The sequence below is a fragment of the Brassica napus genome, chromosome C7, assembly GCF_020379485.1.
Source record: "Brassica napus cultivar Da-Ae chromosome C7, Da-Ae, whole genome shotgun sequence".
Taxonomy (NCBI): domain Eukaryota; kingdom Viridiplantae; phylum Streptophyta; class Magnoliopsida; order Brassicales; family Brassicaceae; genus Brassica; species Brassica napus.
Genome location: NC_063450.1, coordinates 25,719,547 through 25,791,635, shown reverse-complemented (window position 1 = coordinate 25,791,635; position 72,089 = coordinate 25,719,547). Strand labels below are relative to the sequence as shown.

Below are 72,089 nucleotides of genomic sequence, written 5' to 3'. Positions count from 1 at the left end.
TCAATCTGTCTGTAATTGATAGGTACCACATCCTTTGGTACGGTACCCTATTACGTCCCCGTCCTTGCGGCTTGAATCGTGGCTTCTTGCAGAATCGACATTCTTTTAACTTTTCATCATCTCCCCAGTAGATCATGCAGTTGTCGATGCAAACATCTATCATCTCTGAAGGCAACCCAAGACTATAAACCAATTTCTGAATCTCATAATAAGCTGAATCTCATAATAAGAATCAGCAGACATATTGTCTTCCGACAAATACTCTTTAAGCAAGTCTGCCCATTCATTCATGCAACTTTCAGGTAGATTGTGATCAGTTTTAATATTCATCATTCTAGCAGCCAACGACAATTTAGAGAGACCTTCTCTACAACCACTGTAAAGTGGCTGATTCGCTGCTTTTAACATTTCATAAAACTTTTTTGCATCTATATTAGGTTCTTCATCTTCATCATGAGCTACGAATGCATCAGCTACCATATCATGAACCCTATCATAATCTATCATCTGCTCTTCCTGATGGTAACTATGTTCATTATGCAAATGATGATCAACCGGTTCTTCCTGAAAATTGGTATTACTACTACTAGCTTCATTCTGATCATAATTATAACTTTCTCTATGTTGAAACTAGATATAGTAATTTGGCGTAGCCTCTATTTATTAAATTCTTCCAAACATGTTCACGATTTGCCAATTTCGAATTGTTGCATTTCCGACAAGGACATAACATCTTACCACTTTCTTGGGTGAGCGGTGTGGAATCTGCTTGATGCATAAATGTCTCCAGCCCCGCAAGGTATTCTTTCGTCACTCTCCTGTTAGCATCTCTATGCATATACATCCACCTCCGCAACTCAAAAATATTCCCGGAGCCCGACATTTTTTTTCTTTCACGTTTTTTTTTCTTGTTGGTGTGTTTAAAATGATATTCAAATGTCCATATTTATAGGAAATTTTCGAAACTGGTAGTTGGAATTTTCCTAAGAACTTACGACGAAATTTAGTTAGGTGGCCGAAAAAAACGTGTTACAGCTACAAAGTTGGTGGATTCAAAATTTCCTCGCTAAGTACACGTAAAATATTTCCTCGTAAAGTACACGCTACATTTACGTCGAGTTTACGAGGAAAACGTATTTCCTCGTAAAAACCACGTGATATTACATCGACTTTACGACGAAACTATTTCGTCGTTATTTTACGAGGAAATAACGCTGATTTTATATTTCCTCATAAGTTCCTCGTAAAGTCGACGTAAAATTACGATGATTACTTTTCCTCGCTAAACTTGTGTTTTCTTGTAGTGCATCTGAATGGATCAAACGTAGTCATTTTAACTATATTTAATTTTCTATAAAAATATTATATATATATATATATATATATATATATTCAGAAAATAACAATTGTTGTTTTATCGAGCTCCAGAATATCCAGAATACTGACACATGTTGCAACACTTCTAATCTTAGGTCTCCATTTTATTCAGCTCCAGAATATGTAACAAAAATAATGTTTAGAACGTTAGAATTTTATGAACAAAATAATTTAAATACAAAAAAAAAACTGACCCGCCCATAGCGCGGGATACAACACTAGTTTATATATATAATATTCATTCCGTGCAAGTCGCATATCTTGATTTAGTTATTATTATTGTACAACATGTCACCTAAAGAACACTAGGCATGCATATAGTATGACCATTAGCGAACAATATCACAACCTACACACTTAATCCATTTTATAAAAAAAAATTAAAACCTTTCTTTCTACAATATTATGACATATAACAGAGGCCAAAATTTGAGAGAGAGAGAGAGGCGACACTAAATGCGACTAGGGTTTCGTCGTTAGGTCTATGCCGCCGGTGTGACTCACGTCCACCGACGATAATCTTCTTCTGCCATGGCTTCGGTGGTGCTTGCTCGGTTTTCATCTTCGACGAGTCCAGTCCCAGTTCCAGATCCAGATTCGCCTTTCACCTTCCTCTCAGATCTCTTTGTTGTGGTTCCACCTCCGTAACCATCAGATTCATTTATTTCTCTATGTTTCAATTGTTTCTGGTTTACTCATTTGGCGGCGGTGGTCTTCTTCGCAGCTTTCAGACTTCATAAAGCGGGGCTTTGTCACCTCTGAGTTTGTAGCTGTAACGTCCCCAAACGTTCATGTTAAGATCTTACCGACTAGTCGGTGAATGAAACTTGGTTTGAAGCTTTAAAACTTGGAGGTTTTGGGAGGCTTATCTATGGAAAGTGTGAAGCCCGTGACTCCCATAGCTCCTCTATCAGTTTGTGCATAGGCCAGTCCCTTGCTGACGTAGTTTTAACGATGCTTGAAGCTCTTCAATCAGCAAAGACTTATAGAATCTCAAGTCTTCAGTTACTTTTGGACTCTACTGTCCTTTTCTCTGCTATGTGTTCATGGCTATACTTGATTAAGATCACAGGTTTTCTTTGCAGGAACCTTTTCACTCCAATATCTTGTAGTTTTAATCAATGCACAGCAACTTGTTTAGCTGTTGCTTTCACAATGAGTGTTGTATCGAAACTATTGTAACGACCCGGTTCTCTAAACCAATTGGTTTAGTTTTAATTGTTCTAAATCAAATAAAAACCTAGCTGCCCTTTTAATTTCTCACGTGTGTTTATTTATATAAATATATCCTTCTTCTCCTTTTACCTAGTGCCGTCAACATGAGCCGTGAAAGAAGTCTTCGTCGTTGCCGTTTAACTCCATCTCTCACGAGCTTCATCTCCTCCCCATCTCTCTTGCTCATCACCTGTGTCACTTTCTTCTTCTCCTCCCTTTTGTTCATGTGTTGGTATGTTTGATGACCGAGAAGACGTGACGCATCCACCATCGAGGCTCACCACCAGTCACTACTTTTCACAGCCTGTCCATGGATCACCGCCGCGGAGACTTGGTTCACACCGGAGGAATTGCTCTTGTCACTAGAGATATGGATCTCTGGAGCTTTAGCTTTTCCGAGAAGGTTATTGCATTTTGTAGTTGTTTCTTTTGCCGCAAGCAACGTATTTTATTATTGAAACCAAAGCTAATATTTTGTACTTATTTATTCTTTTTATGGTATGCCCTTATGCAAACGTGCTTTGGATCGTGTTAAATCTCCAATGAAGTTGGCAAACCCATTGCTTGCATGATCCAAGGTGAAACCCTAGGTTTATTGGTAATCAAGTTATCTTGGTTGTTGTCAGATTCATTTCCGGTTCTACTATTGGCTAAGACCAATAAGGTGAGGGTCTATTCCGTTAAATCTCGAACTAGCGTAGAACTCTTTCTATGGTAATTTAGTTTTGACATTCATTGTAAATCAGAATTAGGGGTCTAGAAGATCCAACTCTTGATTGAACTGAGTGATGTTAAATGGTGATATATATATATAGTTATAAATATAATAACTGTGTGGAGATTGCGGGGCCAAAGACGTCTGAGCTAGCGACGCAAATGTTCGAGAGATTGCGGGGTGTAGATACGTTTGCATAGCAACGCAGAGCAGAGATTGCGGGGTGCAAAGATGTTTGCATATAGATGCAGAGCATACACTGCTGGGGTACAGAGACAGACTTTTGTACTACCGGCGCAGTTGATATTGTATATCCTTATGAGGAGAATGCAGGGTGTATGGACTAGCTTTGTGGTATCATCACATTGTTTGTTTTGTGTGATGCTTTAGGCGTTGTGTTTGTTCATGTTAGAGCTAAATTCCTATAGTGAGAGTTCTATTTACTGTGTCAGTGGTTTGCGTTTTTAGCATCTCATATCTCGCTGAGTGACTCCTATGTTACTCACCCTCTTTCTTTCCATTGCAGGTGAGCTTGCCGAGTAGTTGAATATCTGGACGGTTTGGTGTCTTTGGGATAATTGTATTTATTTCGGTTTTAGTTAATGATTTATACGACTTTTACATTTGATTTATTTGACATATTTTTATAATTTAATTTAAAGATGTATTTATTTTGTATTTATTTTATTAAATGTTTTTGTATTTTAATCGGTTTTGAATAACACGTTTTAATTTGATATTTTACCGGTAGTAACACGCCGGTCTCGAGAGAAGAGGAGGAGGAGACGGGTGTTACAACTATGCTCTTTGATTACTCTGTTTTGAGTTACGAAATGAAACTCTTGACGAAAAAAAAAAAAACAGAGGCCAAAAACAACCTATGCGTTACAGGAAACATTCAACTTACATTAAAAAGGAGAGAAACAGTAAAAGAAGTACAGGAATTAGATGAGTTTGTACTTCAATTATTTCCAGATAAATATAAAGGAAAATACACATTTTGAAACTAAATGACTCAATCTTATATGAGAGATTATTATGACTCTTCTTGAATCCTCCTTATGATTTGATTCAGAGCTGTTGCAATGTCCTTCACGGTATTCAGATGGCTCCCTTCTTCAACCTGAACAAACTATTTTTCTTAATAAAATAGAAGTGTATATAACGATTCTTGGAAAAGGTTAAAGCTGACCAAATAAATGTACATTTTATAGTAAAATATATATTTTGTTAAGAAACGAGCTTAATCTGAATCAAGTGATGGCCTCACTTGGTTGTCCCTACGTATTTTTTTAATATGACGACTAAACGTCCACACTACATACATATTCATACAGCTCGTGAATATAGACGACTCGTATTCGTCATTCGTGTGTTGTTCTAGGTTGATCACTTGATGCTTAGATATTGCATGCACCATTTTGATACTCAATTCTTTTTGAATAAATATATCTAAATGATGATTTTGATGAGTTTGACGCCCGACTATTGAGGTCAGCCTTAAGAACAGCATTGACTATGGTATTTAGACTAGAGTACTTAGAAAAATAAGAATAAAATAGTGGATGGGTCCCATCATTTTTGAAAAATGGGGTGTTTCTGCGGCCTAAATAAGCAGCGATGTTGGAGAGGATTTTCAACTGTTTGCCAGCCCCACTGACACGTTGCGGTCCGCGATTGGTGGATTTTGAATTTTTTTTTTTTTCTTAATCAGAAAAAAGAAAAAAAAATAAAATAAAAATTAAAAAAAATAAAAAAATAAGCACCCCGAATGGGGTGCTTGGTTAGTGTTGCTCTAAGAGCAAGTCCATTGGGAGTGTCTAACAACAGGTTCCTAACAAAAGTTGAATAAAAATAAATCAAAAAGTCCAAAATACTGAAGAACCGCTGCCTGAATTGGGCTTTTTAGAGAAGCTAAGAAGCCCTAACGTGGCAGCTTGTGATTCGCCCACATATCCATCGCTCTCTCTCTCTCCTTCGTCTCTCGACTTCTCCGTATTCTCTCTCGTGTCGATTCTCGTCGTCTCTTTGGAATCTCGTCGTCTCTCTCCTCTCGAATCTCGTCGACTCTCTCGAATCTCGCGAGGAAAGTGTATGCTGTGGAAGCTACTTCATTGGCTGATCACGCTTGTGCTCTTGTCAAAGCTAACAATCTTGAACATGTTGTGGAAGTCATTCAAGGTTCTGTCGAAGATATCTCTTTGCCTGAGAAAGTTATTGTTTTCAATTTGGTTTTGAGTATTAGACATTACATGGATCTGATATGTTGTTATATGTATTCAATTTAATGAGCAGTTGATGTGATTATCTCGGAGTGGATGGGATACTTCCTTCTGCGTGAGTCCATGTTTGATTCTGTGATTTGTGCTCGTGACCGTTGGTTGAAGCCCACCGGTGTCATGTATGTTGATTTCTGTTAATTGAAATATGCATCATAGTTTGGTTTTGTTGTTGTAAACTAATAATGTTGTTACCAATAGGTATCCTAGTCATGCTCGCATGTGGTTTGCACCTATCAAATCCAACATGGCAGATCCGAAGAAGAATGATTTGGATGGGGCAATTGCGGATTGGGATAACTTTTCAGATGAGATCAAAACCTACTACGGCATTGATCTAGAGCGTTTTAACAAAGCCTTTTGCTGAAGAGCAAGAAAAGTATTACATACAAGTAGGTCACTTTTGTAACTCTTTTTGCTGCAATGTTTTGGTTTTAAAGACTTGATATAAGGTCCCTAGGTGTCTGATGAACAATTAGTAAACTCTTAAACATTTTTGCTCTGTAATTTGAATGAAAACTCATTTTTTTGTTGGGGGGCAGACGGAAATGTGGAATGACTTGAATCCACTTCAAGTGATAGGTACACCTACAATTGTCAAAGAGATGGATTGTTTGACAGCTACCGTCAGTGAGATCGAGGAAGTCAGATCTAATGTAACGTCAGTCATCAATGGACAGAACACAAGGCTATGTGGTTTTGGTGGATGGTTTGATGTTCACTTCCGGGTTAGTTCATTTACATATTCTTTGTGTTGGCGTCACATTATGTGTTGTTTTAGTGGATGGTTTTGTGTTCGTGTTTACTTGTGACAACATAAACGACAAGAGCATGTTTTCTTTATAAACTTGTGACAACGTAAAAGAAGAACTTGTATAAATTTTTTCAAACGACAAGAGCATGCTTTTATTTTAAATCATCATTCTAGTTTTAAAAAAAAAATAATAATAATTTTAAGAACCCCTATGAGGTTTTCTCATTGGAGGAGGAAACAACTAATTACACTAACTAAGGTTCTTAAGTGTCCAAATCATCTTATTAACTATTAATTTTATCTTACGAGCCCATTAGAGGTTCTAATTGATGGAGGTGCTCTAACTAACCAAATGAAGTAAGAAAAAAAAGCAAAGAGGGTGATTTTAGTTTTTCTTTCCAACCCTTTTATTGCCCAGACATAGCCATAACTAGTACTAATCCAGTTTCCCCCCAAACAGTATAAGAGACAAAAAAAAGTAAATCAACAAATTGAAACTATATGCACCACTCGGCAATTAATCACTCTAAAATCTCATGATTATTCTACATGCAATCAAACAAATTTGATTAGAAAATAAAAATTAGAAAATGTATACACACCTTGACGCTGATGGAGTAGAGAATCAAGTTATCCAGAGTGGTCACATTGAGATGAAGAAGAGAGAGCCTTAAGCTCTGTATGGAAGCTACGAGCTTAAGAAGCTGCCTTGGTTTCTTCTTCGCCATTATCTTGACGTTCGCGTGGCCTTCCGCCACCGTCACTTCTATTTCCGCCGGTGAAGATGAGCTTTCCACTTCTGATAATGACTTTTTCGAGTACTGAGGGAAAGTGAAGAAATCTGAGAAGGTAAACACCAACGAGCTAGTGCTTGTGTCGGCTTCATGGCTCGTGGTCGTGGTTCTCCTAGGCTCCATGGACTGTAAGATGTGCTCTAACTTCTTTACGTAGTTAATGGCTCCTCCTACTATCGACGCTTGATCTCCCTTTACCACCAAAAAACTCATTCAAATGAGATATGTATGTGGGTGGTTAATACAAGATTTGAACAAATCTTTGAACGTTGGATAATTACATAATATATCAATCTAATTGCATACAGTTATGATTGCTTTTTTGTTGCTAACAAATTGTATAGAAATTCCCAATATTCTTAAATCATTTATATTCTAATAAATTGTTCTCAAATGATGTTTTTGTTAAATACTAAAATGTGTAGTATAGTAGCTGTATATATATATGTATAAACCGCATCACCCATTCTGCCATGCATAGAAGTGTGTACATCATAGATGTTTTGTTAATAAACTGAATATTAAACATCCAAATACCAAATATCATGCACAAGTTTATTCGTTACTAAATGTTTTTTTTTTTGATCAAATATTCGTTACTAAATGTTAATATATATTTCTAAAAAGAAAACGAGTTCTATTTCTCTGGTTTGAACAGACCTCAAAATACGTAAAAAACTAAAACTATGCCAAGGAAGTAAAAGGATACGCATATGTGAAACATCTATTAATAATTATGGTGATCAAATGATATAAATAGTATATACGTCTATGTGTGTGAGAGTTGTCAAAGACTAAATTACCCTTTGAGCATATGACGACGGCATTAGAGAACGGAGCACGGCGAGGTACTCGTTCATCTGTTTCCGGCGATTTCTCTCGACGGCGATGTGAGTCATTCTCTGGTTCTCGATCTCTTCCTTGTTCTTATTGCTCCTTGTTCTCCTCCTCTTCCTCCTCTGCTGCACAGGAGGATGATTTTCCACATCAATGGCGGGAAGATCAAGCTCTTCTTCCAACGAAGGGACTACAGGGCACTGATGATGATAATGGTCTCCCCATTGACGTTCTTCCTCCTTATCGTTTTCCACAAATCTCTGTTCGTGCCCTAACTTATGAATGTTGTTCTTTGTATCTTGAGATACTATCTCTTCTTGGTAGTAAAAGTCGTGGAACATGAAATCTTTGCAATTAGAAAGGTATCCGAATGGATCTTGCGGGTTTACGACAGCCTCCAAGGGCATTCTTTTAGCTTGAGATTGTTTAAAATATAAACTCAAGAATATGAAGAGAGATGAAACAAAATTAAGACATAAAGTGTTTGTTGCTCTCTTTTTTTTTGTCTTGAGGGGATATAAAGGCAAAAGGGATAAGACCCACTAAAGGAAACTAAGATTGTTATTAATGATATAATGATCCCTTTTAGATTGATTCTAGAAATATTACTCACTGGCATGGAGGAAGATAGGAGAGTGAAAGAGGAGTAATTATGAGGATCAACAAAGTGGTGTTTGTTTATTGTGGGACTTGCGGAATTCGGTCGATAGAGAGAAGCTTTGTGAGGCTATAAAGCTAACTATTATTATACTTTATAGAAGCTCCCAACAGTTGACCCAAAAAAAACCTCCGATCGAATCCAACACGAAATAAAAATAAAGAGGAGATAAAGTGAAATTGTAATAATACATAATGAAACTACTTGTGCATAAAAATATCTATTGTACACGAATAATAGTAAAAATATAATTACGTTGTAATTTCTAATATTTGAACCATTCCTAAAACCATTAGCAGATAACTCTTTTTAATCCAAAGTAATTTAAGAGTAAAAACTATTTATCAATTAACTCAGTGTATGCGAGTAAGAAAAAACTCAGTAATTATAACTAAAATCTTTCATGTATCAGCCATCAGGTGAGGGAAACTTATAAAACCGTAGACTAAAAATCCACATATGAACATGCGACTAACCGTGCCATCTCTATGACCCTTTCTTGTATGCTTATGATGCTATTTTGTATCCGTCACATTACTCTCATTTGCAAAATAGAGTGGAAACGATAAGAAGACATCACAATCTTCTTTGGTTCGTCGTGTTCTTTTTGGCTGCAATAACTAGTCATTGGCGGATTCTATTTATAAGTTCTTTTGAACTCTTTATGTCACTTACTCGTGATTTTTTTAAGGTTTATTTAATCTTTTTAAAAATTGGTTGTTTGAACTTTGTTTTTTTTATGGCTTGAAACTAAACAGTAAAAAAAAAGATGGTTGAACACTATACAAATGGTGATGGCATAAACTGAAACAGTTTATAAGAGCATTTTTAAGAGTAGCTTTAATTATGAGTTTTATGTTTTCCAAAAACGACAGTAAAACTTCAAATTTTAAAGTTTTTAATAGTAAATTTTTTTATTTGAAATTTCACCATTCAATCATTATATTTAAGTTTTCATATTTTTAAGATCTTAGAGTAGTCTACCTTCTAAATAATATTGTTAGCTTTTGTATTTATCATTTTAGTTCTTATGATTTTATAATTCACTAATATTTCATATGCAAAAATGCTAATTTAGTTCTTAACTAACATATAACTAACAAATATATTAATATATTATTTTAAATTTGTTAATTAATCATATATAAGAACATTGCAAAAATAATTATATTAAGTAATTTAGCATTTTATTTATATTTTTAGTTTAATTTTTAAGTTATCACTTATTATAATATGAAATATTATCAATCAGTTTTGTATCTAATACTTTTTGATGTATGTTTTATTATTTGTAAAAAAAAATTACATTGTAAAACAATATTAAGGACTAAAATGGGAATATGAATAGTTTTGAAAGTTATATTGAAAGTTATATTTAAAGTTCTACAATTAGAGAAAGCACCCCTAAACCTCAAGACCAACCTTAAAATAAGGTTGTTATTGGAGATGATGTTATTAGGCGAATTAACAATTTTCAATTGGATTGTCGGGATAATGCGATTATGGGTTGGGTGTTAATTTGAAAATTGTGAAAACAATTTTGAACATAATATAATTTGAAGCAATAGTTAGTGCGTTTAAAATAAGTATAAGTTGATTTTTAATTTACTGTTTACTTTGTAGTTAATTCGTCAATTAAAATGAAAAATAATAATTTTAGGTTTCGCATTCACATTTGGTACCAATTTGTTGGTCTAAAATGCTACCATAAAATGATTTTATATAAACCGTCCAACTCCGTAAACTTAATGAAATCCATTAATCAGCTTGAATCTATTATTACTAATTACTATTAGATACATAGAGATAGAGGGATATCGATACACATGTTTACATAAAACGTACAACTTCGCACGTGTGATGATAGTAGACCGGTCAACAGGAGAAGCATTTGAAAAATTAGAACCTTAATTTTGTATTAATTAAAAAAACTTCAAATCCTATGTGGCACTCTAAATGTCTTATAAATTTCATTTCAAAGAATTCTAGAGCATCTAATATAAAGTATAGTTTAAGCTAATGGTTTCACATTATTTCATAATTATATAACACTAGAAAACATTATATTAACCTAAAATATAGGAAGTGTGTATTCTTTCCTTAAATAAAAGCTACGGAATTACCTAATATGATTTACATATATATGGCAATTAATGATTATGAATAATAAAGATTTGATAACAATTTTTGCATCTTCTTCATTTTTGTTTAAATTTATATTATTAAAAAAAATTAAAAAATCACATTAACCATATAATAAAAAAATTAGATTTTTTCTTATATGTTATATTTTGAATTTTTTAAAATGACTTTAAATTACAAAAATGAGGAAACTTATATGTTATTTTAAAAAAAAAAACGATTTTAAAATACAAAAAATAAGGACACCTTATATGTTATATTTTTCTTATATGTTAGAATTTTCTTATATGTTATATTTTGAATTTTTTTAAAACAAATTTAAATTACAAAAATGTAAGTTTTCCTTAAGTAAACGACTAAAAACATTAAAATGACATGTATCAATTCGATGGTTGATTTGAAAGCTTTCAAAACTATATGGAAGATAAAAGTCAAAATAATTTAACCGTGGAAACAATATTGTTCACATTTTTCAAGAATGTGTTTGATGAAAAAAAATAAGGTTTGTATATCTTAATTTGTTTAATGTTCACTAGAGAACATTATATTAACCTAAAATATAAGAAGTGTGTATTCTTTCCTTAAATAAAAGTTACAGAATTACTTAATATGATTTACATATATATGACAATTAATTATTATGAATAATAAAGATTTGATAACAATTTTTGCATTCTTCTTCATTTTTGTTTAATTTTATATTTAAAAAATAAAATAAACAATCATATTAACCATATAATAAAAAAATTAGATGTTTTCTTATATGTTATATTTTGAAATTTTTAAAATGACTTTAAATTACAAAAATGAGGAAACCTTATATGTTATATTTTTTTTTTAAACGACTTTAAAATACAAAAATGAGGACACCTTATATGTTATATTTTTCTTATATGTTAGATTTTTTCTTATATGCTATATTTTGAATTTTTTAAAACGACTTTAAATTACAAAAATGTAAGTTTTCCTTAAGTATACGACTAAAAACATTAAAATAACATGTATCAGTTCGATGGTTGATTTGAAAGCTTTCAAAACCATATATAAGATAAAAGTCAAAATAATTCAACTGTGAAAACAATACTATTCACTTTTTCAAAAATGTGTTCGAGAGAAAAAATAAGGTTTTTATGTCATGATTTGTTTAATGTCCACTAGAAAACATTATATTAACCTAAAATATAAGAAGTGTGTATATTTTCCTAAATAAAAGCTACGAAATTACCTATTATTATTTACATATATATGGAAATTAATGATTATGAATAATAAAGATTTGATAACAATTTTTGCATCATTCTTCATTTTGTTTAATTTTATATTATTTAAAAAAATAAACAATCACATTAACCATATAATAAAAAAATTAGATTTTTTCTTATATGTTATATTTTCAATTTTTTAAAATGACTTTAAATTACCTCATTATATGTTATATTTTTTTTAAAAAAACAACTTTAAAATACAAAAATGAAGATACCTTATATGTTATATTTTTCTTATATGTTAGATTTTTTCTTATATGTTATATTTTGAATTTTTTAAAACGACTTTAAATTACAAAAATGTAAGTTTTTCTTAAGTATACGACTAAAAACATTAAAATGACATGTATCAATTCGATGGTTGATTTGAAAGCTTTTAAAACCATATGGAAGATAAAAGTCAAAATAATTCAACTGTGAAAACAATACTGTTCACATTTTTCAAGAATGTGTTCGATGGAAAAAATAAGGTTTTTATGTCATAATTTGTTTAATGTCCAATCCGATCAACCTATGATGTATTAATTATAGTTTTGTTCCATTATTTTTAATAAAAATTGGTCTGATCCATCGGAAAGAAATTATATAATAACAACAAAAAATATTTTATATATATAAATAAAATGGTCAAATATATAAAAGAAACTATCGATAATATATACAAATAAACTCACCATGCGCAAGGCGCACGAAAAAATAAGGTTTTTATGTCATAATTTGTTTAATGTCCACTAGAGAACATTATATTAACCTAAAATATAAGAAGTGTGTATTATTTCCCTAAATAAAAGCTACGAAATTACGTAATATGATTTACATATATATGACAATTAATGTTATAAATAATAAAGATTTGATAACAATTTTTGCATTCTTCTTCATTTTTTTTTATATTATTAAAAAAAATAAACAATCACATTAACCATATAATAAAAAAATTAGTTTTTTTCTTATATGTTATATTTTAAATTTTTTAAAATGACTTTAAATTACAAAAATGAGGAAACCTTATATGTTATATTTTTTTTTAAAACGACTTTAAAATACAAAAATGAGGACACCTTATATGTTATATTTTTCTTATATGTTAGATTTTTTCTTATATGTTATATTTTGAATTTTTTAAAACAACTTTAAATTACAAAAAATTAAGTTTTCCTTAAGTATACGACTAAAAACATTAAAATGACATGTATCAATTCGATGGTTGATTTGAAAGCTTTCAAAATCATACGGAAGATAAAGTCAAAATAATTCAAGTGTGAAAAGAATACTGTTCACTTTTTTCAAGAATGTGTTCGATGAAAAAAATAAGGTTTTTATGTGATAATTTGTTTAATGTCCAATCCGATCAACCCATGATATGTATTAATAATAGTTTTGTTCCATTATTTTTAATAAAAATTGATCTGATCCATCGGAAAGAAATTATATAATAACAACAAAAATATTTTATTTATATAAATAAAATGATCAAATATATAAAATAAAATATCGATAATATATACAAATAAACTCATCATGCGCAGGTCTTATCCTAGTTACAAATTACTATTAGATACATAGAGATAGAGGGATATCGATACACATGTTTACATAAAACGTACAACTTCGCACGTGTGATGATAGTAGACCGGTCAAGAGGACTAAATAAGAGATTCTATTTGCAGGCTTTTTTGGGTCGTCTTGTTACACTCATGCTCGATTTAACTTTAAAACAAAATAGTGTATTTCATTAACAATGGCTTAGTATTTAGTTAAACTAACAAATATTAAATTAAACTGTATTAGATAAGAAAAATAATCAACCAAAAGAAGATTTATTTGGCCGGTGGATTTCGCATAATGTCAGGTTTAACAAAACTATTTCCTGATGATATATCATATATGCATTTTTAAACCGATATGTCCACTTGACATTATAGCACAAGTAGTGTATATAAAAATCTTCATTATCAGCAACAAGCCAACAATCGATTGAAAATTAGGTGGCATCTTTAGATTATTATTATAATCACTCTGGAGATAAATAATAGTTATAATCTATTTTTAATATGAATAGAAAGGTTGATGGATGTGACTAGGGCTGTTTTGTAATCAAATCGGTCGGACACCGGGATCTTAAAATCTGAACCAATATGGCCCCCAAACAAAAATCAAATGTGAACATGAAACTTCAGGACAAAATTTCATGATGATGCAGAAAAATCTTATTCGATGCACTTGAAATAAAGTTTAAGCTGTAGTAATCCATGTACCTAATGCTGTATATATATCATCCAAACGTACTAATTGTCGAAATTTTTTATTGGTTAATTATCATCTAAATGTCTGAAAATTTGTTCGATAATCCATTTCTGTTTTAGAATAAATTACGTATAGTTTTCAATCAACCGAATGATATTTACAAAAAAAAAAAAAATCATATGAGGGTATCTTGTTTTTGCTGTAGACTTTTGAAGTGAAGTTTCATTCTTTTAAAAATTAAAAATAAGAGGAGAAGACATCAGCATACGTCCAGAAGAGTCTCTCAGGTACTTTCCTAAGAACACAGATTACAGTTTTCCAATGGGCTTGTTTTCTCATGTCATCCTCCGGAACATTTCCCTTATCATCTTTTTTTTTCCCTTATCATCGTTAATACCTTTGCTTTTACCTTATCATCGTTAATACCTTTTTGTTTTTCTTAATATTTGCTTTTATTTTATTTTTAGTTTAAATCAAAGCAATTAATTATATGCGTATAATATATTTTTATATTGAACTCTCAGCAGAATATACAATTTTTCCGATGATAATTAATCAATTATAGATAATATATAAAGTCCTTCCTTTTTTTTTGTGCACAATATAAAGTCCTTCCATTTGTTAAAATAAATGTAAGTGTATTTTACACTCCGCTTTTAGAAATCTAACGTAGATGTTTTATAAATTCTCCACATGTATTTGATATATATATATATTTATGGTATTCTGTAACTTTCTCTGCGACTGTATTTTATTAGTGGACATATATAGTTATATATACAGACTAGCCATTCTATTTTACCATCTATGTTAATTAATTTCTTACTGTATCGATTATAACGTGCTCACATTTATGTTTAATTTAATATACATATTAAACCATTATGCTCTTCATTTCTAATCTGATTAGATCATCGCTGTTCCTATTTTATTTTATCTAGATGTTACTGGCTTTTCTTGATTGTTCAATGTATTTCCGGGATCTTTGGTTTAGTAATATCTTCTTGCCTACGTAATAATTTAAATAGAATAGGTTTCTTTATTTATGTCAAGAATTAGAGCTCTAGCTACTTAATTAGTATCACTAGAGGCCGAGCTCCGCGCAAGCGCGGGGTTATTTGTGTATGCTGTTGTTGTTCAGTTTTACTTAGTGTTAGATTTGTTAGTTATGTTGTTCTTACACTTGTGTTGGTGTGTGCAGTTATTTGGCAAAGCAGAGGGTCGGAGGTGGTGGAATTAGTAGGGAGGCAGTTGTTTGTTGTTGATTACGTGTAAGACGCTTTGTGAACGAAGACCAGTTGATACATATATATTTTTTGTATTTAGTTATCTGCATCCCAATTCCCACCGAGGAACATATGATGGTGTGTTTGTGTCACTTTTTCTGGGGTTTTTGTTTTGTTTTGGTGGCTATTGGATTTTAGTTGGTTTCTTTGTTGCATTGTTTAACGTCGATGCCATGTAACTATCTGAACATGTTCTCATGCATGAAGCAAAAGACATGCTTATTTTCACGAAATGCAAAGACCCATCAACGTTCCCCTTTATTTAAAAATCAAGTAACTCTTCTCCTGGTGGGAGATAGTTTGCAGATAATTAAAGACAACCAAATTTGAAAATAGGAAAAAACATACGAAAATGGTTATTTCATTGACACATAAGCTAAGTGGAGATGACGGTTTGATGGACTTGAAACAATCACTTACATGCCTCTTTTCTTCGTTTTCAAAGCTTGGTATTGCTTCATCAACTTCTTCGGCTCTCTTGGGCACATGAACCGTGTAGCTAACAGTTGCTTCTGGTAGTATAGATTGGGAATCCACGTCTGGAGTTTTGTTGCTGCTGGCAGTCTGAAACACAGTTGTACGTTCGTGTTATATTAGATGATGTTATTATGTTAGATATATGCATGAAAGTACTATATTCAGCAGAAATTGTTTAGCATCAACATGTTTCTTAAGAAAAAAATAGATGACTATCCCTAAATATTTTTTGGCCTGAACGTGGTGACCACCATGACAAACTGGGTTATATCATCTGAGTTCATAAGACCCCTAAAGGGGCCGCATCACCGTCAGTCACACAAAGCAAGTACACGACCACCGTACTGGTGTATGAGATTATATAAGTTTTCTTAAAGCAGGAGCAAATGGATAAAAACATGAGAACTATGTGAAAGCGGGCTTGGGTCAATGATATTAAAACATACCATAAGCTGTGTCGTTGTTGAGGCGTTTTTGAGGTCAGTGCCTAGCAGAAAACGTTTTTGGCCAACAACATCTGAAAGTTAACAAATGGAATTAACAATCAGTAGCTAATAGATGTCAAAAAAAAAAAAAATCAGTAGCTAATATGAATGTACGGCGTTGGAAAAATTTGACTGTGATATATAAAACTATACCACGGGTTCTAAGTTTTTGTTTGCAAGAGCCTGGAGATGATCAAACTTCTGTCCATCTTCCAACTTCAAACCTATCATCTACGATCGCTGCTGTCCGTAAAGATTGTCGGTAAGAAGAGTTAAATACGTAGACCAATAGTTTTAGTTTTTATGAAATATGGAAGGAAGAAATCATTCATGTTCGAGTGAAGAAGACGGTACCTTTTCTTCTAGCAAAAGGAGGGTAATTCCCATAAATTCACCATTTTTATTGATGTTACGGGGATCCCAGTAGCTGAGGAGACGGCCAAAAACAAACTTGAGAAGACCGACAAAGGCGGAGAGCGTTGAAGGTGGTGGGGAGGACGGCAATAGCATCAGAGACAGACGTGCTCAACAATTGAAAAAAAACAGTGCTGGTAGATATGAGAGGTTGGACTCCTGGATCTAGCATGACCAATATATAGCGAAGCCGTTCGTATCAGTTATGAGACGTTAGCGTTTTTGATGGTGTGCGTAAAGAGGGGGAGATGAAGAAATAGAGGGAGACTAAGAGTTCCATGGATTTGATTGGAGAAGTTTAGACAGTAGCGTCTGTGTATTGGAGGGGAGGCGTAGGATTGGGAAAACCATAGGTCTCAGTCGAAGGCGAAGAGCTGACGACGTGCAGGCATTTTAGGGTCAGTTTTATGGTTTATTAAGATAGGCTTAGGCTTTAATCAAATGTATAAGCTGATGTAATAGATGAGCTAGCGAGTTTAAAAAATAAGCCCACAAATCAATCAGCAAATAATAGAGAACGTAATTTGTAAATCATTTTATTTATTTGTGGGACATTATTAAACCGACCTTCATAAATATATATTAGTTTCGGCCATCAATGTACAAAGTATCATTTAGTCTAATGGTATAAATGTTGGTGTTTATATGTCAATATCTCGGGTTCAAACCATGGGCTTGACATGTTTTCACTTTTTTTAAAGGTGGGTCCCACAAAATGCTGACGTGGCGCGCTGAGGAGCCTTGAAACTTGCTCATTATAATGTTGATTACTTAATTCAATCGGTTTGGTTTCTACGTTAAATCCCCTATATATTAATAGAGAAACATTTAAAAAGTTATAACATTTAGCGTATATTAATTAAAAAAGTTTCTTGCTGAGTTGTCACGTAATTAAAATGCTAATTTTGCTTGCGTGGCGGCTTGAGAATCAATTGAGAATTTTGTTAGTCCAAAATTAAATTGCTAGGGAATATTATATTATATAATATGTCCATTATTGACCATTCATTTATCAAGTTGAATTCTTTCCTTAAATAAAACCTACGGAATTACCTAATGTGATTAAGATATATATGGTAATTAGTGATTTTAAATAATAAATATTTGCTAACAATCTGTATACTTTCTATCATTTTCTTTTAATTATTTATTATTAAAATAAATTACATAATTACATTAATCATATAATAAATTTTTAGATTTTTTTACATATGTTGTATTTTGAATTTTTCAAAACGAGTATAAATTATTAAAACTGTTAAATTCTCACATAAACTTTTGTGATCAAGATTTAATTTTTTCTATAATAAGATACAATGATTATAAAATCATATTAATAAATATTTTTATTTTAATAGGTGTTTATGTTAATATCTATAATAAAATTATTCATATATATATATATATATATATATATATATATTTCATTATTCATATATATATATATATATTTCATTATTAATATATATATATATAGTTTATTATTCATATCGTTTAAATTAAACTATATACATCATATGATTTACATACATATATTTTGATATCTACGTTGAACATATATTGAAAAGTTAGTATTTGAATTTTGAAATCTTCATTGTTTTTTAAATAATTATAAATTATTGAAACCACTAAATATCCACATTAATAAAATCGTTGGTGTAAATTTTTGCTACACAAATATGAAAATAATCATAAAATCATATGAGTAGAAACCTCATTTAATAAATATTCATATTAAAAGTATACTATATATCTATGTTAATATCATTTAAATTTACTTATATATCATATACGATAGATAGGATTTATTATTTTGATTTATTTACCCTAAAATGATTGTGAATAAACAAGAGAGATCGTTTGATTTATATGTGCACGCCAATTTATTACATAATAGTAACTGATTTCTTAGTTATTTAATATATAATTATTATTTTATTATTTCATAATATGCAGGAAAACATAAAATAAGTAATAAATATAACATATTTATTCTACTCAAGTCGCAGATCTTAACCTAAGTATGTATCTCTTTAATAATTTTAAATCTTAAACATTTTTTAAATCTCAAGCCAAAACAAAATAACAAAATGAGAATAAATTTAAAAATCAATATTTATATCGAGCAATAACCAAAATTAAAAAAAATTGACACAAAAATGAGAAAAAATATTGAAGATATTTAGGATTGGCACGTGAACGTAAACTTCTCATAACCATAATTAACTTTTAAATTTCTAAATCATGATATAAAACCGAGGTCTCATATTTTCATTGTAACCAAATAGTAGGCCTGAGATTCTTCGGCCTAAACGTTAGGTTCTTATGCGATAAATGATTTTTTGACCTAAAATATTTTTAAATGAGATTAGCTCATCAGTAAACAAATTATATAATTAACAAAAAAAAAATTTAAAATTATTTAAGGGCCAAAAATATTTATTCGATCAATAATATAAATTTTATTTTTCCATATGATATTTTTTAAATAATTTTCACATTAATTTTGATTTTTTTTTTTTAAACGGGTATCTAAAAGTCTAAAACTTTTTTTTTCATCAACTTATACAGACTCTGTGAACCAAACCGAGAGATCTTGATCCATGTGAATGACGAAAGGCGGTTGCTTCCTGACACTGCGTGCAAGACTATCCGCTTTGTATTTTGCGTCCTTGGTACATAGATAATCTCTGATTGAGGAAACTTTCTTTCAGGACCTTAATATCTTCCAAATAATTTGCAAAAACTGGTCATTATTCTGGTTCCGAAACCATCTTCACCAATTGAGAACAATCCATAACTAACTGTTAAAAGTCTAAAATTGTTAAAAGTCTCACACCGAATTTTTTTTGTCAATAGTATAACTCTTTTCTTATAACAAGATAAAAGTGATTATAAAATCATATAAGTAGAAATTTCATTTAAAAGATATTCAACTTAATATATATAGTCATTTAAATTAAATTATATACTATATAAAACACATATAACATTTTAATTTCAGAAATTTGCATTGAAAAAGTATTGAGAACCTAACAGTTTAATTTTAAAAATTATTATAAATTACTAAAACTATCAGACATATCATATTGAAACTTTTTGTTATCAATAGTTTAAAAAAATTATAAGAAAATTTAAATGATCATAAAACCATAGGAGTAGATAGCCATATTTAATAGATAATCTATATTATAATAGTTGAGTTTTTGCTCACTCCTCAGCGCGCCACGTCAGCGTTATGTGGATCCCACTTTTAAAAAGTGTGAAAAAGTGTCAAGCCAATGGCTCGAACACTGGTTATTGAGATATAAACAGCAACATTTATACCAATAAGTTAAATGATACTTTGTACATTGATGGCCGAACCTAATATATATTTATGAAGGTCGAAAGCCTTTGCTTCTTCGGCTTCCTCTGAGGGTCGAGCCTACAAGTGTATTATTGGTTTTATTTTTAAATGGGATTCATCATGTTATATGAAAAAAAGCTCAAGTTTGCAACAATTGTAGTTTTCCCATATTGTAAACTGTTGTCGTTTAACATGAGTTTATGTTCTTTTCATCATTGTCTCAAAGAAGTCTGAGTTACAGAGTTGCGCCGTGTGTCTGTTCGTAATCTATTTTTTCACTGGTGAACTCTTCATGTCCCCATCTTAAATCGCTTGATCATAAATTTTTCTGATTTGTAGCCCCTCTGTAAACCATATATATATGATTCTCATCTTTGATGAACGCAATCTGCATTTCCACAAAACTCATTGATTCCTCTTAACTTTAACCATCTTCTAGAAAATGTTTCTCTCTGCCTCTCTAGTTCCTCAAACCGGCGTCCCGATGTCCGTCACTCAACCTTCGAGTATCTCCGTTTTGGTCGTAGTAGTCAGAGCATATCCTCTGGCTTCCTCCGCTTCTAGGATTCTCTGAACTTCAAGAAAGACAGGGAGTTTGTGGGAATCACGGTTCTCTTCCTTGATGAAAATGTAAGTTAATCTTCGATCTATCACACTTATGTAACATAATTATTTTAATTGATTTCCTGATTCTTTCTTAAATAATATTATTTGCAGATTTCGTGATTCATGGATTTACTCCCGTCGGACATGCTAATCATTATAGGCCATCTTTGAAAGCAGATTCCATTGTGAAAGTCGATCGTGTTAAGGTTGCTAGGTGCTCAAGCATGTAAAAGATAACTGGTCATCTATTCCTCATTCGTTTCATCGCACTAACCATTATTGATGAAGTCATCACGGGTGCTCCTGAGATCAATCTCCAGTCAAGATTAGACTGTTCGACAATCTTCAAGTGATTGTGAACACAAACCTAGAACTCTCAGGTATATTATCATATTGTATATGGGTTTATATTATGCTTCGATATCATAACTGATATTTAAACTTACAGATGTGGTTTGGTAAATCCGTTCTGTCCAGGGCTCTGACCTCACCAAAGAAACAATTCGAGTCGTTATCCGTCTCCTCATTTATCCGTAAGAAACAATCAACATATAATTCCCTTTATATTACTGTCTATATTGTGCTAACATCAATAATCAAAAATATTTCATACCCAAGATTTGTGGTCGTCTATTTACCTCTCTTACTTATCAATCTAATTTTACACAAATCTTTATTTTACACCTTAAAAGAAACCACAATAACCCAAACAATCAAAACACCAAAAACTAAAATCCCAAAATAAAGACGAATCATTAATGATCACCTCTCTTTTTGTCTAATCTTACAAATAAACTTAAAAATAAATATACCAAACCAATCAACTCAACTAAAACTCAACGACATATACATCGAACCAGCCAAACAAATACAAACTACACGACCAGCTATTTAACAATTTACAAACTTACTTTCGCAGATGCTTACGAAGAAGACGAAGACGACAACCAAGATCAGTGAAATTACCTAAACAAAAAAGCAGAGTAAGTTACAAACTCTGATAAATACAACTAACAATGATTTTTGTTTACATATTACCTATCAAATAAAAGAGAAAAAAACACAGCCACACCAGGAGATACAAGAGACAATCCCAACAGACACAAAGGCGACAACAACATCTCTACATGCTCACTCCTCTTGTCTTATGAAAATAGCTTACATGCTCAATGTCATCAGACCAATGTTATTGTCTTCTTATGAGAAATACATATATTCGTTTAAAACTCATTAAGGCTCAAATACTAATTGTCACTCATTTTATAGTTATTTATACAAGTCTTCATGTATTTGTTTTAAATGTCCGATAAAAGTAACAAGTTTAAAAATAAAAAAAACATATAACCAACATAATAAAAAAAAATTATTACTTAATACACACAACTTACACAACTAAACTGGAGAAAAAATATCCAGAAACAAAAGGTACTCTCAACAATCTTAATATAATTTATATAATCTTACCAATACAAGTAACAAATTAAAAAGATAAACAAACAATAAGTCTCAGTGACACAACAAGCAATACCACAAACTATATCAATCACATTACTAACACAGTTTAGTCTTTCATGAGTGGAGAACAATACAGACACAGTTCATCATCACACACTTTTATAGTTCTCAGCGCATGTCTATTTATTTTTAAATTGTTTAATGTATAGAACATAAAATCTCATTTGTGATTTCTTATTTTTTCTGTAAAGGAAAACTGTGTTAGTTTAATAAATGAAATGATTCGTGAATCGTGACGTTCTGCCCACAACTTTATCGGATTGTGACAACTTTTTTTGTCTAGTAAAAAATTCGTGATTCTTTTATTACTGTTGTTGTCAGTAGATCTCATATTTCTTCTCTATTATTGGTCCATAGTTTGTATTTCAAGAAATTCGCAAAGATTTAATTACTTGTTCAGGATCACATTCTATAGAGTCCTTTTATAATTCAAACAAGCTCAGCTTTATAAATAGTCTCAAGAAAAATGTTTATAATGAAAGGAATATAGTTCACTGAATTGTGAGACCAAATAAATTATTTTGTTTATATTCGTTTTCACTATAAACAGTTTTTTTGTTATCAAACATGATTAAATATGAACATTTAAGAGAGTCTACGGCTCTGGTTCTCAACAAGAAGCTAAGCACTAAGAGGAAAGAAGAGGTAGGGAAAGGAATTATTTAGTTCTTTGATTTTTTTCAACCTAGTTCTGTTATTCTTTCAAAATTCAAAGCCTTACAAATATGTAGCATTAGATGGAAAACAGTTTTTTTTTGTCTTAATATAATTTAACATTCATTCAAAAAAATATACGAGCATATTAACACACTTTCCACGTTTGATTTCTAAATTGTTGCGTTCATCTGGAGCTCCAATTGCAGCTCTTGCTCTCAATAACCCTAAAACAACTTCAAGTTGGAAATATTACAAAATTACCAATATTAAGTTCGAAATTTGATATCAAATAACAGTAAAAGCTTGAATTCTGGAATTTTAAATTCGCAGTTAATGGCTACTAATGATGAAAATTTAGGGTTTTATAGATTCATCTTTTTTAATGTGATTAACTATAGAAATATTTTACAGCTAAGAATCCTAATAAAATACAACCTTTAGTGATAAATGGACATTTGCATGTGGTGCAACCGTAAATTCCGCTTTTCTGAATTCTTGATATAATATTGTGTATTTTGTCCGGATCAATTCCTCTTCAGATTTTCATATTACTACGTAATTTTGATAATAACAACAATTAAAAACATTGAGATAGATATAGATCGTCGTTACTCGTCAATCCCACCTTGCATTCCCCACGGGCCACCACAAGGATCATAACTGGCGCATATTTCGAGTTTTCTGTAACTAGATTAATACAAACTTTTATACTGTAATTAACACTTTAATCGTAACAAAGATAATTTGTGGTACTTTTTTACAATCCTTTTATAATTTTTTTTTGACTGAATCCTTTTATAAACTTTATTGGTAATATTTTGAATATTTTTAAAAAGCTATGGTTTGTATTTTAGGAAGAAAATAATTGAATATTAATACTTTTTCGAGAGAAATAAATAGTGGGGTTTAATTTTTCTCTGTGACAGATCAATTTACCACAAGGTTTATAAACGTAGGTTTATAGTTGGCAAAAGGGGCATAGTGTCATTAAAATTTTGAGAACAGTGGCACGCGGTGTAATAGGGTAGTTGCCTAAATACGATAAAACATTTGTATAGAGAGTGCAAATACTCTACTTTTTTCTTCTTTCGTGGCCATCAATGAAAGAGAAAATACAACACGCACAAAGATGACAAAATTAATGAAATTTGATAAAGTGGCAAAACTAAGCTGCATTCATATTATTACTAGCAAACAAACCTAATTCAATAATTAGGATAATAATGACATTCGTGACAGTACTATATAAAAATATCGCATATATAGCTGATGGTTTGCGTATACGCAAATGATCATAAAAAATACCACCAATTTTCCGATTAATTGTACCACGAACATAATTACTTAACATTTAGTATATTTTGTAATACGATAGAGAATATAATTATTTGAACAAATTTTTTGCTTAATAAATTAATCTTAATGAAATTGAGTTCCACGAGAAAACCGGGGATGTTGGTACCTAAAAGTCTGGGAAAAATGTTGAAAGTATGCGTTTGGAGTGACTTGGTGACTTCAAGATTCGCTTCAAACCTTTACGTGTCTTCTCATTATTTAACTTTTTAACTCTCCATTTTGCCACGTCATGTCGTCATGCCCTACCATTTTTCACCTCAATATCTGACCAAATTGATTCATTATACAATCAGAATCACTAATCAACAAGTTGTACCTAGGCGACCCTGAGCTGGTGAAACATTAGCTTATAATCCCCAAAGACCAAAATTTTTTTAAAAAATTTACATCTAAATTTATAAAAGAGAAATTTTATATAAACACTTGCTAAATTGTTTATAGTCCTCAAAATTTGAAGGCCAATCCTGGTTATATCGGCTGCTTCCAAGCGATACAGTAAACCTTAAAAAGACATACATGTTTAATATCTAAGAACAATAAACATATGCATGATTGGATCTGAAATTTTAGGTGTGATAAACACTTATTAAAAAATAAAAGAAATTTCTTTTTTAATGATTTGGAGACTTATATCTATAGGGGTGGCGTTCTAATACCCGTTCGGGTTCGGATTGGGTATTTCAGATTTTTGGGTATTTTGGCAGAAAGATACATAATCCGTTCGGGTATTTTTACACTTCGGATCGGGTTAGAGTATTTTTAGTTCGGATTTAGTTATTTCGGGTCGAGTTTGGATATTTAGATTTTGAAGAAAAAAATAAAATTTTCATTGCTCAAGTTTCTTGTATTTAAAAAATATACCTTAAACTTAACTGATTTTTCAAAATTTTAATAAATTTAACGATTAATAGGTTTGAAGATAAATTTTTTAAAAAATAGAAAGACACTAATTTGGTTGTTGTTTTGAAATTTTGAATGCAACTTTTGTTAATGCACGAAACCAAACTTGATATGCACGAAACCAAAAAAATTGAATGCAATTTGTTTTTAATTATATGTAGATTATCTGATTTTGAAGTATTAATATTAATATTTTTACTAAAATATGAGAAGTAAACTAGAAATAGATGTTAGGTATACATATGTTCGGTTATTTCGGGTATCCATTTGAGTTCGGATATTATCCGTTTGGGTTCGGATATCCAATCTTTCCTAATTCAATATCCATGCGGGTATTTTGCTACTTCAGTTTGGATTTCGGTTCGAGTTTTTGGGTTGGATTTGGGTACGGGTCCGGATATCGGGTAAAATGCCCAAGCCTAATCTATACATATAATATTTAAAACTTTGGAGCCAATACCAATGTTTCAGTGCCATGTATCCATATCCAGCCATGAACATATAGGAACAATTGTATCAAGATCCTTTCAGTGCAACCTATACGTCAAAATATTAATACACTAGGTCGATATCCGCGCCTTGCGCGAAATGAACGTTTAATATACGTAGATTTTTATATACTATTATTTATTTACGTTCTTTTACATATTATACAATATATATATTTACTAAATAATTGAGAGGTTAGTATTTATTACATATAGAATTAAATTGATGCGGACATATAAATTGAAACAATCATTGTTATTAATTTACGATCATTTTATGGTAAATAAATATAAAAATCATTTTTATCTATTTTAGATGATATTAAATTTAAATGATATTAACAGCGATCTATATTATATTTTTAATATGACTATTTATTAAATAAAATTTTATATTCGTATGGTTTTATGATCATTTGTATTTCTTATACAAAAACTAAATCATTGATAACAAGATTTTCAGTATGGAACTTTTAATATTTTTAGTAATTTATAATCATTTTTAAAAATTATATGAAAATTTTTAAACTAAAATATTAAATTCTTAGTATTTTTCAATGCAAATTTTGAAACTTAAATATTTATATAGTATATATAGTTTAATTTAAAAGATATTAAATATATATATATATATATATATATAATCTAAATATCTATTAAATAAGAAATCCTACTCATATAATTTTATGAACATTTCTTTTTTTATATATAAAAATTAAATCATTGATCATAAAATTTTCAAATAACTTTTAACAGTTTTATTACTTTATAGTCATTTTTAAAAATAAAAAATATAACACATACATAAAATCTATTTTTATTATATGGTTAATATGATTGATTAATTTATTTTAATAATATGAAATAAAGTAAAAATGATTGAGGATGTATAAATTATTTTCAAATCTTTATTGTTCAGAATCATTAATTATCATATATATTTTGATCAAATTAGATATTTACGTATCCTTTATTTAAGAAAAGAATGAAGAATATTTTTTACATTAATAATTAATGTTATGATTAGTTTAATGAAAATTATATTATATGTTTAGATGAACCAATTTATTTTTTCTTAAAGATTCTGAAAATCATTTGATGACACACGTGTCAAGATTTAAAAGTTATAATGTTTCTATTTTAATATATAAGAGATCTCTCGACAGTTACCGGTCATTACGACTAGCAAAAATATATTAGCGCATATCGGAAAAAAAATGATGAATAGACGAAGTTAATTTTCATAAATAGCTTAGCTGTTTCATTGAAAAAAGGCGTGGGATAGATCTTTCGCGCCTCTTATAGAGAAAGAGAAGTACGAGATTCGGTCAAGTAATGAATGATTGGATTTTTATATATTCTATTCAAATAGCTCTAGGCCTTCAACACTATATACACCCTCGTTCTAAATACCTATCTCGTATATATATAAATTGCATGTTGAAGCAAAAGAAAAAGAAGATGAAATTGTACATCTGTGACTATGCATATAGATTAATAGGGTTGGATGTTCTTAGCTGAACATCATCCACTAACTCTTTTTTTTGTAAACTAAAAAAAAAAAAAAAAAGAGTTAGTGGATGATGTTCAGCTAAGAACATCCAACCCTACATAATAGTTTACTTATTGTTTATATATTATCCGTACTATTTCGCACTATAAAATGGGACCACATTCATCTTCATCTTAATTCCATTTATGATAAGATCTTCTTGAGTTGTTTTCAAGTCCATGTATATTTTCTCGTAAACTTAAAATTTGCTTTCAAAAATTTCCATTTCACTTTTTAGCAAAAAAAAAAATATGGACTCAGAGCATCTCTAAATCATTGTTATTTTCACCTCCAAATACTATAATAGAGAAAAAAGTGTTTCAATCCACCACTATTTCTTTTTCTAAAATACAAATTGCTATTTTTTCCTCTCAATATAGAGGCAAAAATAACATTCATCTATTATAGAGACATACTTTTTATTTACATAATAGTTTTTTAAAGAAACTTTAGTTTAAACAAAGTTATAATTTAATGAAAATCTTGTAAAAGTTAAAAATGAATAGGGATAATTATCAACTTTCATAAATAAAAAGTATTTATTGTAAAATTTAAATAGAATATCTTAAGAATATTCCATTTTTGAGACAAAAATAGAGAAATACATTGGAGATAAACACATTTCTATTTTAGAGTTGTTCTATTTTAGAGATAAAAATAAGAGAATACATTGGAGATGGTCTTACGAAATCTAATTCGCCGTATAATTATTTATCCTTCTTGATCTGACATAAAAACAAGTAAAATAATTAATGGGTACTTGAAGTATTGACTACCACATGACTAGCTTGGAGACTAAACTAAATTATATTTAGCTACATGAAGTATATCTTATGCATTACAACATCCTAAACTTTATGATGTTACGTAATTAACATCATGAGCTTAATTTCATGAATCCATGGGCGTCTGAGACGTTTACTCCATTTAATTTCCCATTCATCAATTAAAATCCGATCCACTAGATTGTAATGTAACTACTTTCTCTGATTTTTTCTTTTTTTTTGTGATGACTCAAATTTTAATAAAATTTTAGTCGGATGGATCAGATTTTAATTGATTTATGGAAGAATTAAACTTAGTTAATTTTCTGACGTCTGCATCATTTTTTGGATTAATAAAATTAAGCTTGTGATGTTAACTATATAACATCATTAACCTGTGAATATTGTCATACATATATTTTGTGTAGCTAAATACATGTATACGTTAGTTTAGTCTATATTATTAACTTGGTGGTGGTGGTCTATACTTCTGGTAATCAGCACTATTTTTCTTAAAAACAAAATGGAAACTTATGGAATCTTAAGTTTAAATACGGCCTACATTAAAATTTGGGCTTGTTTGGATTTAAGGATTTTCTTAAGTAAACGAGCCTTTTCGATTTTCCAAAGGGTCTAAACCATCAAATATAAACCATCACATCGGACGTCATTTTCATTATTTTGGAAAAATGATCGAAGTTATTTTCTTGGAATGTATAGGGCGGGCTTAAGTAAATTATGGGTCTTTGGATAAAATAGGTTTTCAAAAAAAAAATTTACATATACTCTATGAATAACTTAAAAATTTTGGGCCCATTTTTAATTTTTGTTTTTTGAAAATCAGATTTCATTTTAACACTAATTATGCAAAAAAAAAATTGGGTCCACGCCCCCCTTGCCCCTATGCCTCAGCCGGCCCTGGGAATGTATCATACCGAACAAACGGATAAGATTGAATAAGCAGAACATATACATCATGCGCATGTATATGCATGCACTTGCTCACGCGATCAAACAAGAGCATTCTCCATGTACATGACTGCGCCAAAGCTGTCGGAAAAGGCACGAACAAACTTTTTTTATGGGAAGATTTTTGGCACTGTGTGGTTCATGTCGGTCTCCCAAGTAACTTCAACCATTTCGTCTATGGTATAATTTTTTCTTTTCTGAAAACGCCTCCCAACGATCTCAAGGAGTAACTGCAAGAAAACGTTTTTTGCTAAAATTGGTAATGTAAATTTTCTTAGTTGATAAGTTTTCTTTACAAATAAATGCTGAGAAAGAAACAAATGAGAAACAATCCAAAACTCTTTCTAAAGTTAGATGCAAACAAACTCTACCCGATATACTTCCATTTATTTCAAAATGAAAAACGCCATCTTTAAACTATATCGTTTTTGTAGATTTGTTTTTTAATCTTGTTTCCCTATTATAAAGTTGAGTATCCCAACAAAACAAAAACAAAAAACTTGATGGTTCAATATGCTATGTTTTTTTTGTCATCAACAAAATATACTATACCAAGATTATGAGCTAAACTGGAAATTCTTTATGCATGTATAAATATTTATTAAATGAGTTATTCTATTAATATGAGTTCATGATCATTTTTATCTTGTTATAACAAAAAACTAAAAAACTGATCACCAAATTTTCATTGTGGGACTTTTAACAATTTTAGTGATTTATAGTCATTTAAAAAAAATAAAAATATAACTTTTACAGAAAATCTAAATTTTTATTATATGATTAATGCGATTGTTTCATATATTTTAATAAGATAAAATTAAACAAAAACTATTGAAAATACAAAAAATTGTTATCAAATCTTTATTATTCAAAATCATTAGTTGTCATATATATTTTAACTACATTAGGTAATTAAGTATCTTTATTAATGAATAGAAGGAAGAATACTTTTTATACAATAATAATTAATTTTATGATTAGTTTAGTGAAACGTATAATATATGTTTAGATGAACCAAACTATTTTTTTAAAGATCTAAAAATCATTCTAGTGATTACACCTAACATAACTAAAATGTTGTAATGTTTTTCAAATAATATATAAGAAATATTTTTAAGAGTGTAACTGGATGACATGTTTAGCGCTAATAAATTAGAGTATATTTTTTTTTGATGACTTACTCTGTTTTTAACCAATCAAGAGAAACATGTTTTCAGCCAAGTTACATCAAAAAGAAGTAAAAGTAAAGTAATTTGTTTCTGTAATTTCATAGAAAGAAAAAATTCGCTGAGTTTCACTTTTACTTTTTCTCTATGTTTTTTTTTTGGGAAAATTTGGATAAATGCACTTCAATAAGAATATAATTTAAAAAATACACCTTTGTTTAAGCTTTTTGAAAAATACACTTATCTATATATAAATTTACCAAATTGCCCAATCTTAATAGTTATCAATTTCTATTAAACAATTTTTAAAAAAATTATTTTAAAAGAAAATCGTTAGAGATAGGAAATTATTTGTGAATCCACTGTTCAGAATTTTTTCAAACTCTTTCATATACACATGAAAGTAATCTTTCGATAAGACTTCAATGCAAGCAATACCATATGTTTTCTGTGACTTTAAACTGTTGGTATGTGTTTGTTCTTCCCATGCCTTTCTTTTTCCATTACTTCCTTTTTGAATCTTGTACTCCATCTCTATATAGACAACATAAATTAAAAAATTTGTAAGATACACGAATCAAATAATTGGCCCAAATAGATTTATTGGATTTTCATGACACGTGAAAAAAGAAGAACAAACCGATGAATAATAATCAGTGCAATTCTTTTTCATATTCAAAAAAAAAAACACATATCCGAATACATCATATTAGCTAGAACTTACTTGGCTCCAGTAGAGAAGATGAAAATTTTGTAGAGACAAACGTGACTTGCTTTTCTTTTTTAACAACGTGACTTGTTTATGTAAGTTGAAGAAAATAAAATAAAGGAAAATCTGTATAAACATCATGATAAAGTCAAAACAAGTCATAATTCACATGTTTATCTTTGTTATTGTAAAATTTAAATGGTAAAATAACATATTTATCTCAACACACATATTTATCTAATTTTAATGATATTATTTTATTAGTTTCGAATTTATATATTAATTTCGAATTATATCTTGGGTAAAAAGGTCAATTCATAATTAAGGAAGTGTATTTTTCAAAAGTTAAAATAGAAAATGCAATTATCAAATTTCAAATCCTAAATAGGGTATTTTGCAAATTATCCTTTTTTTTTTCATTTTATACTTTTACTCCACCTATTATCAATCAAATTTAACTTAATTTATAAAACTACAAAAACTGTAGAAAACAAACTTTTAAATCATTATTTTTTCAAGCTGTGTGGAAAAAGATATCGTTGTAGCAATATATTTACTTTTTCTTCCTTTTTAATTTTTATTTAAAGCCAAGGAAGTGAGAGAATCATTAGCGATCAAAATACATAGAATCGTCTCTTACTTATTTTATATTGATATATAATATTTTTTCATTAAATTTTAAAACAAAAAAAAGCATTAGCCAATGAAAAAAGAACAACTAAAGAGAGAGTACCTCATAAGTGGACGATCGTCCCCTCCCCAAGAGACGTCTCTACGCATTTTTCTACCTCTCTCCTCTTCTATATTACTTTTTAATTATTTAATGTAAGAGAGATTTAGTGAGATACTCCACTAAAGGTGCTCTTACATTTACAACTCAAATCTTTACACTTAAAGCAAGCGATACGGTACGTAATATTGAACAGTAGTAGAGATGATTGAAATAATACGATAATCGTTTCACGCATGAGAGACACTTCATTCATCTTATGAGATCATCAAGCCAATTGTCTTTTCTTTTCATTCACACAATTTTGTTTCAATTTTTTTAATTTTGTTATCCGGTTATGTTATTATATATATATATATATATATATAGAAACTTATGTCGAGAAGCATTGACCTACTATAGTAAGACTACATCAAGCTTTTTTTGGAATTTAAACTTTCATTAAAAACTGTAAAGGCGCGGTTCACCTACAATAGAAATGATATATTGTTTAGCAAGCCTATCGGCATGGCTGTTTCCCATCCTTGGAATCCAGCACAATGAAATTACATCAAAAGAAACAGATAGAGCTAATATATCAGACACAATTCCATGAAGTGCTGGAAACTATATCTTAAGATATGCAAAATCTACCCCTCATAAATAAGGAGTAATTATAGAGAGAAATGATATCATGCGCCATAATTGTACTCTCAAATCGACGACATGTTCATGGACTGGTCGACAGTCCATTTTTTGTATTTTCACTCTATTGCTCCGGCTGTTATTGTACTACGTTTCATTACTCTTTCTACCGTTTACTGTTTGTTGACTGAATCCGATTTCCTCTTTCAACATATAAACCTCAACAATCTAAGACACAACATGATATAAACTAGTTTATATATCCGATTTGTATCGTTTTAAACTGACTTTCCCATCACGAAAGTAATTTACACCATCATAATACAAAGAATGGATTGCTTTGATGTAGTGGCATTAACCTACTATGGTAAGACTACATCAAGATTTTTTATAATCATAATTCATGTTGAAGTTGACATACTATGGATAAGTTTGATCTCATTTTAGAAAGATATGTGGAGCTCTACAAATCTTAAGTGCCAACAAAAAACAATCTTATATATATTATTGAAGGTTAACTCATCAACTTCTGAATTGGCGTGACCCGAAAAAAAATAAAAGACCCATTCCTGTGTCGTTTCAGCCCATAAAAAAAATCGCTTTTCTTATAAGCTCGACTGGGGTGTTCTGACAACTCGTGATTAATAAACAGTTGATCACCTTAATAACTCTTGAAATCAACATGAGCCTACATGAATGATCACCTATGCCAACGATTCTATCTTAAGACATGCAGAATCTAACCCTCATAAATAAGGAGTAATTACTGAGAGAAAAGGATATCATGCACCATAATTGTACTTACTCTCAAATCGACGACATGTTCATGACTAGTCAACAATCTGTTTTCTGTATTTTCACTCTATTGCTCCGGCAGTCATTATACTCACGTTTCATTAATCTCTATATCATTTTCTGTTTGTTAACTGAATCTGATTTCCTGTTTCAACATATGTATAAACCCTCAACAATCTAAGACACAACCAATGCCACCATAAACTAGTTAATCTTTCAAACTGACTTTCCCATCACGAAATTAATTTACACCATCTTAATACAAAGAATGCATTGCTTTATAGTATCATAGTAGTAATAACAAATGTACACAGTCTATCGACTACCAATTGCTTCGTTAATATACCATAAAATAATAATATAACTAGATGATAACCCGCGCGCATGTGCGGGGTGAGTTTTTATACTAATGTTTGTTCGTTAATGGTTTTAACATTTTGCAACACTATAATCTTTATCGATTGAAAAATGACAAATACAAATGTTGGTCTGTTAAATGTATCATCGTTGTTGAAGAGTTAACATATTACAACTCATTTTAATTATTTTTAAGACTTCATATGCACAAAAAGAAATTAAGTTTTGCGGCTGACATAAATCACCAAAACAAGGTAGGCAACACTGATTGTAAAATGACGAAAAGAGATTAGGTTTTCTGCTATCGATTTGCTTAGTATTGACTCTCCATAAGTTATTTCATTTTCTACCTCTATAAAATTGTGCTTTACTTCTCGTTTTTGTTTCATTGATATGAGTTTAGTTTCTTTTTAACTTCTTCTATGAATTCGGTGAATTACATAAGTGTCAATTTAAAAAGATGGACTTTTGTAAAAATTTAGTTTCACTCCAGATACATATCTAATAATCAAAATTTTGAAAAAAATCACCGGCAAACTCTACTCCACAAGTTAGTGTTTAAATCTAATATATCAAGTTGTTATAGAATATAAGTGCAGACTCAAAATACAAATGTATGTCTAGTATATATTCTCCAATTCGATCTAAAAATCATCTAATTCTAAAACAACAAAACAAATTAGTTATTTTATTAACCTACGATTTGCGATTTAGTTATTTAAGAGTATACCGATAAATATATATATAATAATTTACAATTCTAGTATATGTAAACTATGTATAAACTAAGAAATGTTTGATTTATTAAATGATAAACCAGAAAAATTATAATAAATAGTTCAAATCTCTCATTCTTACAATTATAATAGCTAGATAACGTATTAGGACGAAACAAATATTAGACGAATGATCAAATCTCTCATTCTTCGAAAAAACTCAAAAGGAGGCGATTGAAATTTTGTCATGATATTTCATTAAAAAAATTAAGAACAAAAATCAAGACTATTAATCTGAATGAAATAATATATATATAGTACTTCCAATATTAAGAATCACTTGGATTTGAAAAAGTGTATTTCTGGGATTGTCAAGATCAAAAAACATATTAGAAACCACATATTTTAAAAATAATTTGTATACCTAAAAGTATAGGGAAATATATACATTAGAGTAAGCACATAAATTAAAACCAATACCTTTTGTTAATTTACAATCATGTTTTTGTTAGATAAATTAAAACAATATTTTTTTCTACTTTATATGGTATATAATTAAACTTTAGTTATATTAACATAGATACATATATATATATATATATATATATATATATATATAGTATATTTTAATATAAATATCTATTATTGACACTTCCTACTCATATGATTTTATTAACATTTTTATATTTGATGTAACAAAAATTTAAACCGTTAATCACAAAAATTTTAATGTGAGATTTTTCTATACAAATTTCAAAATTAAAATATTAAGATTTCAATAACTTTTCACTGCAAATTTTGAAATTAACATATTTATATATTTTATACAGTATATAATTTAATTTAAATGATATAAATATATATATAATATGAATATCTATTTATGAGGCTTCATATTCAATACGATTTATGATCATTTGTATTTTGCTTGAACAAAAAAATATTAAACAATTGATCACACAATTTTCAACGTGAGACTTTTACCATTTTTAGTAATTTATAGTCATTTAAAAAAAAAGTTTCCAAAAAAAATAGTCATTTAAAAAAATATCACATTTAAGAAAAAATCGAAGTTTTTTTATTATATGCTTAATGTGATTGTTTAATTTCTTTTAATAATGTAAAATTAAACAAAAAGAGAGAGGATACAATTTTTTTATCATATATGTATTATTCATAATCATTAATTGTCATATATATGTTAATCATATTAGATAATACTAATCAATTGTATAGTTAGTTTAATAAAAAATATAATACATATTTATATGGATTGGACCAACTTATTTTTTGTAAAGATTTTAAGAATCATCCCACGTGATTACGAAAACACTTTGTAATACGTTCTTATGCTTCCTGATTAATATATAGGGGATTAGTAGTGCCTTTGGTACAATCTCAAAAGTCAACCATCTTGTAGTCATTAAGCTAAGCAAACCGCTCCCTTAGAAAATGTATCACACGAGGCTTTTGTTTTTTTATAAAAGGCTCGTTCATCCGGTAGGAACCATAACTCATTGTCATGTCACGATTTACCTTATACCCTTCTTTCTTGCTCCTGTTACGGCTTGTTGCCGCTCAAAGCACCGATACTGAAGGAGGAGCAGTGTAATAGCCCGATCCCCCGGCGTCCGACCGGGGTTATCGAAGGGGCATTATGGACACGTGTCTACTCATTTAGACAATCCTACGTGTCCCGTTACTGGTCCCGAGAGACGAGCGCATAACCTTCTTTGAAATACCGTCACACCCACATCCATATACTTCTACTTACAGTCCTGCGCACAGGGAAAAATGAAAATGGAGGGGTGAGTAACAAGTTACTCAGTGAAGTGGTTCTAGCCCAGCCTGCCCGCATGACACTCTATACTACTCTATGCGGGAACTAGGACTGACTAGCCACTACAATCAGTTAATGCATTTTATCATTTCCTAACGTCATCTATGATTTTCCACATTCACTTCCATTCATTTCTAACAACCTAGTGATCAATCAATACAATGATCTCACTCATTGCCACACACGTCAAACCCTAGACTTAACCGACTCATCATACCAGTCCGACTCGATCCTATGACACCTTTAACTCCCTGTTACCCGACCATGAGCTAAAAACCCTACAATGCACATCCTTTTCATCTTTTCGTCCTTTTCAACAGTGGGTAGCCCCAACTAAGCTTCTACCCCATATTCTTGTGGATTGGCCACATCTCCTATGGGTGCTTCCATATTCTTGTGGATTGGCCACATCTCCTATGGATACCTAGCGTGGACTACTACCCCACATACTTTCCTTAGACCCTCTATATGCTTTCCCACCCATGCTTAACCTTAACATCATTCTCTCATACTTTTACTTATCCTTTCACTTCCTTATCATTTTCACTTATCCCTTCCCATTCTCATTTACCTTCCTTTTTCATTCATACTTGTACTTGGGACTCAATTCACTAGACGCCACCCGCTCTCGGTGTCACACACAATACACATCGCATTCAAGTTCTACTTCAATAACTTTTATAATCATTACTCATCTATCGTCCTAGCATTTATTTCTCTCTAGCATCCTAACTTCAATCACAACAACACATGGGACAACACATCCAAACATACAAGAATCAACTACCAATCAATCATCACCACAACAATTCAATTAAGTTCATCGAGTCCCGTTTATCAGTATGAGGGTTCTTATGCATCATGATCCATTCATCTATCATCCTAGCAATACCATGTCCTATCAACCTAACTCCCAATCAGGGTCTAATCAAACCTAACTCCAACATATAGGAGTATACAGAATCATGAAAGAAGGTTGGGTTCGAGACACTCCACCTTAGTCTAGATCTGGATCTGGATCTGTAAACAAGGATTTAAGAAGTTTGAGATCTGGTCACCACCACCACTTCACGGCGCCGGCGAGAGGGAGAGAGAGAGAGAGCGTGCGACGGCGAGGAGAGAGAGAGGGTGTCGGCGAGGAGAGAGAGAGAGCGACGCGCGGGAGAGAGAGAGAAGAGAGAGAGGCGGCGCAGGATAGAAGGGGAGAGAGCTCGACGGCTAGGGTTTTCGGCCTCTGGTAATTCTCTGCAGAGCTTCGCTTCAGATTTGTGATGAGGCAAAAAGGGAGGCTGCATCTCTTTTTATAGGAAAGGGGAAGGGAAACCCTAGGTTTTTGCCAAATGGGCCGTAGAGAAGCCCATATTCTTTGGGAAATTTTACGGGCCAGGAACCGGGCCGTTACAATCCTCCCCCATTAATCGGAATTCGTCCCCGAATTCCAAAGCCCACATCTTTCAGACCAATCGTTCTTTAACGAAATGAATTCACACATTCACACAACAATCAAGGGAGGCATACAAAGCGTGATAACTCTACTGGAATCTTTAAAACCAACGAATGAATGTCATAAATAAAAGGAGTAGGCCTACAATAGTTTGTAAGAGAAAAACTCAGCACATCTGCACAAAACACAGAATGCCGTAACGAAGGGAAAGAACACCAACTCCAATAACCAATAAATGAAATAAAAACCAATAGCGAAACACGTGTCCTACTCCTACGATTCGTCCCTAGGATATCGTCTAGCCACATTGACATGGCGAGGGGCAGCGGGTCTCGGATCCAAGGTCTTCATCGCCCTCTGCGACGCGATCATACTCGGCCTCCGCCTCACTTTCCGCCAGCCACTCCTCCGCGTGCAGTGCTTGGTTGGCCATCCTTCTCACCAGTGCAAATTCCAGAGGCTCCAGAACTCCAACGAGCCCTTCACGAATATCTCCACGTAGTCCAGCCCTAAACAGATGACACCACTCCTCGGCTGGCTTCGGTTGACACCTCTTGGCCGTATCCAAGAACTCCTCCAGGTAATCTCTCACCTTGCGTGGCTTCTGAACCATCTGGACCAGTACGTCACAGTCACATGTCACTGTAGGAGGTTTTCGCGGACGCCCCCGCTTTCCCTTAGCGAGTTCCCCGACCGGCACCTCATAGCCATCGACGTCCCTACCCGGGTTTCCTCCTTCCATGCTCGAGAGAGCGGCCACATCGGCTGCAATCTTCTCTTCTGCCTCCATGGCGAAGCCTGCCATCCGCCTCACTAGCGCGAACTCCAGGGGCTCCAAAACACCCCTCAACTGCGCCTGGAGTTCCTTACGAAGCCCGTTCTTATACCATACGCACCACGTCTCTGCATTCTTCGGTTTGCACAGCTTGGCTTGGTTGATGAAGTCCTCGGTGTATCCAGCGACTGATCGGTCCTCCTGAGCATTCTTGATCAGCACTCCACACTGGCACTTCCCGGTGAACACCCTTGGGGGTCCCCCTGCTGCACTTGGCGGCTTGCATGGACCGCCACGCTTCCTCGGGGGCCCCTCTTCGGTTGCAAGCTGGAACCTCGCATCGCCCTGCAGTAGACGTTCCTCCATAGCCATCCTCTGGAAATGTGGCATCAACACCTTATGCCTCACAGTCTGCTCGTGCGGGTACCTGAATGGAAACTCCCTGTACTGCTCTTCAGGATCCGGAAACATGGGTAGCACCAAGTTACCCTCCATGTCATAGTGACGCCTTTGGGCATACTCCCTGGTGTTCCTCCGTCCGTAGTGCATACGCGGCATCCTCCACTCGTAATGGTCAAGCGAAAACATCCTGCAATAAAATTTCAATCAGAACCATAATAGAAGTATGGATATAGTGGGATTTTCAAATAATCTTTCACAATCCGAAAACACTTAGTAATAACGAAATAATAATATTTTTTTTTTTTTTTATTCCGAAAACGATTTTTTTTTTTTTTTTGAAAACGTCGGAAATGCCGATCCCTTAGGACAGAACTAAGGGATCTTAACCCGCTCTGATACCAATTGTAACAGCCCGATCCCCCGGCGTCCGACCGGGGTTATCGAAGGGGCGTTATGGACACGTGTCTACTCATTTAGACAACCCTACGTGTCCCGTTACTGGTCCCGAGAGACGAGCGCATAACCTTCTTTGAAATACCGTCACACCCACATCCATATACTTCTACTTACAGTCCTGCGCACAGGGAAAAATGGAAATGGAGGGGTGAGTAACAAGTTACTCAGTGAAGTGGTTCTAGCCCAGCCTGCCCGCATGACACTCTATACTACTCTATGCGGGAACTAGGACTGACTAGCCACTACAATCAGTTAATGCATTTTATCATTTCCTAACGTCATCTATGATTTTCCACATTCACTTCCATTCATTTCTAACAACCTAGTGATCAATCAATACAATGATCTCACTCATTGCCACACACGTCAAACCCTAGACTTAACCGACTCATCATACCAGTCCGACTCGATCCTATGAAACCTTTAACTCCCTGTTACCCGACCATGAGCTAAAAACCCTACAATGCACATCCTTTTCATCTTTTCGTCCTTTTCAACAGTGGGTAGCCCCAACTAGGCTTCTACCCCATATTCTTGTGGATTGGCCACATCTCCTATGGGTGCTTCCATATTCTTGTGGATTGGTCACATCTCCTATGGATACCTAGCGTGGACTACTACCCCACATACTTTCCTTAGACCCTCTATATGCTTTCCCACCCATGCTTAACCTTAACATCATTCTCTCATACTTTTACTTATCCTTTCACTTCCTTATCATTTTCACTTATCCCTTCCCATTCTCATTTACCTTCCTTTTTCATTCATACTTGTACTTGGGACTCAATTCACTAGACGCCACCCGCTCTCGGTGTCACACACAATACACATCGCATTCAAGTTCTACTTCAATAACTTTTATAATCATTACTCATCTATCGTCCTAGCATTTATTTCTCTCTAGCATCCTAACTTCAATCACAACAACACATGAGACAACACATCCAAACATACAAGAATCAACTACCAATCAATCATCACCACAACAATTCAATTAAGTTCATCGAGTCCCGTTTATCAGTATGAGGGTTCTTATGCATCATGATCCATTCATCTATCATCCTAGCAATACCATGTCCTATCAACCTAACTCCCAATCAGGGTCTAATCAAACCTAACTCCAACATATAGGAGTATACAGAATCATGAAAGAAGGTTGGGTTTGAGACACTCCACCTTAGTCTAGATCTGGATCTGTAAACAAGGATTTAAGAAGGTTGAGATCTGGTCACCACCACCACTTCACGGCGCCGGCGAGAGGGAGAGAGAAAGAGAGCGTGCGACGGCGAGGAGAGAGAGAGGGTGTCGGCGAGGAGAGAGAGAGAGAGCGACGCGCGGGAGAGAAAGAAGAGAGAGAGGCGGCGCAGGATAAAAGGGGAGAGAGCTCGACGGCTAGGGTTTTCGGCCTCTGGTAATTCTCTGCAGAGCTTCGCTTCAAATTTGTGATGAGGCAAAAAGGGAGGCTGCATCTCTTTTTATAGGAAAGGGGAAGGGAAACCCTAGGTTTTTGCCAAATAGGCCGTAGAGAAGCCCATATTCTTTGGGAAATTTTACAGCCAGGAACCGGGCCGTTAGAAGCAAGGTTAAAACCAACCACGGCTATAATCATGATCGTATTCGTCAGCGTTTTCTTCTCACTTGGATGTGTCTCCGTCGTCTACATGCGAAAGTGTCTCACGCAAGCTCTAGGGATCGACGACGGATTAAGATCCGGCGACAGGGGAAACTGGCTTAGCGAGAGGCAGACGGCGTGTGGGCTCGACGCGTCTGTCATAGAAACGTTTCCAACGTTCCGTTACTCCACCGTGAAGACGTTGAGAATTGGCAAAGCAGCCTTAGAGTGTCCCGTTTGTCTTAACGGGTTTGAGGACGATGAAACGCTGCGGTTGATTCCTCATTGCTGCCACGTGTTCCATACTTGTTGCATAGATGCATGGCTACGTTCTCACGTCACGTGTCCTTTCTGCCGTGCCAATCTCGTTCCTGTACCGGGTGAGTCTGTTTTATTGAGATATCCGGTTTAGCTAGAGAATCCGGTCAGAACTCTCCCCGAACGTTGATTTCTGATAATAACCGGAGAAGGATTTTGGGTTCTCCGGACGAGCGGTTGATTGACTCAATGGCTTGGTCAGGTAACAAGAGCATGCCACGTAAGTCCATGTCTACTGGTTGGAAGTTAGCCGGATTGTTTAGCCGGTTGAGTTCTACCGGTCAAATGAGGGAAAATCTAGACCGGTTCACGCTAAGGTTACCGCAGGAGATACACGACCAGCTGGCGAACCAAGAGTCAAAAGGGCATATTGCGTTACCTCAAGTGAGGAGCTCGATACGAGGGTACAGAACCGGAAGCCTAGGGACTGAAAGAAACTATTTTTACTTTGAACGGTTTGATCAAGACGGTCGGTTACACCGAAGACCATTTTCTATAACTCCTCCGTACTGTACCGGGTCAATTCAGTCTCTGGATATCCACGGAGGTCAGGAGCCTGCTGGTCCACACAAAGGCTTGATTGAAGCAAATCAGCAATAAGGTCACCGTTTGATCCGTTAGTCACTGGAAAGAACAATGTCGGTGATGCGAGTCAGGTGTGAACAGGTTTAATAAAATAGGGTTTTGTTGAGAAATTTACGAAGAAAAATCTGTATATATTTTATTTTGTTACTCAAGAACTTCAGTACCCTTTTTTTTTTTTTTTTTTTTTTTTTTTTTTCCTGTGGCTATTTTATTAAAGGAACATTGGCCAACCGGGACAAAATCCAACCCGAAACAAAAGCTAAGGCCTAAACAAGGCCAAATTACAAAATTCAATAGACAGTCAGCCCAATAGAAAAAAACCGTCGAGAAAGGTAAAGGACAGACGCCCACCACGTGTACGATCGACACACGATTCAGGATACACGCGTCAAGACGGACCTACACCTCCTCCGGAAGCCATCGTCTTCAATCGATCCAAGAGAACTCCGATTTTCAAGCATGAACGAACAACCATCTTTGATGATAGAGATTAGCTTGAAGATGGAACGACCTAAACACAGGGAGAAGAAAGCTTCGGAGGATCAGATCGAGAGTCGATGGAACAGGGGAGAGCCGAGGCGACAATCAGACGGAACCAGGAGAACCCCGGTGATAAGCCGGCGAAGAAGATGAAACGAAACCACCCCTTCCCGGAGACAAAAGCCGGCGAAGACAGCGTTGAGAGAACCACCGCTTCCCAGAGTCAAAAGCCCGAACCATCGGGAATCAAAACCGGAAGAATCCGGTGATGAAAACCAAAAAACGGCCGGCGAAATCTCTTCTTCTGAAAGATTTGAAGGAGAGAAGAAGAAGAGAGTTCGAGAGATAAACTCTCTCTCTCTAGTTTGCTATATCCTTATAAATTACAGAATGTGAATTAACTTCAATACCTTCTACTCTGCTAAAATAAAAGAAATGCTTTTTTTTTTATCTAAGTTTTGTAACAGCAAAACCATGAACATAACAAAAAAGGGCCAAACTTTTGACCAAAAAAAAAAAAAAAGCCAAACAAGTTAAGCCATGTCACTTGATGTGAGAACTTGAGAGAGATTCATGAAGCAGAACCACCATGACGGGAATAGAGAACGGATCGATAGAGAGCAGCAACATGGAGAAGAAAAATCAGGGCTATGATTACATCATCCAGCAAGCCAATAATCCCAAAGAGTGCTGCAAGAAATGGATACAAAGTATTGGTAAGTCGACAGAAGAGAAGAATGTATTATTATAGTGAAGGGATGATATTGAGGAATCACCTTCAGGAATGATATCTATTGGGCTGATTATGTAAATCACACTGAGTATCAACTGCATCAGATCAAACGCAAGTTTTAGTCACATCATTTATTTTGTTCAGATGTTATCAAGTACTAAGTTGTGAACAGGTTCATAGCAGATATAAATTTCTCTAGGGTGTCCTTAGAAGTGTAGTAAAATGTGTGTGCTTTAACTAACCGCAATATAAACACGAGCTTTGATGACAAGTGGAAGCGTTCTTTGTGGATCCATGATTTCTCTTAATAGCATTCGGAGTAAGAAGGGAAGGTCTTGAATCCTCTGCACAAACAATAATTGAAGTTTCATGTGACAAAACAGAAAAAAGGCACAATCAAAACTTCTTTGCACCATAAACTCAAAAGCTAAGGCAATAGGTAATATATATTCGTTAAAATTCCAAAGCAAATACACTTACAAGGTACACTAATTATCCCCAAAACTGGGCTCTGTTCAGTTATAATCAGCCTAACATCGTAGTGATTATGGAGAAAGACGAAACGCATACCTGAGACAGACCAGTTGATTGTCCACCAAAGACTCGGTTGTAAGTTTGAACATCGCTAAGAACCTCTGAAACTGTAGGGTCATCTCTACCTCTCGATGTATCCTCAGAAGGAACAAGCAAAGTAATAGGACGACGGCACAAGGGACATTTGCATGGGCGTAATGTAGATCCATGCCTCCAAACAAGCATAATGCAGTTTCCTACAATAAATAAATAGTTTGGAAGATGATCATATCAATTGATAATCCCATAAGGCTTCTTCACTGAGAAACTATACAACTAACAATCACATAATTAGACTGAACTACGTGTCAACAACATATGGATGTTAGCTAAAACCTGAAGATTACTCGAAACTAGAGTTCACAATTCTAAACATGAACAATTCGAAGAACTCGATTTCCACTAAAATTGGCTGAGGATGATTCAGGAGAGATAACTTAATCGAGATGCTACGGACCTAAGGTTCGATAAAGTACAAGGATAAGAGATCGTACCGCAGAACCAGTGGGAGCAATTGGCTTGGCAAGGAGCACTGAAATTGCCATGGCATATCGAACAAACCTCGTTCTCCGGAGCCTGATTCATCTTCTTCCTCCTCTACTTCTTAGTCTACTCGTTCTTCTTCGATCGCTATATATATTCATTAGGTTTTTTTCGTAGCAGTTAAGTATTACAATAAAGGATATGTTTTATTATGGAAAAAGAAAAAAAGGATATGTTTTATTACACGTGTCGATTGATGAAGCTAGAGTGGATGGAGAGATCCAATCCGAGCCGTTTAAATTGTAAATTTTGCGTCATCAAGTTGGGGTGAAAGACTTTGATTGGTTTATACATTCTGTATAGCCCCTTCTTAAATCATGTCCAAAATACTGAATTTTACTTACTCTTTAGTCTTTACAATGTGTAATCAATATTGAAGATGAGATCACAAGTACGAGCATACAACTTGAGAAACAAGCTAAACTAAGGACCAAACTGTCAGAAAGATGGCGGATACAGATCATTAATTCATAAACCAGGGGATTGGTTTGGTCAAGGAGCACTGAGTAAAAGGAACGGTAGAGGCAAACAAATTAATCCGGAGGTATTATCGGTTTTAAGTTTCTTTCTTTTAAGATGTAAGAACTCAATAATTTATCCAAAAAGAAGTCGGAATGAGTAGATAAGTCAGTGTGTACAAAACGTCACTGAAAAGCAAAGGTTCAACATTGGTCATGTTATCTCCAAAGCCATGTCATGCAAGATCAACAACCAGTTTCATACAAAACAAAGTAACAAACTCTTGTATTAGAAACCCATCAATGTTTGGGTTTATCCTCACGCTTCTTCTTTCTCGTACTCTTCCGCAGCCTGGTAGGTGTCGTCAATCAATAAAATTGAAAAAAAAAAACAATCACTTAGTTGATTCTACTTTGTAAGAGTTTCATAGATTATAAACAATAACACGACTGGATTGGTCACTTAAGTGTACAAACTGAAATGACTAAAACTGTTTTCCATCTAATTTAAAACTAAGGTAAGGGGTCAAGTAAGGTACTCATAGTCGACACTACTATTAAGAGAACTTGTTTACTAGATCGTTGACACCATTTTTGCTTATTTGGTACCCTTTAGAGAATCTTAAAACAATCATATTTGATACCTCTAAACTTCATCACCATTTATTTAACTTCCAATATTGTTTTCCAAAAAATGCGAAGAAAGAAAATGATCCAAAAAACCTATGCAATAAGGATTCCCACACACAGTCAAGGGCGTAAAGCAGAAGAGACAAGCAAACCTGAGATACAAAATAAGAAGTCTCTATACTCTTGGGTGAAGTTGCAGACGATGAAGAATCAAAGAAACGAGAACAATCTGCGTATGCAGAGCCAATACCGATTCCAGCACCAAAAGCAGTCGACGCCCATCTTGTTACAGGACTCCCAGCATGAAAATTAATTATAGTGATTCGAATCGGAAACAAGTCAACACACTATTAGCCAAGAAGAATCTCATTTGTAAGAAGAGAGTGGAAAACACCGAACTGAAGAAGAGAAGACCGGCGAACGCGCCGCCGAGGGAGGAGCAGACCACGCGACGAGCAGTGAGATCGATACACGCGTCCCATTTACCGTTGACATCGGACTCGCCGTTACTCTTCTTTTCCATTTTTTTTTTCCGATTTGATTTCTTCTCCTTCCGAAATTTGCTTGTCAATTTTTCTTCCGATCCCAAAGAGGAGAGGGAGGGGGGGGGGGGGCTTGTTCGTGTGCAAAGCAAAGAAGATTGGGCCAGAGCAGGGGCCCCTTTCATGTTTCTAGTGTGCAATATATTGGGCCACATAGATTTTTGGATTTTACATATTTCAAAGTGGATTTCTCAACTGACATCAACAATAAAAGTGGAATTATTGAACATTTATCTTGGATTCTGGTGTAAATGTTTTTTTAGCTCAATATAACTTTTTTTCTTGCTTAAACACAATATAACTTAACATTAAAACAAAAGAAAATGCAAATTAATACAACTGATGTTAAGTGAACCGCTTGTATTCACCACCCTCTTCCTAACCATCCATGTTTCTACAAAAGTAAAATTTGTATTTACCAAAAACCTTTTTTTGAACATTGTTTTACCAAAAACTTGCATTCTAAGTAAATCATCTTAAAAATTGATTTGTCTTTTGAAAAAAAATAACATTAATATATAAAATTTATTTGTGTAAAACAATTTAAAAAACACCTAAATTTCTAAACGGAGATAGTATAACTTTATATATTCTTACCAAATGATTGATAGGCTTGATTAAGTTTGATCAATGTCCTCCTATAGATCAAGAAGATCAAAGCTAAAAGATTTACACAGCGTTGTATTTCGTTCTTGAGAGAAGTAAATGTGCGGCTCACTATAGGCCCAAGCCCAATACTAACCCACTTCACATTAAAAAATGAAAGTATTACATTTAGAGTCGCTTTGTGTCTTTTATATTACATGGTGAGACACTTTCAACTCCTCACACACATTTACGTTCACCCAATGCAACTTTCTCTTTTCCCAACCCATAAAAATTCGATTTTACCCTTCTTTTACTATGAACACTCAACCAATTAAATTGAAATCTAACTAATATCTACTTTACAAACAAAACACTTAGCTTTTCAACATTTTTTTTTATCTCTTTCTTTAGATTTTTTTTCTCTATAATTTAGGGCTGGGTTGCGGGTCAAACCCGCCCCGCTGACCCGCCAACCCGCGGGTTACAAAGTTTTTTTTTGTCAAAAAATCCGACGCGCACAACCCGCGAACAAATAAATTTGTACCCGCACCCGTCCCGCTTAATTTTACGGATAACCCACGGGACCCGCGGGTTATATTTTTATTTTAAAAAATATTTATTTAATTTAATTTTTGTAAAATATATTATAAATAATATATTTATAATTAAAATTTTAAATATTTTAAAATATTTTGATTATTATTTTTTAAAATTTCCATATTTTCTTTACAAAATATACATTTTTACAAAAAAAATATTTTATTTTTGGGCAAATCTCCAAAATAGCACCTTTCTAAGTTTATATCACAAAAATAGCACTCAAAAACTAAAATGACCAAAATAGCACCTTTCTAAATTTATCCTTTGAAAATTTTAATTTTTTTATTTTTCAAAATTTGAAATCTTATCCCCAAAACCTCATTTCTCAACTCTAAACCCTAAACCCTAAACTCTAAACCCTAAACCCTAAACTCTAAACCGTAAACCCTAAACCGTAAACCGTAAACCCTAAACTCTAAACCCTAAACCCTAAACTCTAAACCCTAAACCCTAAAATCTAAACCCTAAACCCTAAACTCTAAACCCTAAACCCTAAACTCTAAACCCTAAACCCTAAAATCTAAACCCTAAACCCTAAACTCTAAACCCTAAACCCTAAAATCTAAACCCTAAACCCTAAACTCTAAACCCTAAACGCTAAACCCTAAATCCTAAACCCCACCCTTTAACTCTAAACCCTAAGTTTGTGACTTTTGATAAAACATTAAGTGCTATTTTTGTGACTTTTGATCTTGAATGCTAGTTTGGGAACATAAACTTGATTTAGTGTTATTTTTGTCTTTTTCTCTTTTTTTTTTAAATGTAAAAAAAAAAATTGCGGGTTTGCGGGTATCCGCGTTTCAAAATCCACCAACCCGCACCCGCCCCGCATAAAATGCTCATAACCCGCATCCGCACCCGCAAATCGATTTTTCTAAATTGTTCGATCCGCATCCGCCCCGCGGCGGGTCAAACGGGCCGGGCCCCGCGGCGGGTCAAACGGGCCGGGCCCCGCGGCGGGTCAAACGGGCCGGGCCCCGCGGGTAAAAACTCATATTCCCAGGCCTACTATAATTGCAGAAGCTTAGTCTACGAAGAGGTTGATCCGGAGAAAGAAGAAGCATTGTCGCGAGTCTCAGTTCACCGTTGAAGCTCCTCTCCACCGTAATCAAAGCCCAAGACACCATGGCTGAGCTCGATTCCGACCACAATTCATGATCTCTTCTCGCCGGGATTGTTATCCTCTACATGACGTAGACCGCTGAGGTCCCCGTCGAGCAGCTCCAGAGTCGCCGTCTCTCCGTGTTCTCTCTGTCACAATCCATCGCGCGAGTCTCAGTTCGTTGTTTAAGCTCTTCTCCGTCGCAATCAAAGCCCAAGCCACCGTGAGAGCACTATCCAAGCTGTCTACCACGTCGCCGTTCTCAGATCCGGAACTTTCATGCTCCGTTGCGACTGTCTCGAACCAGAGAATCTAGGTTACGGGGATCGATCAAACTCTCTGACCCAACGTTTTCACAATTACACAAATAGTCCCTTGACTTTTGATTAATCGCGATTTTGCCCCAAATATTTTCTATATGCAGATTTCTTTTCGATTTGTCCCAAACTTTCAAAAAATGCATTTTAACCCTGTTATATGCAAAATTAGGAGATATCAATTGCAGATACAGAGACGTAAGAAATTGTACATGTAAGTTGATGAAAATACGGCCTGTTTCATTAAAACACTTTAAAAGAATTATTGAGAAGAGAAATGACCTTCCAAGAACAGTAGCAAGAGGGTTTAGGTAAGTATCAATCATCTTCTCCCTTCTTGGAAAAGTCCATTAAATTAGCTAGTGACAATAGTGGCATCCAATAAGCATAATCGTTTCCCTCTGCTCGTTGCTTCTGCTTCGTGTCGACGAGTAATCAGAATCCAAAGTCGTAGCCTTGGCATCCGCAACCTGGCGGCGAGACACGGCGGTGGAGATAGTCCGGCACAGAGGCTTCCATCTTCTGATAAGGTGGATGGTGGAGAGCGTAGGGAATGAGCATAGGTTCCTCACCGTTGACTCTCTCTTTGCCCGATTGTTTTTTTTTTTTTTTTTTTTTTGTTTTACCAGGTGGTGGGTTCGGGCCTTCGGCCTTAATCTCACCCCCTAGGCCCGGCGCCAGCCTGCGTCTGTACCTTCTTACGGGCCCTGGACACGCCTTCCCGCCCGATTGTTTTTTGCCGTGAAGCCATATTAGCACAACTGTTTCCGTCGTCGCCTCATGTCTCTGGCACTGATTTTTTCGATTCACCATTTTAATTGTTTCAAAATTTGAAAATATTAAACTGAAAAACAGCAACCAAACGCAAACATCACGTTAAGCTTTAGCTAGGGGTATCAAACTAAACAACCCCTAAAAAACTACCTTAGCAGTGGAAAGTGTCTTAATATGTAATAAAAACACAAAAAGTGACCATTTATGTTAATAACTCTTAAAAAATGCTGACGATGAACCGGAACTCAGCTTCTTTCTAAAACCGTTGACGGAGCCGTCGACTACAGAATCAAACCACCGTCAGATTTTCCTCCGGAGGCTGGAGTTCAGCCAGATTCATCGTCGGTATTTTTACGTCGATTTGGTACTCTTAGAGTTCTTCTTTTGACTTCGCCGTCTTTTGAATGGCTAATTTGAGTTCCGATCGTCACCGTACAATACTCGCCGCATGATCTACTCTCAGCTCTTTCCTACTCTTCCTCTTGTCATCAACGCTAAGAGATGATGACTCTGATGTATCGTGATTTGATGAACAATGGGGAACTGGTTTGCTGAGTTTATCTGACATGGTTCCTTCACACTACAATCTACTCACGCCATGCTCTCCCCGATTTCAAGTAATTGCATTCTTTAGTGCCCTGTATGTTGTTGGATTAAGCTTGAAAGAAAAGGAAACTTGAGTTAGAAGTTATCTACCTAATCCTACCGAGTTATGGAAAAATAGGAATACTAATGTTTAGGAGTTATCTAGATATTTAGGAGTTATCTAAAAGTATTACCTATTAGGATTATGAATTATAAATCTCTATATAAGAAGATGCAAGTGTGTTGCATAGCTTTAAGAGATTAGAGATTGAGCTTAAGTTTTGAGTTATTTTCTTAAACAATAATAAAAGTGAGTTATACTTTATATAATCTTTTGATCTCTAGATTTGGTATCAGAGCAAGAGGTTAAGAAGATGAGTGGTGAGATAGTTACGGCGACAGCAACAGCAAAGGAAGGGGGAAGTTCCTCGACCATCAAATGTCCGATGCTTGGAGCTGCAAATTATACAGTGTGGGCGATAAGAATGAAAATTTTTCTTAAGGTGCACAAAGTCTGGGAAGCTATTGAAGAAGAAACAACTGAAGGGGATAAGAATAATATGGCGATAGCAATCTTATTCCAGTCCATACCTGAGGCGTTAATACTACAATTCGGAGAACTTGACACTGCTAAGAAAGTATGGGAAGCTATAAAAACCAGAAACGTTGGAGCTGAGAGAGTCAAGGAAGCTTGTTTGCAGACCTTAATGAATGACTTCGACCGTTTAAAGATGAAGGAAACAGAGTCTATTGACGATTTTGGAGGAAAACTTGCGGAGATAACATCAAAGTCTGCAGCCTTGGGAGTCAACATAGAAGAATCGAAGTTGGTAAAGAAATTCTTGAGTAGCCTTCCTCGGAAGAAATATATTCACATTGTGGCCTCACTCGAGCAAGTTTTGGATCTAAACAAAACAAGTTTTGAGGACATCATGGGACGCTTAAAAGCGTATGAAGAACGTATTACTGAGGAAGAAGAACCACAAGAAGAGCAAACGAAGTTAATGTATTCGAACTTTGAGTCTCAGGGAGCAAACCGTGACTACAAGAATAATCGTGGACGAGCACGAGGTGGACGTTCATACTACAGAGGTCGTGGCAGGGGAAGATACAATGGAGCTATGGATACATCTAGAGTGACTTGCTACCGGTGTGATAAGCAAGGCCATTATGCCAGCGACTGCCCGGATCGTCTCCTCAAACTGCAAGAAACACTTGAAAGTGAGAACAATGAGACACAGGATGCTGATGAGTTGATGATGCATGAAGTAGTTTATCTCAATGAGAAAAACTGTATCCCAGAGAAGTACGAGACAAATAAGGATACTGAAGACATCTGGTACTTGGATAATGGAGCTAGTAACCACATGACAGGAGATAAACGATACTTCTCGAGCATAGATGAGACAGTCACGGGAAAGGTAAGGTTCGGTGATGATTCAAGGATTGATATTGAAGGAAAAGGTACTATATCTTTCACTGATATGAATAATGAGGCAAGGAAGATGACTGATGTATACTTTATACCCGAATTGAGAAGCAATATCATTAGCCTTGGCCAAGCAACTGAGTCTGGATGTGATATAAGACTGAAAGGTGACGTTCTTACAATGCATGATCAACACGGCAAACTCCTAGTCAAGGCAAACAGGTCGAAGAATAGGCTTTACAAGGTCCGTATGGGAATCAGGGATGCGTCTCAGCTCTTCTTGAGCGAGATAAGTGAGTCAAACAGGTGGCACTGCAGACTTGGACATGTCAACACGGCTACCATGAAGATGATGATACACAAAGGACTAGTTGTTGGTGCTCCTAATATTAATGTGGTAAAGGAATTATGTCCATCGTGCTTACTTGGCAAACAAGCGAGACAAGCTTTCCCTCAATCGACTTCATACAGAGCAACAAAACCACTCGAGCTGATCCACAGAGACTTGTGCGGTCCAATAACTCCAAGTACCTCAGGAGGAAGTCGGTATATCTTCGTGGTGATTGACGACCACTCGAGGTATATGTGGACAATATTACTTAAAGAGAAAACTGAAGCATTCCTAAAGTTCAAAAAGCTAAAAGGACTAGTGGAACAAGAAACTGGAGAAAAGATTGGCACTTTCAGAACTGACCGAGGTGGAGAGTTTGTCTCTACAGAATTCAACTCATATTGCGAGATTGCAGGAATCAGAAGACATCTTACCGCTCCTTACACTCCACAACAGAACGGAGTGGTGGAGAAGAGAAACAGAACCTTAATGGAGATGGCAAGGAGTCTACTAAAGCATATGCACATGCCTAACTACCTATGGGGAGAAGCGATACGACACGCGACGTATCTCATTAATCGTATATCTACAAGATCATTGCAAGAGCAAACACCCTACGAAGTTCTACGGGGAAGAAAGCCAAGTATAAGTCACCTTCGCATCTTTGGGTGCATTGGCTACGCTAAGATTGATAAGGTCGACCTAAAGAAGCTCGATGATAGGACAAGAATGCTGGTTCATCTGGGAACAGAACTAGGGTCTAAAGCTTATAGACTACTAGATGCTGAGACACGGAAAATAGTGGTGAGTCGAGACGTTGTGTTTGATGAAGCGAAAGGTTTGAATTGGAAGAAACACGATGCAGAGGCTGAAAACTACAATGATTTTGTGGTCACACTTGGCGAATTTGGAAACCACGGAGTCACAGAGAATGATCAACAAAAGGGTCCCGTACTAGACAATGACGTTACGAGTGTAAAGAATGAAGGGACCAATGGTGAACCAAAGGAATCTATAAAAGATATACCAGAATCTGTTGATGAGGAAGAACAAGAAGACAGAGGTTTGAGAAGAAGCGAGAGACAGACCTCGAAACCTAAGTACATTGAGGACTACGTAATGATGGCTGAAGAAGAGGGAGAGATGCTACTACTTTGCTTGAACGAGGAGCCATTTAATTTTGCTGAGGCAAGCGAACTTAAGGAGTGGACAGATGCGTGTTTAGATGAATTAAAATCAATCGAGAAGAATGAAGTATGGAATCTGGTTGATCTACCGGTGGGAGCAAAGGCCATTGGTCTCAGATGGATCTTCAAGATCAAACGCAATTCGGATGGTTCTATCAACAAGTATAAAGCACGTTTAGTGGCGAAAGGTTATGTGCAGCAACATGGGATTGACTTTGACGAAGTTTTTGCCCCTGTTGCACGACTTGAAACCATCAGACTACTCATCAGCATAGCAGCCACAAACGGATGGGAGGTGCATCATCTGGACGTTAAGACAGCGTTCCTACACGGAGAATTGAAAGAGACAGTCTATGTAATGCAACCAGAGGGGTTTGAGATAAAGAGGAGCGAGAAAAAGGTCTACAAGCTTAATAAAGCCTTATATGGGTTGCGTCAAGCGCCAAGGGCTTGGAACAATAAATTGAATCAAATACTACTTGAGTTTGGTTTTGAGAAGTGCTCAAAAGAACACTCTGTGTACCGGAAGACGGTGGAACAAAGCATACTCGTGATAGCCGTGTATGTTGATGATTTATTTGTGAGTGGAGCAAGCGAGAATGTTGTTGATGAGTTCAAACGAGAGATGGCATCTAAATTTGACATGAGTGACCTAGGAAGACTAAGCTACTATCTCGGTATTGAAGTTCATCAAGAGAAAGATCGCATAAGTTTGAATCAAAGAAGGTATGCTCTTAAAATCTTAGAAGAAAGTGGGATGAAAAACTGCAACATGACGCATACACCAATGGAGATCGGTTTGAAGCTATCAAAGTCCAGTGAAGAAAAGGATGCTGATGCAACTAGGTATAGAAGAATCATCGGCTGCCTGAGGTACCTCATTCAAACGCGTCCGGACCTCTCTTACGCTGTAGGGGTCCTAAGTCGATACATGACCAATCCGAAAGCATCGCATGAAGCTGCAATAAAGCATTGCCTTAGATATCTTCAAGGAACAACATCACTTGGTCTTGTGTTTGAACGTTCAACACCAGGGATTCCTAAGCTTATTGGTTACAGTGATAGCAGCCACAACGTGGACATAGATGATGGGAGAAGCACTGGAGGTCACATTTTCTATCTCGGCAAAAGTCTCATCACGTGGAACTCAAGTAAGCAAGATACAGTTGCCCTTTCTTCATGTGAAGCAGAATTTATGGCTGGAACAGAGGCTGCAAAGCAGGCCATATGGTTACAAGAACTACTGAGTGAAGTCACGAAGCAACCCATTGAGAAGGTGCTGATCAGAATCGACAATCAATCTGCTATTGCTCTCACCAAGAATCCAGTGTTCCATGGCAGAAGTAAACACATACACAGGCGATACCACTTCATCCGAGAGTGTATTGAAAAGGGACAAGTCGATGTTGAGCATGTCTCAAGCGAATTGCAAAAGGCTGATATCCTGACCAAAGCACTAGGAAGGATCAAGTTTAAAGAAATGAGGGAGCTCATCGGGATGCAAGATATATCGAAAGAAGGTTTCAAGTTTAAGGGGGAGACTGTTGGATTAAGCTTGAAAGAAAAGGAAACTTGAGTTAGAAGTTATCTACCTAATCCTACCGAATTATGGAAAAATAGGAATACTAATGTTTAGGAGTTATCTAGATATTTAGGAGTTATCTAAAAGTATTACCTATTAGGATTAGGAAATCTCTATATAAGAAGATGCAAGTGTGTTGCATAGCTTTAAGAGATTAGAGATTGAGCTTAAGTTTTGAGTTATTTTCTTAAACAATAATAAAAGTGAGTTATACTTTATATAATCTTTTGATCTCTAGATATGTAGTGGCACTAGCACAAAGATGGACGCAAACCTGTGTGGTTCTTCTAAGACCAGGTCCCGAGTGAGCTGAGGAGCGTGGGGTTGGCTCAGGCTCATCTGGATTACTTTTCTTGTTCCAGCTTCATTGGCTTCGCCTCCTACTTGTATTCTTCAAAGTCCTACATCTCTAAGAGGCTCAACACCCTTTAAACCCAAATCTCGAGTAAAATAATATCGCAGGTACTATTGTTAATATTTAAATACACTTTCATCACACCAATATTACTTTCCCATCTTGATTCATGATCGGATTAGTCATATCGGTCGCCTTTTTGGGATCCTTATGGTTATATTGTATAGTACTCATATAGCTTGCAATGCACGTAAGCCTATTGAAAAGTTTCTCATGTTGGTTGCCTTTTCATGATCGTATAACTGATCCAGCGTATGATCCGAGCTCACTTTCAAAAAATTTACAGTAATCAGTTTAAATTACAAATGAACAATGAATTTTCGATACAACTTGACTTTTCTTGTTCTTAGACTTGGTCTACCCGGCGGTACATATACAACCTGGAGAAGAACAAAAACGCCAAGAATCCAACGGCGGTGAAAGCGGCGAGCAACCAGTAGAAGTAATCGACATGAGCTCGGTTTAAGTTAGTGTTGAACCAGCTATCACCGCCATCTTTTCCCGTAACCCAATTAATCACAGTGATGAGGAAACCACTCAAGAAGCTCGAAAGACCCATCGCACTCAAAGAGAGCGCAAGACCAATGCTCCTTAGCTCCGTTGGAACTTGGTCGTAGAAGAACTCTTGTGTACCCACTAGCGAGAACACATCAATCATCCCGAGCAATATATACTGAGGAACAAACCACCATATAGACATTGGCACGGTTGCATCCGGTCTATCCACAAGCCCGTACTCCTTAGCTATCTCTAGCCGTTTGGTCTCTACCAACGCGGCCACCACCATGTTGAAGCTAGAGAGCACCATTCCAGCTCCGATTCTCTGGAGCATTGTGATCCCGGAAGGCTTTTTGGTAATGTATCTAGCTAACGGGAGGAATACACGTTCATAAGTTGGAACTGAGATGAGAATCGACACACCGATAAATGACTGGAAAGAAGCTGGAGGGATTTCGAAACCCGGCAAGATTTTTCTGTCTACCGTAACGCCTTGCTTGGTGAAGAAGGTAGAGTATTGAGCATAGGGAATCGTGCTGATGACCGATGTGATCCATATCGGTATAAGCCTTACCAAAGCCATTGCATCTTCCACGTCCTTTCTAGTACATGGCTCTCCACCTCCTTCTCCTGGTAGTAACGCTTTCCCTAAGCACCTTTAGGTCAAAATGAAAGGCATTCACACTCAAAATTATAGGTCAAACTCAAAAAACAAAGATTCAATTAGAAACTTATGCAACTTAAGCCAGCCTCTACATTTCTGAGACGAACCATCCTCCAATAGACTTTCCCCCAAACCCGGATCAGCTAAATTCAGTTTTCGGTTCTTGTAAGCCGTGACGAACACTCTACCGATTCTTGCCAAAGCGTTCTTCTCCTTGTAATCTTCTTTTGGGTATCTGTAAGTTTTTCTTCCGAGCAAGAAGAGAGCTAGAGCCATAACCATGAACAGACATGGGATCCCAAACCCAAGCGCCCAGCTTATATTGTCTTGAACGTAAACCACCACAAGAAAAGATAAAGTGATTCCGGCGGATAAAGTCATGAACCACCAGTTGAAAAACGATCCTCTAGATATTCTCCCCTTTGAATCTCTCGAGTCGAATTGATCAGCACCAAACGCTTGAACACACGGTTTGTGGCCGCCTTGTCCGATCGCCACCATATAGAGAGAGCAGAAGAAAAGTATATTCACCCAGAAAAACGTTTTAACTGAATCGTTTCGTTGCTCTGATATTCTTATTGTGATTAAGAAAGCCGACAAGGTCAATAGTCCTAGTCCCTGTAATAACGATCCCCAAATATATAAGGTGTTATTGGTTTTATACTTACATTTGTATTTTGTAATTTAAAAGCATTTACAAATATGTTCAAGTTTAACGTGAAATTAAACTAATATTTATAAATATTCTAAAACTAATAACAGATATTTTGAAACAAAAAATCTAATTATTCAGAATGAGGTAAACATGATTTTGTTCAGAACTTTTTAACTGAATGTAAATTTATTCAATACCAAAAATCGTATTTACACTGCAAGAAAATACAAGTTTAGCGAGGAAACTTAACGAGAAAAACAAATCCTCGTAAATTTACGTCGACTTTACGAGGAACTTACGAGGAAATATAAAATCAACGTTATTTCTTCGTAAAATAACGACGAAATCATTTCGCCGTAAAGTCGATGTAATGTCACGTGGCTTTTACGAGGAAATACGCTTTCCTCGTAAAGTCAACGTAAATATAGCGTGTACTTTACGAGGAAATATTTTACGTCTACTTAGCGAGGAAATTTTGAATCCACCAACTTTGTAGTTGTAACACGTTTTTTTTTCCGGCAACCTAACTAAATTTCGTCGTAAATTCCTAACTCTTCAAATGTGAATGGTTCGACCCCTTCGTCAACAGAGGTGTTCGGTTTAACAAATTCGGTGTAGTTGATGTCAATGGTGGACGAAGGTACAACAAATTCTTTTTTTGCCATACATGAGCAAAATAAATTAATTTCTACGTTTTCTTTATTTTTGCAGGTACAACAAATTCGAGCCTTTCATCTTAGCTTCACAAGCAAACCAAGTTAGTTTCCTTCCATACCCTCGGATGAGAGAATCGAGAATAAATTGGTTAGCTGTGATCAAAGTTACACTTCGAGGACGAATCATCAGTGGAGAAGAATCACCATTACAAGAAGAACATATAAATGAAGTCGAGGAACCTGAACAAGAAATTGATGACATCCTTCTCATTGATCCGCATAATCATGAGTACGAAGATCTTACCGACGACGCCACAGACGAAGCTGTTGAAGACGAGTTTAATGAAAATGATGATGTTTCTAGTGATGACGAGAATGTCGATGTATCCGATTGATGTATTTGTTTTTAATAAGATTGATTTTCAGACTTAATGCATGTGATTTGATGGATGTAATCATGAAAAACTATTTATATAATTTGATTTTGTGTAAGGTAATGGGAGTTTGTATTAGAAATAAGAGATTGAGATTATAAGTTAAGGAATTGTGGTTTTAGAATTTGGGGTTTGGAATGGAAAGAATAGATTGAGGTTAAAGGGAAGATGGGTTTGGGGTTTGGAATATATGAAGTAGAAGATAAGGAAGATGGGGTTTGGGGTTTCGGATTTTAGAGATTTAAACATAATCCTTGTAATTTCCTCGTAAAATAACGAGGAAATAACGACGAAATTAAAAAATAAAGAACGCAGGAGTCGTTAATTCCACGTAAGCCATATTCGTCGTAAAAAACTCGTAATAAGAAAACGCGGGCCTCGCTCATTCCTCGTAAATAAAAAAGCGGGCCTCTCTATATCCTCTCTAATTTGATTAGTTTACGGTAGAATAGGTGGTTAGTGTAGGGAATTTAGATATTGGAATCTATTTCCTCTCTTAAAGACCAATTAGGGACTACCGTTGTAATATTTGAAAAAAAAAGAGAAGAAAGATACTGGAATCACAGGTGGGAAGAAACAAGGCGAATCCTACGTAAGTCTAGCCTTGTCTCCGCCCACATGTGTTCCAGTGTCTTTCTTCTCCTTCTTTTTTTTTCAAATCTTTCTAATTTGAGAAGCAAACTGGTGAGTAATTATCTCTGATTTGAGAAGCAAATTGGTGAGTTTATCTTTGATTTGAGAAGCAAACTGGTGAGTATTTTTAGGAAATTTTGAAAGGTTTTACGACCAATTAGCTTCGTCTCATTTCTCGTAAATAAAAAAGCGGGCCTCGCTAATTCCTTGTAAATGAACGAGGACGTTACGAGGAAACCAAACATGGACCTCACGAGTTCCTCGTTAAAGGGAAGATGGGTTTGGGGTTTGGAATATATGAAGTAGAAGATAAGGAAGATGGGGTTTGGGGTTTCGGATTTTAGGGATTTAAACATAATCCTCGTAATTTCCTCGTAAAATAATGGGGAAATAACGACGAAATTAAAAAATAAAGAATGCGGGACTCGTTAATTCCACGTAAGCAGAAATCGTCGTAAAGACCTAGTAACTGGAAAACGCGGGCCTTGCTATTTCCTCGTAAAATAAAAACACGGGCCTTGCTATTTTCTCGTAATTTAACGTGGGCTTTACGAGGAAACAAAACGCGGGCCTTTGTAATTCCTCGTAAATATACGAGGAAATTACGAGGATATCTAATCTCTTATATATACTCGCGAGCGCTCACACTTTCATTTCGTCTCCACTTCCTCTCTATTTCGTAGCAATGGTAACTCTCTCTAATTCCTCTCTAATTTGATTAGTTTAGGATATATTAGGTGGTTAGTGTAAGGAATTTAGATTGGTTTACGGATTTTATGTTAATGAGTGTTGATTAGGTGGTTAACGTAGGGAATTTAGCTAGATTTATAGAAATTGTTAATTATAGAACTTGTTAATACTGTTGATATTAACTTCAAAGATTAATTTTTTTTGCAGGGCCTTCGAAAGAACATGCCTACTCCCCATTACAGAGAGTTGTTCAGCTGACCCAGCAGTCCACCGACGGATTACCCATCACCTTATCCACATTTGAAGTGAATAGGATTTACGAGGAGGTAAATTTTTTAAAATTTTAATTTTTTTTATTATTAATTTAATTTAACTTTAAATTTTTACTAACAATATTTATTTTTTGTTTTTAAGGTTGTCCCTAAGAAAAAGGGACGTACATTGCGGATTGGTTCCGTCAACGATGTTCCGAGAGCTACATCGTCTTATGGTCAGAGACGGGATGAGGAAGTCACTAAGCTGCGTAACGAGTTGGCCTCGACAAAAACTGCGTTCACAGCTCGTATGGGTGAAGTCGGGGGCTTCTTGGACGTTATAGCGGCCACAAATCCGGAATGGGAGTCCATGTTGAGGAACATTCGACAACAACATCCCATTCCAGGCGAGTCATCCGGCACACATAACAAGGCGGATGTTGCGAGGAGGAGTGAGGAATTCTACCAGGCGATGAACGACCCTTAGTTTTTTTTTTTCCGGTTGTTGTATTATAAATTCAAAACTTATTTATATATAAAATATTTTCGTATTGATTTTTATTTTAAATTATAATTTTATTAATAAATTAAATAATTTTAATTATATTTTTAAATTCTGTAAAATAAAAAAACAAAGTAAATTCGTAGCTAAATTACGACTTATTTACGTGGAAAGTTTACGAAGAAATGACGAGAAAGGTTAAACGAGTATTTTACGAGGAAATACTTTCGAGATATTTACGTGTAATTTACGAGAAACACCTTTCGAGGTATTTATAGCGACCTCCTTACGTGGAATGATTACGTGGTCTTTACGAATGATGTACTTCGTCTTTAGGACGAAATGTTTTCCTCGCTAAGTTACGACGAATTGGCGAGGAAATATGCGTTACGACGAAAGAGTAACGACCAAACGTGTTTCCTCGCTAATTCCTCGTAAAGCTTCTTTTACGACGAACTCACGAGGAATATCGCCGTCGTTAATCTCATGTTTTGTTGTAGTGTTAGATCAAGTTTCTTCTTGTTTAAAATCTTGAACTAAGATATAAAGATAATAAATTTTCGAAATAGAAGAATTAGATCGTTAAATTTTGAAAGAATCAGCTTCTATTTGTTTAGATTTTTAAATCGATTAAAATTATAAGTTGGATTTTAGCAAAAAAAAAAAAAAAAATTGTAAGTTGGAGTTGGAGTTGAAGAAGGAACATACGAGTATGTAGATAAGAGAAGCTATCACTATGGTGCGGTAACGACCAAGATAAGCGTCTGCCACGAAAGCTCCTACAACAGGGAGCATCGAGGCTGTTCCTGACCAAGTGTTCACGTTTACGGCGGCGGTCGCCGTCGATTGCCCGAGAGGTCCGGTGAGGTAAGTAATTAAGTTGGAGGCAATCCCAAAGTAAGCAAATCTTTCTCCTACCTCTACACCTGAAATATTTCAAGAAAAAAAAGAAACTCGTAAAAGAATTTTCAAGAATAGAAAAGATTCGATGTTTTTGTTATGTCTTCTCACCAATAATATACCAGGCGGATCTCCATCCACCGGTGGAAAGTTTTCCGGCGGGAACTCCTCGGTGGTCTACTGAATCACTAACGTAATCTTCTAGAAATGCGACTTCTTCCTCTATGGCCATTTCTTGTCGCCACTGAAATGAAGAATCTGTTTGGACTTTGGAGACGATGAGGGAACTGAACTTTTTTTTTTTTTTTTCCCAACTGGATTATATTAGCAAAAAAGGCCGAAGCCCAAAGTGAGTTACAAAGACCTAAAGGCCCAAACACAAAGCCCAACTTAAACGAACCAACCCGCTTATGCCCAAGCCCGTTACCCTCAAACCCAAACTCGCCGACTCGCGGTTCGCCCTACCTCGAAAAGCAAACCCGCAAACGTCGCCGCCACCGGGAGCACTTACGTCGGAGAACGGACGCGTCTCACCGGCCACTACAGGAACATGCCTCACCGTGACAAACCGGATCCCATGACCTACACACACTCTTCACCACCGCCGTCTTTTACTCTAGTGTAATCTTTACCGGCGAGATCAATCGCCGGAGCGAGATCATCACCACCACCGTTCGAGCACACACCAGAGTAACAACAACGGCTCACAAAACATCACCATCTTGATACGGACGCTTCTCTCTTCCTCCAACGAGAGAACACACACGGGTCTCAAACATCACCAACGCCATAAACAAACACAAAGGCCCTAAGAAACTAATCTAAAAATTAAGCAGAAGAAGAAAAAGCAAGAGCCGACGAGGCAAGGTACAGGACGCCTTCACCCCTCGGTGCATGATCCGACGACGCAGAGCTGAGAGAGCCTCTACCTCCTGGAGACTTTGCCGGCGACGCAGAGCTGAAGAAGCCTCCACCCCCCGGAAACTTGAACGGCGACGGCGGAACTAACGGAGCCTCCGCCTCCCGGATTAAACCCTAACTTCAACCCAAAAAACTAACAAGCTGTCACGACGAACCGCGTCCTACTACCTCACCACGAATCCAGAGAAGGAGAGGTTACCGCCGTTTGAAACCCTCTGTAGACAGATCTCTTCCGGCGATAAAACCCTAGTCCAGATCCGAAAATATATCGGATAGGACAGCAGATCGACGCGCACCGTGGGAAACCTAGCATGGATCGACAAGAAGGGAGCCACCGGCGCCGGCACGCGCGCATACGCGCCGCCGGACGTCGGTGCTTTCCTTCCACGCGTTTTCTCTCTTTTCTCTTTCTTAGCTAAAATCCACGCGTTTATAATATATTCGTCCTTTTTTTTATCAAAGATATATTCGTCCATTTATAATATACATTTAAAAAATAATTAAAAAACGTAATCGCTGGTCCCCCTAACTGTCGCAGAGCGTATTATATATAGAGTAACAATCTACCATTATTTTATGGGGCAGAAGTTTCACGTGCTATATTTTAGTGCTCTGATAGTTTTGTTTGTTTACCATTTTATTTCAGTTAGAGAGAAGTTATTAAAATGATAAATGCATATATGTTCTTACGAATTACGTCTATTTGATCAATAGTATTTGAGATAAATAAAATTATTTATAAGATCAATGCAATTTGCAATTAATATTAAGCTGAAAATTAATATAATTTAAATAAAATTTTTAAAATGATATTTTTTTGTGTAACAAGAAAAAATATTAAAACAACATTGAAAAAAAAAGAGAAGGAATATATAATAGTGGCAAATGGATCATGATATTAAATCAAATCAAGAACCATGCATGGACAAGCTAATTTTAATTTGAATACATATCGAAGGTATTGTACTTATTTTTGTAATACTGATTATTGGTGTATGCACCTCTAAAATCCACTGTAAGTCTGTAATCCTGCTTTAGCTGGGTATCTTCTTCGGTCTGGGTCTGGATTGTGGTTTGGGGAATTTTGATTTCTGGTTTGGTAACTATACCGAGTCCAATCATGGGCCTTTGTATGTCTTTAAGTTTATGTTTGTAAAAATAAAAATTATAAATTAATGAAAAACCTTTATGAAAAGAAAATCCACTGTAATCAGTTTAGTTTTACATTTTCTGAGTTTTATTCATGTAAATAATTACAGTATTACTTGACACCTTTGTAAGACATTTTTAACGGTGATCATATTATATCTTTACCTCACATCACATTTCACATGTATAAATAAATACTTCTATTAATAAAAACTAAACGAAATAAAAATGTATCTATATATTATTAAAACTGAAGTACATTTTGGTACTGTTTGGTAACAAAGACAACAATTAAAAAAATTTGTTTCGCAACATGGATAGCCTTAAAAAAATAGCATGTACAAACATCATCTAACCAGATCAAGATTTATCTCTTCAATGTTATTTTTTAAATTAAACCGTTATTAAATCACGAGATGATAGCCTCAAAATCGGTTAATTGAGTACATCACAAGATGGGCTTCATTAAAGATGGGTTTCATTAATAATCTATAAAATGTGTTATCCACTTTCATTATTCTATAAATCTCTACGAAATCGGTTAAGTTAATTGGTACATCACAAGATGGGAATATATGGAAACCGTGTTGTCCAATATATCTTTCTTACAATCGAGCTTAATTAATTTGAAATCATAACTCCCAAATATGAATATTACAATTACATCAAATTACATCAAATTATAAAATTCTAAATATAATAATATGTGTAGATAAAAAAAATATTATCAAAGATCTATATTATAAAATAATATATTATACTTTCAATGTAATTTACAAAACATAAAAATATATATGAGCATTTTATAAAACCAATGGTTTATAAATTTATATTGAACACAAGTTAAATCCAACATCCGCGCGGGGGCACGGATCAAGATCTAGTGAATAGATTAATTCTGAAGACAGATATGATTTGTCATTGTTAAGAGAATATATCCGGACAAAAATTAATAGGACCAGACATAAAGCAACAAAGCAAAAAAAATATTAAAAAGGTTAGTATACAAAGTAGGCCTCAGACTTTTATCCGAGATCCGGATTCGATCTGAGATTCGATCCGGATCCGATCCGAAAATCCGGATATCCGGAGGGGCCGAATCCGGATCCGGATAGTAAAATATTGGATCCGTCAAAGCCGGATCCGGATCCGGATATCTTAATTTTTTAGTCCGGATATCCGGATCCGTAAGTTTTATTAATAAATATTTCAAAAATAGTAATACTTATATATAAAAATTAATTTTATTTAATATATTTTCATTTTTATAATAGTATATATAAATTTTATGTAAATTTTGTAATATTATACATAGAAATAATTAAAAACATTATATATATTTTTATTTTTAAATTATTGTTAATATTTTATATATATTAATATTATTTTTTATTTATATTAAGGATCCAAATCCGGATCCGGATATCCGCCGGATATTACAATTTTTACAAGGATATCCGACACCCGGATATCCGAGAACCCCGGATCCGGATAAGGATAGTAAAATTATGGATCCGCCGGATAAGGATCCGGATACCTTAAAATTGCCCGGATATCCGATCCGTCCCAGGCCTAATACAAAGGATGTGACAACGAAAAGTAAACGACAACGAATAATGGTCTCGAGTACTCTCAACGGTAAACAGTTTAAGTGGTGCAGATCATCCGGATAAGCAGAGCAAATATTGATCAAACGGATCATACATGAAAGATGCAGATCGAACGGATCATCTAAACATATTACATATCAATCAATTTTTATTGTTTTGAATGATAAAATAAACAACAAATTATATATTTAAATAACAAAAATTACAATAAAATATATCAAAACACATAATGTAGAGATATAATACATAGACAACAATAAATCTTACACTAAAACCATGTTTCTGTAATTTTGAAACCAAAATATGAAATCATTAAAATTTAATGAAAAATATATCTCTTCCAATATTACACATATTTAAATTAATTACTATATTTTTCATAATACATATTATAATCAAACACACATTATATAAATATTATAATTTATATAAAATTAAAATTAAATGATGAAAATAGAAAGAGAAATATATAGTCAATGATAGTTTTTAAATTGTTAAAGTTGTAAGTAAAATAGAATGAAAATATTGTATTATAAAATAGATAAATATTTTAGTATTAAATATTTACAGATCTTCCGCAAAAAAACACCAAATGTATATCGGGTCATGCAGATCTCCTGATTTTTCGAGAAAAAAAAACAAATAAATGAGCTGCATGCAGATTTCCCACTATCTACAATGTAAAACCAAAAATGATTGAATGGTGAATGCAGTGCAGGCAAACTGCAAGTGCGGATGTACGGATGATCTGCACTTCTCCTGCTACACCATCCGAAGCCTGAATGTCATATTGATACATATTTTGTGGGTCCATTAGGATTTTCTTTTGTGTATGTTCTGAATGGTAAAAGTAGTTCAAGCGATTCAAATCAAGCAGATTATGCAGATCAAACATAACAAGTGTAGATCAAGTGGATCATGCATTAGAGATGCAGATCAAACGGATCATGCAGGCAGATAAAGCAAATTAAACAGTTATTATAATTTTGAATTATAAAAATAGTTCAAATAATAACCGGAGTCTCTAGTTCTTGTGGTAAAGGCTCACAGTTGTGAGTACCGCCACCTGGATTCGAGTCCGGCCACCCGAAACGCCTTTAGTGGTAAGAAAACGTGGATTCTTTGGATCTCGTGGTGATTAGTCTTTGGATCTAGAAAGCCTTTGAGATCACACCACATTTGTAAAAAAAACAGTTCAAATAAAACAAATTATGTGCTTAAATAATAAAAATTACAATAAAATATATCAAAACACATAACATAGAAGTATAATACATAACCAATAATAAATCTTGCACTAAAACCATGTTACTGCAATTTTGAAATCAATATATGAAAACATTAAAATTTACTGAATATATATATATATGTATATATTTCTTCCACTAGTATACATATTTAAATTATATTACTATATTTTGCATAAAACATATTATAATTAAACACACTACTTTATATAAATATAATAATTTAAATAAACGCAAAATTATATGACAAAAATAAAAAGACAAATATATAGTCAATGATTGCTTTTATATTGTTAAAGTTGTAAGTAAAATAGAATGAAACTATTGTATTTATAAAAACAAATAAGTGTATTTAAAATTAAATATTTGTATATCTCCCGCAAATAACCCCAAATCTATAACGGGTGAGATCTGCATGTAGATCTTCTGCTTTTTCCAAAAAAAGACAAAAAAAAAGTTGAATTACATGCAGATCTTCTGTTATCTCCAATGTAAAACCATAAATGGTTGAATGGTGAATGCAGTCAAGGCCAGTGCAGGGGCAGTTAGTGCGACTGCCTAGGGCCCACATTTTTTTCATTTGATTTTTTGTCAATAATTATTTTTTTCATTTTTATTAACATATAAACCAGGGCCCACAACAAATTTAAACTAGATAATACTATAAAATAGGATAATGTAAAATATTTCAATTATATTATTAAAATATTTAGTTTTCTAACAACATTTGTTTTTTTTTAAATAATGGAAAGGCCTAAAGTTATTTTTGCCCATGGGCTCATGTTTCTATTGAACCGGCCCTTAATACAGTGCGGTGCGGGAGAACTACGTGTGCGGATGATCTGCACTTCTCTCTATGCCATTCTGATAGATAAATAATATGATTGTGGTAGCAGAAATATAATTATCGATATCATAAATAACAAAAATTTCAAAAACTAGGATCAGTTGGGGAAACAAAAAAAAATTAATGATCAGGTACTGAAAACAAAGTGAAAAATATATAAACAAATGGTTGGTAACATTGATGATTGTGTAGTTTTTTTTTACAAAAATTAAGATAAATAACTAAATACATTTTAGTATTAAAATGAGTCAAATGTATAGGTATAGAATTTGTTGTCTTTATTTTTTATCATTTATCTTGGTTTTGTATATGAAAATTATGTTTAACATTTATATTTATGCCATTTAATCAGATACTTATTGACATTTATCAGCTTTATTTAGTACATAATGTTAAAGTTCTTATTCTTTTTAAAATTTATGTAGCAACTGAACGTCTAATGTGTAGAACTGCTTCCACTAAATTCTCAACTACTCCGTATAATCTAAGAATTTAATGGCCGACGATTGGGGCCATTTCTTCAAAACTTGGATTCAATTTTGTTTTGTTTATCCGTCACGTCTTTTGTAGTTTACTATATTGTTCTTTGCTTTGAAATACATATATACTAAATTACTCATCAGTAGATGAACAAACCATTCTTTATGCAAGCTCACCATGTTAGTAGACACACGCAAGTGGTCCACGCAAGTGGTCCACGCACAGCTCAACTGTTCGCAGGAGGAATCGGATTCGGAGCCTTAACGAGTTTACGCCTTGAACTCAATAGCTTCAACTCTTGCGCTACCACACGTAGGTTAATTGGTAGATACATGCTCTTTCCGACAAGATCCAAAACTGGGCCAATTGTTCTCCAAGTGGACGGAATAGTACGATTGATTTTTTAAATCAGATCGTCAGTTTAGTTGGTCGTCCAACCACGAAATCATCAATTCTGTCGGTCCATTCTTCAGCCCTTTCAAGGAAGATAAGACTTGTTGGCATTATTATACACAATTTGGACAAATACATAATTGAAGATGGTTATGTATATGGAATATCTTGGAAATATCCTAAACCAATGGACCACTTGGAACTGTGAAACCAATCAGTCGAAGCAACAAGGGCGGACACGCGCAGCGTAATACCTAAGTGGGGCATGTGCACACACTAACTTTTATTTTTCAGCTTTTTCAAATATGAGCCGAAACAAAAAGTCCAACCAAAACTAACTCATGATTTTTTGGAATTTTCATTTGCTTTATTCATTTCAGAAGTTTAAATTATTCACGAAAATACTATTAATTTATTTATATATTTTTTTCAAAAATGAATGTTTTATTCTATCATCTTCATCAAGTATTTACAATATTGTCATTGCCATCCATACACCAACCCACCATGAACAACCAATTTGAACTTCTTAATGCACCAAAATTTCGATTTTTACTCTTCATATCTTATTACTTATGCACACAAACTACATCTATTTCACTTTCTCTCTATATTCATAAAAAAACCCAAGATTTTGATTCTGAACTTTGTAAGGTTCAAACTCATGATTCTTGGTCATTAACAAATGCGTCTGTTTCGTGGTAAAGTTCTATGTGATAGGAGAAGCTAATCAAGTTATCTCACTGGTTGAAAATATGAGATTGATTTATTTTCCAGATAGTTTTTTGGTCGTAGAAGACTTATACGAAAGTCTTCTGGTCAATACAGAGGTTAGTTTTGCAATTGACTTATGTTTGTTTTTAGAGATGATTTCTCTTAAAGTCTTCCAACTTTTCTTTGTTAACAAAAAAAATCTCGAAAATACCAGAAAAGACTGTTGGGGTCAAAATCGGTCACGATGGAATCAATGTCTAAAACTCCCCGAAAAATATTTCTCGATTTGTGAATTTCGTATAATTTTTATTGAAAAGATTATACGACGAGTAATTAATATTGTTGGGGTCAAAAACGGACACGACGAAGTTAACATCCAAATATCCATAAAAATCAGCATGAACGTTTTTACGAAAAGTAATCTTCGTAAAGAAATATTTACGAAGAATGATATATGGTGTTTTATACATCTTGTATATATGCTACGTAGCGACCGACCAAGCCACTCGGTCGGTCGCTACGTAGTGACCGACCAAGCCCCTCGGTCGGTCGCTACGTAGTGACCGACCCGCGAACGAGTCGGTCTCTACGTAGCGAACGACCGAGGGGCTCGGTCGGTCGCTACGTAGTGACCGACCCGCGAACGAGTCGGTCGCTACGTAGTGACCGACCAAGCCACTCGGTCGGTCGCTACGTAGTGACTGACCCGCGAACGAGTTGGTCGCTACATAGTGACCGACCAAGCCACTCGGTCGGTCGCTAGACTCGTTACGTAGCAACTGACCCACGAACGAGTCGGTCGCTACGTAGCGACCGACCAAGCCTTTCGTTCGGTCGCTACGTAGCGACTGATCCAGCGCGGATGGGTCGCTATGTAGCGACCGAACTGTCTCGGATATCGATCAACGGGTACGACCCAAATCTGTGCATTCTCGTCTGTTCCTCAATGATAGCTCCCATGTACCGCAGCCATATCATTTCTCACTCCCATCGATTGGAGTTATCACTTAAATTTTACGATAAAAATCGCGGAAAGTTTATTTTTATCGATAAAAATCGTAATAAACGTTTCGAGTTGAAAGACGGCCCAAATAGGTATAAAACATGATTAGAAACTCACTTACGATTTTTAAAGGAAAAGCAAATAGATACTATGGTGGTTTATACTTAGTCCGCAAGAAAAGATAAATGTCAAATTTCCGCAGATAAATGTGAAGTTTCCGCAGAAAATCATGAAGTTCGAGAAAAATGGAATATCTCCATTTTCGAGTTATGACGACTTAAGGGCAGGAAGGAAAAAGCTAAAACCTACCTTGGAGGAGTATATAAGAAGTCCTAGGCGAGAGACACAAGGGGAGAACTTTTTCAGAGCAAACTCAGCACTTAGAAACTTTGAGGCATTATTCTCGACATGCTCTGTTTCTATGACTGGCACCCGATTACCAGACAAACGCGCACAAGCAGTTCGATCTCTTGGTTCACTCTTGAGCTACGTTCGGCTTGATCCTCGAAAGTGGTACGTAGGCAGCCTTTCATAAGGTTCAGTCCGAAATCAATCAAAACCATTTTTATATCTTTTTTGTCTTCTGTTATCGAGCTGCGACTCAACTAGGTTTTAGGTTGCTAGAACTAGGTAATTCGCTGACAGCTCTTGCGGCCGAAGCTTTTATAATCTCTTGTAATGATCGCAACGCTCTTACGCGGATTCGAAATAAGATCTATCTTTTCTATAAATTCGTTTTGTTATCTTTTCATATTTTCCGCATTTATTTGGTCACTTGTCGTTGGTTCTCGCAGAGAATCCGGGACCCTAGGGAAAGTTAGGGTTTCCTAACTTTCCTCCGATTATGGAAATCGACGGTGTGAATTTCGGTTCCCACAGTTTGGCGTTAGAAGGAGGGGGGTTACAGATTACTCTAACTCATAGCCGCAAAACGCTTGATCAAAACGATGTCTGGAAATAAGAAAGACAAAATCGCAGTCCGCAACAATGCTGGTAAAACAACTACAGCAGCGACTGCTCCTATGGCCAACACTTTCGCAAACCCCGTAGCTCTAAAAAAAAATCGAAAACCTAGCCGCGACTTTTTCGCTACAGGAAGTGCTACGAAACGAGCTCACGATTTCTCTGTCTAAACATAAATGGAAACGATAAACTTTATCAACCCCCGTAAGTTTGGCTCATTGCCGACCTAAAGAAGTCTCAATGCGTAAGATTTTTACCAAATCACGTTTTCCGAAAACTTTTCGAAAAAGTAAAAATTGTTCTCCCCAAAACCGCAGAAAAACCCTAGGTTAATCGCGGAAAAAGGAAGCACAGCAAATCGGGTACATAACTCACCGATGTACTTCTTTAGAATATCTTTCGGAAAAACCTTAGATTAATCGTAGAAAAAGCGCAGAAAATCGGTTACGAAACCCCCGCGGCTGTACTACTTCCAAATAACTTTCAGAGAAACAAAGTTGATTTCTATAGAATCACTCGAAACCAAAAACGGCAGACGAAGACTAAATAAAGCAAAACGGGAGATCGTATCCCCACCGCAAAAATGATTTCTGAAGCCTAAGATTTCGTAACAAACTCTGCGAGTTGTCGATGTTTGTCACCTAAATCTTACTTCGGAAAAAACTACTCGAAACTTCCACGGATCAATCCCATGGATAAGAGAAAAACTTCTGATTAAGTTTGGTTGCAATAATTAACCTCGCCACGGCTCTCGTACAGCCAAAACTTGAAAACCTCTTTACGGAACAAATCTCGTAAAAATTATGCTCGACAACATCCTGCGAAATAACCTTCGCAAAAATTAATCTCGGTAATATTTTACGAAAAACAACTTTCGTAAAATTAAAATCGGTAACATTTTGCGGAATAACTGTCGTAAAATTAAACTCGATATTATTTTTTCGGAAAAACTTTCGTTAAACAAAAATGGGCAACATATGACATTATTTTTGCGGAAAAACTTTCGTAAAACTAAAATGGGCAACATATGACAACCTTCGAAAATCTAACAACGATCGTAGAAAAAGAGTCTCGGATAAGGAAAGAGATGGAGCGAAATTCGAGAATCAAAATTTGCCCAACCGCCTGTCTCCACGGTCGCACCATCCTTCCTCTCGCGCCTTAATCTGTGGCCAAAATCTCATCACCTGGCGAGTCTTCCTGATCATCCTTGGCATCTCTCGATCGTCCTTGGCTATTCCTAAACGCTATAAAATTTTCGACGAGATGCTTATTCATTTTCGTAAATCCAATGATACTAAGATTGAAACATGGATCACGAAAACCGCAATATTGGCAGCAGCCAAAACGCGGCCAGGAAAGCAGAGAAGTCGAGGAAGAATTAATATTCTTGCTATTCGAAGTGGGCAGACAGACACAAAAAGAGAAGGGAAAATGAGCAAGCAAAACGGAGAATGTTCGAGAGAACTAAGGTATTTCCGACTTGAAATTTTTGAAATCAGAATTGGAATTTTAGTTGGAAATTACTAAGAAATAAAAACGCCTTTGAGACTACTATAGAACTTTAGGGAACTTAAAACCTAGGTGGATAGTATAGCGAACTAAGTCTTAGGCAATTTTTTCTGTCTCGATATATCGTTCCATTACTGTTCAGCCAGATATTGCAAACTGATCTAAACTCTCTGAAAATCGAGAAACGGTCGCCACACATATCCAGCTTGCTTTCTAAAGAGAGAAAAAACTAGAGACACGAACGTCGTCTTAAAAAATAAAACTGATTCATTTCTAGAGATTTTCTTAAAACTGACATATTCCAAGTCGTCAACCTGGAAACAACCAAATCACACTCCCAGCGTCGTCTTTAAATCGTCCCGGATTATCGATCATTCCAAACCTCGGAAGAAAAAACGTACACAACCCTTCAAAGTATCGGTTCAACCGTTTTCTTTCGTAAAAAAAGGGGAGTAGGTACGTATACTATACTCGTATACTCCCAAACTTCAAAAACTTTTTCAAATCGTCAAGAAAACGCTTTCGTCAAAGCAAATCATCCCAAGTAGGCAAACGACAATCTAAAATTCGTCTAAACGCTAGCAACATATCCAGACGATCATGAACATAATCTCAAAAACTATACAACATTTCTTGTCACAATCATGCGTATAGAAAACCTGTACCAATATCAAACTGAAACTCGACGATTAGCCAAAGTCTTGAATCCCTTTCCGGCTTTATAAAGCCAGTTTCGTTTAAATTTTTTTACGAGAAATCTTCAAGCACCAAAGCATTTTTTTCAGTTTCCGTTGTACCAAGTGAGTCAAGGAAAAGCATCGAAAACATTTTCGACGAAGAAAACTCGAGAATAGATGTAGCATCG

The 72,089-nt window shown here is 34.7% G+C and overlaps 4 protein-coding genes, 1 long non-coding RNA gene and 1 pseudogene across 6 annotated transcripts; 2 read left to right on the top strand and 4 right to left on the bottom strand.

Moving 5' to 3' along the window:
• Positions 1-4,157: 4,157 nt before the first annotated feature.
• On the bottom strand, positions 4,158-9,173 carry LOC106368402 (transcription factor bHLH94-like). 2 transcript variants are annotated; one of them, XM_013808358.3, is made up of 3 exons: positions 7,938-9,169; positions 6,943-7,326; positions 4,158-4,430 (listed from the first exon to the last, which is right to left on the bottom strand). In XM_013808358.3, the coding sequence occupies exons 1-3, from the start codon at positions 8,376-8,378 to the stop codon at positions 4,344-4,346; spliced, it is 912 nt and encodes a 303-aa protein (XP_013663812.1). In that variant the 5' UTR covers positions 8,379-9,169; the 3' UTR covers positions 4,158-4,343. The 2 variants fall into 2 exon arrangements, with proteins under 2 accessions (XP_013663812.1, XP_022556164.1); XM_022700443.2 differs by lacking the exon at positions 4,158-4,430 and adding an exon at positions 5,073-5,512 and having other exon boundaries at positions 7,938-9,173.
• Positions 5,603-6,502, top strand: LOC106362464. The gene is made up of 3 exons (XR_002657467.2): positions 5,603-5,708; positions 5,788-5,978; positions 6,129-6,502. It is a non-coding gene; the product is annotated as an uncharacterized LOC106362464 (long non-coding RNA).
• A 31,087-nt stretch (positions 9,174-40,260) lies between the features above and the next one.
• LOC106363643 lies at positions 40,261-41,757 on the top strand (annotated as a pseudogene).
• Positions 41,758-42,429: 672 nt separating this feature from the next.
• Positions 42,430-44,097, bottom strand: LOC106368401 (E3 ubiquitin-protein ligase RNF170). The gene is made up of 5 exons (XM_013808357.3): positions 43,911-44,097; positions 43,414-43,613; positions 43,086-43,187; positions 42,887-42,938; positions 42,430-42,800 (listed from the first exon to the last, which is right to left on the bottom strand). Exons 1-5 carry the CDS (start codon positions 43,999-44,001, stop codon positions 42,682-42,684), a joined length of 564 nt encoding a protein of 187 aa, XP_013663811.1. The 5' UTR covers positions 44,002-44,097; the 3' UTR covers positions 42,430-42,681.
• Positions 44,098-44,536: 439 nt separating this feature from the next.
• Positions 44,537-45,943, bottom strand: LOC106368400. The gene is made up of 3 exons (XM_048762715.1): positions 45,447-45,943; positions 45,200-45,345; positions 44,537-44,769 (listed from the first exon to the last, which is right to left on the bottom strand). The coding sequence occupies exons 1-3, from the start codon at positions 45,742-45,744 to the stop codon at positions 44,737-44,739; spliced, it is 477 nt and encodes a 158-aa protein (XP_048618672.1). The 5' UTR covers positions 45,745-45,943; the 3' UTR covers positions 44,537-44,736.
• An 8,787-nt stretch (positions 45,944-54,730) lies between these two features.
• On the bottom strand, positions 54,731-60,743 carry LOC106368397 (protein NRT1/ PTR FAMILY 5.16). The gene is made up of 4 exons (XM_048762713.1): positions 60,497-60,743; positions 60,194-60,411; positions 55,738-56,279; positions 54,731-55,653 (listed from the first exon to the last, which is right to left on the bottom strand). Exons 1-4 carry the CDS (start codon positions 60,615-60,617, stop codon positions 54,846-54,848), a joined length of 1,689 nt encoding a protein of 562 aa, XP_048618670.1. The 5' UTR covers positions 60,618-60,743; the 3' UTR covers positions 54,731-54,845.
• Between the last annotated feature and the right edge of the window lie 11,346 nt (positions 60,744-72,089).

Excerpts from the sequence above, each read along its gene's own strand:
- LOC106368402 (XM_013808358.3), bottom strand. The coding sequence starts at position 8,378 with ATGCCCTTGGAGGCTGTCGTAAACCCGCAAGATCCATTCGGATACCTT. Across the intron at positions 7,327-7,937 it reads CGTCGTCATATGCTCAAAGG|GGAGATCAAGCGTCGATAGT; the intron begins GTAATTTAGTCT and ends TTGGTGGTAAAG. Across the intron at positions 4,431-6,942 it reads TCTACTCCATCAGCGTCAAG|GTTGAAGAAGGGAGCCATCT; the intron begins GTGTGTATACAT and ends TAGTTTGTTCAG.
- LOC106368400 (XM_048762715.1), bottom strand. The coding sequence starts at position 45,744 with ATGTGGCCCAATATATTGCACACTAGAAACATGAAAGGGGCCCCTGCT. Across the intron at positions 45,346-45,446 it reads CGCCGGTCTTCTCTTCTTCA|GGAGTCCTGTAACAAGATGG; the intron begins GTTCGGTGTTTT and ends ATTTTCATGCTG. Across the intron at positions 44,770-45,199 it reads CTTCTTATTTTGTATCTCAG|GCTGCGGAAGAGTACGAGAA; the intron begins GTTTGCTTGTCT and ends GACACCTACCAG.
- LOC106368401 (XM_013808357.3), bottom strand. The coding sequence starts at position 44,001 with ATGAATCAGGCTCCGGAGAACGAGGTTTGTTCGATATGCCATGGCAAT. Across the intron at positions 43,188-43,413 it reads AATCAACTGGTCTGTCTCAG|AGGATTCAAGACCTTCCCTT; the intron begins GTATGCGTTTCG and ends TTGTTTGTGCAG. Across the intron at positions 42,939-43,085 it reads AAGCTCGTGTTTATATTGCG|TTGATACTCAGTGTGATTTA; the intron begins GTTAGTTAAAGC and ends GATCTGATGCAG.
- LOC106368397 (XM_048762713.1), bottom strand. The coding sequence starts at position 60,617 with ATGGCCATAGAGGAAGAAGTCGCATTTCTAGAAGATTACGTTAGTGAT. Across the intron at positions 60,412-60,496 it reads ATCCGCCTGGTATATTATTG|GTGTAGAGGTAGGAGAAAGA; the intron begins GTGAGAAGACAT and ends GAAATATTTCAG. Across the intron at positions 56,280-60,193 it reads CTTCTCTTATCTACATACTC|GGACTAGGACTATTGACCTT; the intron begins GTATGTTCCTTC and ends TCGTTATTACAG.